The 72089-nt window shown below is 39.5% G+C and overlaps 3 long non-coding RNA genes across 5 annotated transcripts; 2 read left to right on the plus strand and 1 right to left on the minus strand.

The window, feature by feature from the left end:
* Positions 1-15891: 15891 nt before the first annotated feature.
* On the plus strand, positions 15892-21930 carry LOC127364335 (uncharacterized). Of its 2 annotated transcripts, none has more exons than XR_007885004.1 (3): positions 15892-15926; positions 16711-16787; positions 21793-21930. It is a non-coding gene; the product is annotated as an uncharacterized LOC127364335 (long non-coding RNA). The 2 variants fall into 2 exon arrangements; XR_007885005.1 differs by lacking the exon at positions 21793-21930 and adding an exon at positions 21334-21387.
* Positions 21931-21965: 35 nt separating this feature from the next.
* LOC127364333 (uncharacterized) lies at positions 21966-43506 on the minus strand. Its single transcript, XR_007885001.1, has 4 exons — positions 42580-43506; positions 30008-30248; positions 26163-27126; positions 21966-22880 (listed from the first exon to the last, which is right to left on the minus strand). It is a non-coding gene; the product is annotated as an uncharacterized LOC127364333 (long non-coding RNA).
* On the plus strand, positions 23625-40416 carry LOC127364334 (uncharacterized). Of its 2 annotated transcripts, XR_007885002.1 has the most exons (4): positions 23625-24905; positions 29073-29149; positions 32141-32865; positions 40246-40416. It is a non-coding gene; the product is annotated as an uncharacterized LOC127364334 (long non-coding RNA). The 2 variants fall into 2 exon arrangements; XR_007885003.1 differs by lacking the exon at positions 29073-29149 and having other exon boundaries at positions 23625-24523.
* Positions 43507-72089: the final 28583 nt, after the last annotated feature.

The raw sequence follows: 72089 nt of genomic DNA on the forward strand, positions 1-72089 counted from the left end.
AAGGAAGGGGGACCAATAGGTAATGCCCATGGTTACCTCCCTGAGGCATCAGAAAGGAACAGAAGCCCAAATTATAAAGAAAGCTACCATATAGGAACGTCCATTCCACCCAGCCATAAGCTAATAGATCGATGCTGTATTGTGTATTTTTTTTTCATCATGAAATATGATCATAGTCTGTCACAGTATGTGGCAGCCCACACAGCACATCTAAGAACAGAGGGAGCTCTGTGGAGAGAAGCCAGCTCCCAAAGCCATGAGCCATACATCATAGATCCCATAAAGTAACACTGTCCCCAAGTATTACTCCCTCAGAGGGAGGGGGCTCTCTTTGGAAATAGGCAAGCTTCAAAAGCAACAAGCTAGTACATCTATAACCCTTTCAGCTCTAGGCCCATAAAACAATTCTGTCTACAAGTATTTCTTGAGAGGGTGGTCTCAGTGGACACAAGCCAAGTGCCTTCAATAGATACTGTGTCTACCATAACCAAAAAACTCAAATCTTTATGTGTACTAAGTCAGTACTGTTAAGATGAATCAAACTTATAGGTTTTCATGTCTTATCCCTAAATATGTGTTAATTACATTTACAGCAGTAGATGGCAGGGAACACGTTGTTCGTGTTTTCCATGTTCATCGTAATTAATGTCACATTAATGTTATTTCTCTCATATACAAAGTCTCCAATAGAGTGTACAACAACAAAGTCTGAAAGTAGGTTTTCTTTCCAACCAGACCACACTCACTGACGTTGGCTAATTAGTACCTCCAACTGCAGAGGCAGAGCCCAACAACCAAATCAGTTTGGTTAGGTAACCAAACCGATACTTTTGTCTTCTGTCATCTGTAGTACGTGGTCACCTTTACCTCTGGCATAAGATGAATGAAAAACCCCAGTCTTTACTGTATATATGACCTCTCACAGGACACTCTGTTGGTGGAGTGACAAAGTATGCACTTGCAGCACAGCCACTACCACCCCTGTGGACTATAAAGTCACATCGTCCTAGTAGCTCTGCTTGTGGGAACCCATAGATCTTGATCTACTGAGCAGTGGGGGTACAGCAGATGTTTGGGGAGCAGGCTGGAGTTATGGCCTGAGGGACTGCCAGCAAAATTGTTGCTAAAGTGTATCATTTGTCTATAGACATGAGTTGGTTTTTACTGTGTTGCTTTTTTGTTATTGTTTTGTGGTCCCAACATTTAGTAGGAATGTTAGGATCTTAAAAGGAAAAACCAAAATAATTAGAACTCAATACTGTGTATTCAAATTTAAAACGGTGTCCTTGATGTTCCACTTTTTGTCCCGCCTTTGGCTACCACTTTGTGTCAGTTTCTTTAAATACAGTTTAGATTGTGGGTGAGGCCGTGAGGCTATGCTACTGCTTTGCACATAAATGCAGAGGCCGATGGTACTTTTGAAATTTTTGTTCTAGTGAGATGGTGGCAGCACAGAAGAGAAACTGAGAAAGAACCTCCCTGCTTCACTGAACATTTGCTAATTATGAGTCGCTCTAGAGATTAGATGTTATTACTAGATATCCAGCAAGTATTTATCAGTCCAGGGACTCTAGTTTGACAGTGGTTGCTCAAAACATTATCAGCACACAAAAATAGGTGTTGACAGACAGAAGCATTATCTGTAAAGTTAGGAGTAAACAGACTGAGAAGGTGGCAGGGGCTGATATCGAGAAATATTCATGGTGTGGCCAGAGGGCGGCATGGATATGGCAATATATTCACAAACAATCACGTATATAAATATTTGCTTGTAAAAAAATTATGAACATATGTCAACTAAAAAACATGACATTATTATGGCAAATTAGTAAAGTATTGAATAGAAATATTAGAAATCATTAAATTGTTTTCAGACATTTTTACAAAAACATGTCTTTTTCATTGAGCCTATCACTCAGCCTAAAATAGCCATAACAGATCATGAAATACATTTCTGTTTTTAACGCCTTCATTTAAAAAACAAATCTAAATTAACGTGTTAAATTAAACAGCATTTGGAGTTGCAACTGGGGCATGTTTGAGGGGTGACCCACCTCATGCTACCCCTCTAGTTCCAATCCTGGAAGGTGGTTATCATGAGCTTCTGGTATAATAGTAATTTATGAGCTAATCATTATTGTTATTGAGTCCTCAGACAAAAATATTGTTTTCTTTTTTCTGAGCAGTTCTAGGAAAGTGGTTTGATGGGAAACATTAACCAAAACTAAGGTAACATCTCTCCTACACCTTCAAATTGGCTTAGTTTTAGGACCTCATAAATTAACATTCATCCTCGGTCAACACTGGTCCATCTCAAACTTCCAGTTGCAGCAGAGGTGGTTGTTTTATGGGGATCAAAACCAGCTATGTATTTTTTATTGCACAACTACACACAGATTTACTAAAACTGGATTCTGTCTGATGGACAAACTCATGATTAAATATTCCGCCAGTCAAACACTCAAAACAATATTTTTATCTTGCATGTAATGTACAGGTATTTACTTACTTAGAGGAAATTCAATAGGGAATAATGACTCATAATTTTGTATTGTTTGTCTGTTTCCTCTAAACTTGGACTTAAATCTTTGGTAAACATGAACATAATGATGGTTGAACATTCACTCAATATCCATCTGATACCAAACTATCATTAAGCCAAGAGTCATTAAGCATTCCACCTTTATATGACATTTGGGCAAATCATAATTGATTTGGGCATGTTCTGTATTTGTGAGATAGGGTAAACAGATGAAAATCAAAGGAGCCAGACGCTGAGATGGAGCATCTGCCAATCTGACATTTAGTTGGCTCACTGTCTAACCAACTGTAAAGGTCTGTTTGTTTGCATGTCTATTTCTCTGCATTGGCACGTTTGTCTGTACAGGACTTTGTGTTTGTGTTTCTGTGTGTGTGTGTGTGTGTAGACCTCATGGGTAAAGAGCCCTGAGCTCACATAGCTCACAAATCTCTGTCTCCCAAAATTTAGTTAAATTAAGTGATGTATTAGAATGCAAATATATGCTCTGTTTAAGAAGTGAGAGAAATGTCCTCTAGCCACAAAAGTCTTACATGAAGGAGACACAACTACAGGCAGTTGCTCCCTGCACTTTGGCTAGAATACATTTGAGAGCTCATTGCCAGCTGTGGCAATAAAAATGCTCTCAAAGGGTAATAGTATACTGCAGTACAGTATGTCCCAAACATCTTTCATGTCTCTGAAAATGATATTCTAAGATAATTAGTTCATTATTAGATTACTGTTGCTATTTTTGTTTATTTTCTTATTTACATGAATGCATATTGACATTTTAAAAACATCAGTGTAAATGTACTTGGGATGATGTTATTTCAACAGCTAATTTACATCCCTTTGAGTCAAAATGGATAAAAAAAAAAACATTGTATATAGTTAAGTTGCAATCTGCTGTGTCCTAACAATCTTAAACAAACAAAACAATAAAACAAGCATAGAACACTATAAAGAAATTATTAAATCCATGAAAATACTAGTTGGTACATATTTTAACCATATTTAAGTCTAAATTTTTTAAATGCTGTATGATGTGCTTTACTTCATTTCAAACAGAGACAAGACTGATTGTCTCCCTAAGCTCTGTAACTATGTTACTATACAGGTCTATTTTCATGAGTTGTAGTAGTGTTTAGTCATCTGAATATAGGAATTATTGTTTTTTTATTACCTAAGAATGAGCCGTTTCAGTTAGTGTTCAGTTAGTTGCACTCTGCAACTTCACCACTAGATGCCACTAAATCCTACACACGAGTTCTTTAATAGATAATTAGCATATAACTGCTGAGATACATACTGTACAGTAACTCTTGCTGGGTTGTTATATTGTATGTGCTCTATTGTTGAATTTGGCTTTGGGGATGCATATGAAATGTATCTGTGAGCTGAATGTTCATGCTACACTGCTTTTAATTTTAATTTTGTGGTATGCATTAAGACTTATCAGATAATAGCCAAAGCCACTTGAATACTGAGTGCTCCTCATTCAGTGTAGAAAGCCTTCCCCAGTAACACAATTTCCAAGTTACTTTACACAGAATACAGAAGCTAAGAAAGTTTGTAGTCACTATATGTAAATTAAACCCTCAATTGCTTTCAGCTTCTTTCGTCCTACACCTTTTGCCTCAATTACAACCCCCACCTCTCTTCTTATGGATCTCATTTTGGTTAGATAAATCCCCTTTCTCTGCCTTTCTGTCTCTGTCTCTGTCACTCTCACCCTCCCTCTCTTGGTTCCTCCTTTTTGCCATCTCTCTTGTCATTCCTTCTCTCTCTTTTCCACCTCCCTCTCACGATGTCTAATGACAGCTCAGCTTCATCCATCCAGAGAGTCCATCCGTAATGGCCTGAACCATAACAAGCTCATTTAAAGGAGTGGAACAGAGGGCAGCCATTGCTGTTCAGACAGACAACCATTTAAGAGAAGTCTACTGAGGGGTCTACACTGCGGGCCCCCCTGTCAACCAGTCAACTAGCCAGCCTGCCATCTCTTTCTGTCCCTCTTGCTTTGAAACCTGTCCTCCCTCATCCTCCCCCACTAGCTTCCCCAATTTTTTAAAAACTCCTTCAACATGACTGATTTACTATCTTTCCGCTCTTCTACCCTCCTGCTCTGTCAATCACTTCTCTCTTTCTCTCTGTCTCCTTTTCTCCTGAATATCTCATTCTTAATCCGTGCCTATCATCTGCAGCTCTGTCTCAGTTTCCACCGTTCTGGGCCTGATGATGACATATGAATCCAGGTTTCCTAATTGTGGAGCTCCGTCACACGGTCATACAGAAAACCATTTGCCATAATGAATCGCCCTCTCGTCATGCCAATGAGGAGTAATGGTCCTTTTATTGCAGGATTCATCTCAATGGCCTTGTTGTCCATTGGCTAGCTGAGAAGTTCCTCATCCATCAGCAGAAAGGAGGGTGTTGGAGAGGGGGAGACCTGGGATGATAACCTCCCTGATCTTGTGCAATTACTAAGGGCTTCAGGCTACACTTCAAGCTTTCTCATTGATCTTTGATAGCTACGACCGTATGTACGTCTCTTTCCATCTCCCTGAGTTTCTATTTCCCAGATATTGGCTGATATTGTCCTGAGGTGCTTCTACCTCACCTACCTTCTGTTTTGTATTCCCATTCTCCACTGTCTGCATCTGTACTCCTTCCCACTCCCCCCCCCGTTCCCATCTTCATCAGAACTAATTGGGGTTTGATTGCTTGATTTGGTTTTTATTTTTTTTATTGCTACTCCATTATTGGTTTAATGAAGACTGCTAATTATGGAAGATGGGATAATGTGGAAGGGATTTAAGAGGGAAGCGACTCATTTCACTGATGCCATCAAAGGCCCTTTTCAACACTTTGACTTGTCGTGTCGTAGAACAGGTGTAACTAATAAGATTCATTACGGTTTCTAGTTAAGTTTCCTAGTGAGTCATGCACAATATCAGGGCCCTGTAACACATAAATGGAAATCATTATCATTAATCATTAATTATCAATATAGACCTATTCACACCTTTAAAACAAGATGATGTTCAATTAAAACACAAGGAGCAACATTAGCTTTCATTTTAAGTTGTGTTTCTATCCACCTGGCAAAGTTTTTTTTTTTTATGGTTTCCACCAACTCCTAAGGGCAGTATCTTGGTCTTTAGCTGCTAAATGCTCCACTATGTTCACTCGGTAGTCACTAACTTTGTCAGTCTACCATTTGGTGCTGGGACTGAACCAAAATAGTAATGTTGGAGGCTGTAAAACCAAAACAATGGGCTAAAGGATGCTAAAACACTCCACAGATGTGAGGGCAATGGCAGAGTTTAGTGGTTCGCAACTACCAGAGACCCCTTTCTCTGATCGATCGATTGTTAATATAAAAAAGATTGTTGAAGGCAGTTTTAATTATATTTTTGCTTTTTCTGCATGTGAATGTCAAGTTAATTACACTTTTTAGTCAAATAATTGTTTTAGACCAATGTAAGGACTATCAGGACATTGCCAATTTGAGTGAAACTGAATCAGATGTGTGGGATGTGCTGGAATTCCTTCTAGCTATTATTTTAATGTTTGTTTATTGCACAGCAACACATTAAATGTTATCTGCCCTTTACTCATGGAGTGTTGAGTTATTTCTGATCTAATTAGGATCTTACATTTGTTGTCTGAGCTTAGCAAAAGTTACTAAAGTTGATGAGACACATCCAGATGACTCCTACTTATTATAGATGGGAAGAATATTAAATAAAGTAGTTATACTGGGAGGTATATCAGATGTATTTGCAAGCTTCGACACTTATCACAATGGCATCCACTGAGATAAGTGAAATTCTTTACAAAACATTCCAAAAACAGCTGCTTACGAAAAACATGGCTTATATTTTTTATGTTGTTTTTTTTAATTTTTTTTACCAATTTTGTTTTAAATCAAATATAAAATAATGTGTGCATTCATTTTACTCATAGAATACTTGGTGTCAAAGACTGTCCTTGGAAGCCGCTGTCACTTGTGGGCTCTGCACTGAAAACTTTTTCCTCCACTGATTCCCCTCCCCTCCCCTCCAAACCCTCCACCTCTCTCAACTCCCTCGAGACTTCACCTCTTTCATGGAATTACCTGTATGCTTCTTTTTTCTTTACTTTATCTCACCTCTCTTTTTCGGAGTTTCTCTACCCTCACTTCTTCTGGCCAAATCCTCGGGCCTACTTTGCCAGCCTTGTCTTGCGCTCACACTCCCTCTCCCGCTCTGTCAGGGTTGCCTGTGGTTTTATTACTCTGGCAGCTGCAGTATGATATCGACCTCCCTCCACCTCCAAGTAAGCCTCTGCTAATAGAGAGACAGAGCAGTAGAATGACCAGGACCAGGTGGACCGACCTCGGTCTCAGTGTAACAGCAGGGGGCACTCTTCAGCCTTTGCTGCCATTTGTTGCTGTCACTGCCAGCTTGTGTGTGAATAAAGTGGGCTGAAGGAGAACAACAACAATGCTGCAGTTTTGTGACTGTTAGTGTGGTTTAAATGTGTGTGTGTGTTAGTGTGTGCTCATGCATGGCAAGTCTCTGTCCTTTGCTGTACATGAGAAAAGGGCAAAAGCTTAGTGGGGCAAAGCAGAAGATGATCTTGATCTCTCATTAATATGTATGGCCTGCTCTGTACGTGTGTGTGTGTGTGTGTGTGCGTGAACATGTGCATGCATGACTGGGTGGGGTGTGTATGTGCTCTGTGTGTTCTTAAGCACATGTGTCTGGCACTGTGATGACATCTAAGGTCATGTTAGAAACTGCAGTGAAGTCAAGTATGTGTAAACTGAATAAGGGAATATTTACTTAAAGGCCATATTATCAATGGGGGGGGGGTAATTAATGTTCAATATCTGTATGACCAGTTTAAGACTTATCTCCACAACCAAGTAAGAGAAGGACTCAGTTGTTAAGTTTTAAGCGTGTATGCTTTCTTTTCTTCCTAAGATTATGCATCGAGGCAAAAAAACTAATCAAACAAAATAGTTTAAATCTTAAACCAGCAGCATATGATAATAGTGTAGTTTAAAAAATATTTTCAGTACTACTCCGAATTCACACACAAATTTTTAGTGGGATTTGGGAATGAGATTGGCATTTTGAACACACACTCAACACATTTGTTCAGTAATCTGTTTTGAACCACAATGGTATTAACTGACATGAACAGATCCATCTACTGAGTCTCACACTTCAAGTAAAATTAATTAGTACCTTCATATTTGGTATTCCGGTGGTCTGAAGTGATTGACGGTTTACATCGAACCATCAGACAGTTTGGCAGATCACATTTCTTGTTGAAGTGATTTTCTAGAGGAAGGCTAGACTCCTTCTCACTGGATTGAAATTTGAAACACATCAGACTGACTGCTTGGACTTATATCATGGTGATTGTTTATTATGCGGTTGCTTCATCCTGGAAATGGATTGAGAAGCGTATTTGGCCTGAACTTCAAAAAGCCAAAGCTCTAGGCCAATGGTCAAGATGACAAAAAAATGAATGTAACTGAGATGATTCAAAATACAATATAATTTATTAGAGACTATGATATAATTTTCTTTATAATATATTTACTGACAGTTAAACAAGCTCTGAAGCATAAATTAAATGTCGTTTAAATCCTTCTCATCATCAAACAAATGTCCAACAAAAAAATAATATATAATATATATATATACTGAAATGAAAGCATTTTTAAACCCCTGCAGCTGGCCAACACTTTCTGATATCACAGCCATTTTCTTGTGGGGGCAGGTTCCTGATGTTGAGAAATAATAGACAAAAAAATTCAAAATGTCGTGCAGGGATACTGCACTTTGACATTAAAGACCTGTTTCCCCTCTGCTTTCCCCGGCATGAAACTCGATATGAAATAAAATTAAACTCAAAAGCGTGCCTTCCAGCTATAGCACCAAAAATAATAGTATCACAAAGGCACTCTTCTTTGGCTTTTTCTTCCTTAAGATACTGCCTTATCACAGTACTTTCAGACTTTTGTGATTACTTTGATTTTCACATCCGCCTCTTTTGTTGCTTCGGCTGCATGTCTTCACTCCATTAAATTAGGAAACAAATTAGGCTAATCGTTATCAGGTTCATCACTTTTTATGACCTCATCATTATACTGGAAGAGCCTCTAATTGTGGCGGGATCAAGGTGTTTCCCATCCATTACTGTTTAATGGCTGTTAGGAAATGCTTTTGAATTTCTGATGTGGGCCAAATACATTCTGTATGAGCCAGTGCTGACACAAATGTGTATGTGAACTCTCAGTGCTTATTATGCAGTATTTCTTTTTATGACGCTTTTGCAAATACTCATGTCTATGGTGATGTCAGTGAGAAAGGGGCGAATACTAGCTCTAGCAGAGAAACACTAGTCCTTATTGTTACACATTCACACTGTAGGATTTGCGTGACTGTTTATGACATGTTTATATGTGTATTGTATAAGCACATAATGTACAGACGTGTGCTTGAACATATGTGTTTTTAGGCACCTTTATGCTTCAGTGACCCATGCACCTTCCTACTCGAGCTGCAACGTGGTTTCTCACAGAGTGACTCCATGCCTCTTCCGTGCCTCTTGTGGTGTCTGAAGGAGGAGCTTAGCACTAGGCAGTCGGTCATCCCACGGTCAAATCTGTCTTGCTTAAATTGTTTGCATCCTTTCCTGCACTGCAAATTTCAGATTGAGACACTTGCAATGTGGTACTGTTTTTCACAAAAATGCCATTCGGTGTCATATTTAGGAGAGTGTATTAATTGTCCTAAAGTATGTCTCATAATGGATGCGACATTGTTTCCTAATTTCCCTTTGGGGATAAATAAAGTATTTTCTATTATATTCTATTATATTCTATTCTATATTTTCTAATTAGCTGAAGTGTAAAAAAATAATAAAAATTAGATACCTTATCAAGCTACAGCTTTCATCTGCTTTTAGCTGATGGACTATTCCTCATTTTAGGCATCAAAGGTCTTTTTTTTGTTGTTTATATCTGGATGATATAAACTATTAGGTAGTTTCTACTTCAGATTGAACATAACTTATATGACTATAAACATGCAAAGCAAGGCACAGAATTCATCGATCATAGTTAGCCTGCTCAATACTGTTAGCTGAGCAGACGAGCCAGTAATAAATATCCCCAGCATAGGTGACAGGGAGGCCTGGTAGTTAGACGCACAATCCTATACTAGAAAGGTCATACACTCAATAATTAGAATAAGCAGTGGGACCATCATCACATATGTAGTGACAAAGTATCCTTTAGCAAAACATCCTCAGTCAATGTTTTTCCTAGTTTATATAATATATCGGTGAAGTCAACGTTGAACTAGAAAGAAACTTTCTGTTTTTACCCCTTGTGATAAGATTTTTTAACTTTTATTTAACTAGGGAACAGCCCAGTACAACCACAGTCCTGCTGGCCACTGAGCAGCTACACTGGAATCAAGGTCACCTCAACAGTAATGGCTGTCATGAGTGAAATAGTTCCTTAATCACTTTCCAGACTCAAATATCACCTTCTGTCTCTTTAAACTCTCTGCAACCACCAACTTTATTTGTGCACTTCTCCACTGTATCATTACTGATTCCACAGCAAAAACTGAATAATAGGAATAGAAATTCATCTATTATTTCTGTGAAACCCTGTTCTCACCTGAAAAAGTTTACTATGTACAGTTCAATCCCCATTGAGATGTCTATGACATTGGAAACAGAGAAATTACTTGCTGGTTACTGAACCATGTTTTGTTGAAATGTATTTCAACCAGAGTTCTCACCTAACTTCAGCAACCTTCACTAGCCCCGAGGTAGCTGTCAACCTGTTCCCGTCTTTGCTCCTGAACAGCTCAGCAGACAGTGTAGTTAAATGCCAGGCACTGCTGTAGGCCATTGCATGTGTGCATGTGTGCGTGAGTGCCAACGTGCGCGACAGGTAGGGCAAGAAAATGCATTATTGATAGTGTTTGAGGTATGCAAAGCAAAGCCAGGAACCTCTTTGATCTCTCATAGACGCTGTGTCGCCTGCAATCTCCCTCAGATTCAGTCGTGTGCACACAGCACCGGGAGGCAAGAGCCACAAATTTCTCCTTGATCACTTCTCCCTTTTATCTTCTTTTTTTCTCCCTCTTCTTCTTCTATTTAGGAGATACTGCCCAAGGAACAGTTGTTTTGGTATTTGTCTTGCTCTGTCATTGGGAAAGAGAGAGTAAGAAAAGAAGAAAAAGCCATTATGATTCCTCCGGTAATTGCGGAACGATTGAAAATTGAACAGGGGATTTTGCTGCCAATTAACTGTATATTCATAAGGTACTCTTATCACCCAAATTGAATTTACATGCAGAACGATGCAGCATGTGTCGGAACAGGGGGCATAATTGCAAAGCACGGCCAAGTGAGTTATGCAAATGGTGCTCATTTCCCCACAAATTTGAAGTGACTTAGCCTCTACCCATATTCATACAATGCCTTAATAACTTAAACATAAGGTAGCACTACTGTAATTGCTGTGTTAGATTAAAGTTTCCAGTGCTTAGGTGGAAGAAATTAATGTCCCTAAAGGCAAAAGCAGAGTGGGAAGTGAACTGAGAATTAACAAAGAAACACTCAAAACTACCACGTTGGATATTTCTAACCTTATTTTGAAGGACTTGTTCATTGTTGTTGGTTTTCCGACAAATATAATAACATGTTTTTTCAAAGACTTAGACTAGAATACCATGTGAACTTTATGGAGCATAATCACAGTTACAGACACATACTTGTCTGTGAAGTGAGATTAGGAAGGTAGATATCACTGGCAACACCTGGGGCCCGTTGTGGCCGCTGTGTATGTGTGAATGTGGATGCACATCTGTGTGGTTTATCCTCAGGTATGCGGCAGTGAAGAGATCAAGCTTATCCTTTGTGACAGTCACTTTTAAGTCCTTTTCGAAACTGGGTGGTTCAATTTACCACCGTTGCTCACCTCCACCCCACTCCAATCGCACGCAGCCCCATTCTGGCACACACACACTCACACGGTCACACACACACTCCTCTGATAGGCTGTTGGACAAACCATTGACCTTCACTTTGCAATCTCTGAGGTCGATCAGTAGGCCATTCTTCCATGTAATGTTTACATCTCTGTGGGCTATTTGGCCACAATGTGGAGATTGCCTTTGGTCAACAACCTGTGTCCACAATGGCCATTTTCCCTGGCTTGGCCCAAGGGGGGAGGCCATCAAAGCAGCACAGCGCTGTGTCACTTTTTCTACTTATTGAAAGGGGAGAGACATTTGATACTAATGTCTCTCCCCTTTCAATAAGTAGAACCAAGCAAAGTCAGATTCTTTCTGATAAACTTTGTTTTGCTCTTGGTTGCCACGTCTCCTACATAGCACACTTGACATGGCATCATTCTCTGTGTCAGTTTGTGAACTCATCCTTGTGAAAACTGCGACTGGAGAACAAGACAGAACATTAACATTTAAACAGAGGTTCTCCACAGGGATTTGGTTCATTGTGCATATTTTTTCATACTGATGAGGAAATATCAATTTTACAACCTCTAACAGTCCTTACTAAGATGGAGTTCATATCACAAAAGCCCACATGCTATTTCAAGTGGTTAAGTTAGCAAATTAAATCAGTAATTACGGTTTATTTATATTCTTAGTTCATAATGATTACCAGAACTGAATTGTACAAGTTTAGCAATACACTGTAACACTATATCTTTCAGCATGGGCCGTATTTTTCATATTCTATTCCCTATCCACATTACACTTATTGTTTGATATTTCATGAGATGTCTGAGACTAGTAGCTGACACTGGAGATTTTATTTGAAATGTCTGCTCCAGCAGTGTGAAAACTATTAGAGTTACTGAGCACGGAAATTAGAGAGAATTTTAGCTTTTTGAAGTTTTGTGAATTGTTCTGTCTCAGCTGGGGTGGAAGGGGTCAACTTTAAGCAGTGTTTTATCATTAGCTCAAGGGCAATGGCGTCAGACAACTGGCTATTCATTGCCTTGAAACACAGTTTTTTGTTAAAACATAGTAAGGAAATCAAAGAATGCTTTGAACCAAGTTGCTAGCTGTGGAAACAAAAGGGAGCATGCTGGCCGCTGTGATCAGAGTATGCTCAAATAAAGACTTCACTAATCATTTGAATCTGTAATACTTAGAGGCTCAGAAGTTTATCAACTAAAAAAAAAAAATAATCTGCACGAGTTCCCCGGTCCCATTCAGATCAGAAAACAATGCTCTACAAGTTTATGTCTGCTTGACAACTGTAAATATTTTCCAATGGCTCCATTTATAAATGTAAAATAATTTGTTAATTAAGCTGTGATTAGGTGCAAATCTTAAGGCGCTTTCATTCTATTGTGTTTCAAGTTTAATCCAAAATCCTCTGAAATCTATTTGTTCTGCTCTTATCAATGAAAAGCCAAAATATTGTATTACATAACAATCCTCATCAGACCCACTAATGCCATCATTTGAGTTTACAATGTGCCTCTAGTGTGAACACGTTTGTATACACACTCACAGAGCACTGGGAACCGATGAGTCATGTAAATAAATGATCTGCCTGAATGTTTAGCTGTGTGCATGCCCTTTCTGGAAATGCATGTGTACTATTATATCTTTATTATGAATTAGGTGTTTAGCTGCTGTTATCACTAGATGTTTTATCACCAAAAAGAAAAACAGATGGACAGCAGGGGTAAAAGCAACAGCCTCCGGTGAAAAAAACATTATTTCTGTGGCCTTAGAGGACTCCAAATATACGCATGACAGCATCTCTGTGTGTGTGTGTGTGTACTGTATAAAATTAGTGAATGTGTGTTTGAGTGTCTGTGTGTGTATGTATGTGTGTGTGTGAGATGACAGTCCGCCTCTAGATCCACAGGGACTGGACTGAGAGCAGGTGTACTGCTCTGTCCCGCAGCCGTGCCAGGACACAACGCTACACCGTGCCAGCGATGTCCACCTTTAACCACTCCTATCTCTCCCTCTCCCTCCATCTCTCCTTATATGTCACTCTCTCCGTACCAATCTCTCCCTAACCGGTGTTCTTTTCCACTTCCTTCCATTCACCTCTCCACCCCCTGCTCCCAAATGAGCTAAATCCCATGATACCCTTTGTATCCTTTGCCTTTTGAATTTCCTGCCTGTGCCCAAACCTCACCAAATGTCTTGGGGACATTCTGTGAGCTCTTCCACTCCCATAAGGACCCTAGTACCATCATTATTATCGTTCAATTATGTATCATTAATAGGACTGTGATGCTTTATTATTCCCTGGAGGAAAAGTCTTTTTATACTTTTCACCCACTGGTAAGAGAATTGTGACCCCAACTTGAACCCAGTTTATTAGTTTTAAGGGATAATGTACCTGCACACTATCCTGCGGCTAGAGCAGGGCATCAGTTTAAAATTATTTAAAATTATTTATTGTAAACATCATTAACTTTAATTATTGCAGCAAGGATAATGGATTTGACAGAAACATATTTGATTTCACCTGGCATACATAATATATATATATATATATATATATATATATATATATATATATATAAACAAATGTCAGCTGATGCACTGACCTGGATGCATTAAGCAGATGAAGGGGTATCAAGGCATGAGCTCCTGTGCAAACACTAATTTTAATGGAGCTCCAAAATATTAGTTCGGTCATGTTTATTCTAATTCATTTTGCCTTGCATATAAGCAAGCACAATACTACTCTTCCTGGTTTTTTTTTTTGTTTCCTAAAAAAAAAAAAAAAAAACTATTAAACCCAAAATTTTTTTTGGAGTAAAAAAAAAAAAAAAAAAAAACCTTTATCGCTTTTTTTTTTATAAGTGAAAAAAAAAAAAAAAAACAATAACCTTTGGCTTTTTTTTTATTATAGCATAAAAAAAAAAAAAACAACAATAACATGTTGTTTGTTTGGGTAGATAAAAAACAAACAAAATACTAATAACCATACTTGTTTTTTTTAAAAATATAAAAAAAAAAAAAAAAAAAACAAACCATATTCTTTTTTATTTTTTTTCGTCCGTTTTTCGCGCGGTTTTGTGCCCCCGCCATATAGTACAAAAAAAAAAAAACAAAAAAAAAAGAAAAGGGGGAAGGGCTTTAGTAGAAAATTATTTAAATTAAATAAAAAAACAAAAAAACCGAAAAAAAAAAAAAAAAAAAAGAAAAAAAAAAAAAGGGAAAAAAATAGGAAAACCCAAAAAAAAAAAAAAAAAAAGAGGGGGGGGGGCATCATCGCTAGAGTGTGGGGAGAGAGAAAAATTTGTCGAAAAATAAATTTGTAAACTGCTGTCATGGCCACAAATTTCACTCTACAGAAATAATTTATAGATAGAAACGTAGGTAAATTCGTTGGGGTCGCAGTGATACCACTGCTGAAGCTGTCAGACAAATAGTTTTGGCGGGAGACGCACTGATGCGCCAGCAACGCCCTCTCACGGCCCCATCTACTCCCATGTTAAAATGGAGAGGAGGAATCTTGAAAGGAGCTCGTTGAACCTCTTCTCTCTCAATCTGTCCAGGTCACATTTTTTAACTTTAACCACTGAAATTCGGCAGCGCTATAGTCAACAAGATGACGACGCTCACGGTCTTTTCGGTTTTCATTTCGGTCGTTCCTGGCCATGGGTTCGAGGGGATTCATTTTAAATGTTTCTGTCTCTCTGAGGAGTTAGAGACAGAGAGAGAGCGCGCGCAGCTGCTGTGGGCTCCCCTGATTGCCATGACAACCAAAGCCTGCTCACACACACACACACACACACACACACACACACACACACACAGCTAGCTACAGAGAATGACAAGGCATTAATAAGCTAGCGCTAGCTGGCTAGCTAAAGATAATTAGCAGGTGGCTAACAAGCAAACAATTTAAAGCTGAATGATTTTAATATTAACACAAAATAAGAACAATTCACCTTAAATATTTTACCCTACTATGAGCTCTGGTCAATGTGTTTATGTGTGCTAGCTCTAGAAAATTAGAAGGCACTAAAATGCTAGCGCTAGCTAGCTGGCTAGACAGGATGACATGGTATATAAATGCTTATACCTTAAATATTTTACCCTACTATGAGCTGTTCCTTAATTTACATTAGCACTCCTTCAGGAGAATAATACAATTAAACACATTAACCAAAGCTAGCACTTAGCTAGCGATTAGCACGTAGCTACCGATTAGCGCTTAGCTAGCGATTAGCACGTAGCTAGCGATTAGCGCTTAGCTAGCGATTAGCACGTAGCTAAGCGCTACCTTTGGTTAATGTGTTTATGTGTGTTAGCTCTAGCTAAAGAGAATGACATGGCATTAATATGCTAGCGCTAGCTAAGGAGGATGACAGGTTATCAATATGCTATAGGGAGGATTACATGGCATTATTAAGCTAGCGCTAGCTGGCTAGCTAAAGATAATTAGAAGGCGGCAAACAAACAAACAATTTAAAGCTGAATGATTTTAATATTAGCACAAAATAAGTTCAATACACCTTAAATATTTTACCCTACTATGAGCTGTTCCTTAATTTACATTAGCACTCCTTCAGGAGCATAATACAATTAAACACATTAACCAAAGCTAGCACTTAGCTAGCGATTAGCGGTTAGCACTTAGCTAGCGATTAGCGCAGAGCTAGCGATTAGCGGTTAGCTAGCGATTAGCACGTTGCTAAGCGCTAGCTTTGGTTTATGTGTTTATGTGTGCTAGCTTTAGCTAGCTAGCTAAGGAGGATGACAGGTTATCAATATGCTATAGGGAGGATTACATGGCATTAATAAGCTAGCGCTAGCTGGCTAGCTAAAGATAATTAGCAGGTGGCTAACAAGCAAACAATTTAAAGCTGAATGATTTTAATATTAACACAAAATAAGAACAATACACCTTAAATATTTTACCCTACTATGAGCTGTTCCTTAATTTACATTAGCACTCCTTCAGGAGCATAATACAATTAAACACATTAACCAAAGCTAGCACTTAGCTAGCGATTAGCGGTTAGCACTTAGCTAGCGATTAGCGCAGAGCTAGCGATTAGCGGTTAGCTAGCGATTAGCACGTTGCTAAGCGCTAGCTTTGGTTTATGTGTTTATGTGTGCTAGCTTTAGCTAGCTAGCTAAGGAGGATGACAGGTTATCAATATGCTATAGGGAGGATTACATGGCATTAATAAGCTAGCGCTAGCTGGCTAGCTAAAGATAATTAGCAGGTGGCTAACATGCAAACAATTTAAAGCTGAATGATTTTAATATTAACACAAAATAAGAACAATACACCTTAAATATTTTACCCTACTATGAGCTGTTCCTTAATTTACATTAGCACTCCTTCAGGAGCATAATACAATTAAACACATTAACCACAGCTAGCACTTAGCTAGTGATTATCGGTTAGCACTTAGCTAGCGATTAGCGCAGAGCTAGCGATTAGCGGTTAAATAGCGGTTAGCACGTAGACATGGTATTAACATATGGGCCAGAGCAAGGCACAATCAAAATTGCTTTAGGAATTTTGGCGGGAGACGCACTGATGCGCCAGCAACGCCCTCTCACGGCCCCATCTACTCCCATGTTAAAATGGAGAGGAGGAATCTTGAAAGGAGCTCGTTGAACCTCTTCTCTCTCAATCTCCCCAGGTCACATTTTTTAACTTTAGCCACTGAAACTCGGCAGTGCTATAGTCAACAAGATGACAACGCTCACGGTGTTTTCGGTTTTCATTTCGGTCGTTCCTGGCCACGGGTTCGAGGGGATTCAATTTAACCCTTGTATTATGTTGAAAAAAAATGACATTGATTATGTTGCGGGTCATTTTGACCCGTACTGTGTAAATGCACTCAAAACAGTCAAGAAAACAGGTTAAACCAATAACAACTTTATTTTAGGTTATATAAACATTTAGAAAAGTGACATACAATACATTTTTAATTCCAACACCATATTTAAGAAATATTTAGTCTAATCCTCTTGTCCTCCTCTCGGGTCAAAATGACAATTCTTCCCTCCTTCTTTCCTCCTGCCATGCTCTCTCCTTCCTTCTTCTCATCCTGTTTTCCTTCTCTCTGTTCATCCTCCTCTATTCCCCTTCTTTTCTCTCTTCCTTCCTTCCTTCCTTTCTCCCTTCTTTCCTTCCTACCTTCCTTCCTTCCTCCCTTCCTCCTTCCTTGACCAAAGAAAGCACAAGGGCTAAGATATGAGGGGATATGAAGAGCTGAAATGCTGATTGAATCTCATCAACTCGTGTGACAGCAAATCTTGTAGGACCGGGAGTCATTTTGATCACATTGGAAGATGATAGTCTGCCTCGGCTTGGGTGTGGTGATTTTTGGACCATTTTATATTACCGTCCTTAGATGCCCATGTCCCCTCTGTGGATGATGATTGCTGCATTCCTTGGTTTTCATCTGTTGGAGGAACAACGGCAGACTCGTCCTCTGAATCCTCCTCATCGTAGGAAAATTGACAATCTGGATCAGCAATAACAGTGTCCTCTGTCTCTGAAAAATCCTCTGTTTCTGAAATCTCTTCCTCTACATCACTATCCCAGTTAAAAATCTGTGATAAAGCCTCCTCAGTTGTCATCCTTCTGGAGCTCATTTTTGGTGAGTTTGTCAAAGAGATGACATGAGAACAGTGACAAGGACAAGTGTGAGAAAGTTCCCTCTCTTCACACACCTGGCTCTGGGTCTCAGAGGCAATCAAAATACAAACAATTGTATATTGTATATATATAAAGTAAAAAGTACATCAAAGAGACATGTTTATTTTGGATCTGAACAGCTATTTACCCACATTAAAGCGTCTGGGTCAAAATGACCCGCAACATCATCTTTGTATACCAACTCTGCACAGACATTCCACTACACATCAAAGTGTCCAGATTTTACACACCAGTTAATGACCCTAGATGAGGAAAAGTCACCAAATTTCAGCAAGAAAAAGAAAGGATAACCAGTACTTTGATCAACACAAAAACTGAAATGGGTCAAATTGACCCTTAACATAATACAAGGGTTAAATGTTTCTGTCTCTCTGAGGAGTTAGAGACAGAGAGAGAGCACCTTGCAGCTGCTGTGGGCTCCCCTGATTGCCATGACAACCAAAGCCTGCCACACACACACACACACACACACACACACACACAGCTAGCTACAGAGAATGACATGGCATTAATAAGCTAGCGCTAGCTGGCTAGCTAAAGATAATTAGAAGGCGGCTAACAAACAAACAATTTAAAGCTGAATGATTTTAATATTAACACAAAATAAGTTCAATACACCTTAAATATTTTACCCTACTATGAGCTGTTCCTTAATTTACATTAGCACTCCTTCAGGAGCATAATACAATTAAACACATTAACCAAAGCTAGCACTTAGCTAGCGATTAGCGCTTAGCTAGCGATTAGCGCACAGCTAGTGATTAGCGCTTAGCTAGCGATTAGCACGTAGCTAAGCGCTAGCTTTGGTTAATGTGTTTATGTGTGCTAGCTCTAGCTAGCTACCTAAAGACAATTAGAGGGTATTAAAATGCTAGCTGAAGAGAATTAGAAGGTAGAAGAAGGTATTAGAAGGCTAGCTAATTAATTAATATGCTTTGCTTGCTAGAGAGGATAAGCTACTAATGTGCTAGCACTCGCTAGCTAGACAGGACAAAGGATTACTGTGCTAATTAAACGTCACAAAAGACACTGAAATTCTTAATTAGCCATCTATTTCAACTTGTTACACATGACACAAGTAATACAGATTCAGTAATGTGATAAAACATCAAGTTAGATTTATTTAGTGAGGAAGAACTCAGACTGTTGTAACTGCCTGTGACTGCACAGTAAGAATAGTTTTCTTTCTTAATTATGTATTATTTATTAATATAAATATTGTTATTCATATTATTGAAAGCATTACTTATTATTGTTGTTATTATTATTACTATTATTATCATTATTATTATAACTACATACTTATTATTCCCACCATTGTGGTTATTACTTATTTAGTTACTTTAGCAATTTTAATTAAACCATGACCCTTCCTGCATTATCCCAGGACAATATTATGCCAAACTCCATTTAAGAAATACCATATATTAACAATTATTTGCGCTTACATAAAAGCACATAACTGTAGAAACACAAGAAAAAACTCATCATATCTCAACAGTCTTCTTGTTAATTCGGCATCAATATAATACATAAATACCAACTTTTTGGCCGACTTTGTCGCATCAACTCGTTACCAGCCTCACTATTTCAGTGGGAGAAGACCGTGGCAATAGATGGAAAAAACAAGATTTGTCATTAAAATACGTGGTTGTTAGTGGATCACGCGGACGCCGAATTAAACACGGGTGTCTCCCCTCATTGTACTGTAAACTACTCGGCAGTGTCAGTAATGTATGGGCCAGTGTCACGGGCCAGAGCAAGGCACAATCAAAATTGCTTTAGGAATTTTCTAGTTATTGTGCCTTGCATAAGCAAGCACAATACTACTCTGCCGTGTGCTTATTATTATTCTTCCGTACGTTTTTCGGCGCGCTTCTTGTCCCGCAGCTTTTGTCGCACGTACACAAAAAAGGTATCAAAACGTGCGGCTCGGCCGGGAATCGAGTGCTATGACTTTTCTAAGAATTCCGCCAAACGGTTTGCCGGTAAATCGCCGAAAACCGGTCCAAAAAATGAATGGGTGTGTATTGCGAGAACCTCCAACTGAAAAAAACTGCCAGAGTGTGTGACATCATCGCTAGAGTGTGGGGAGAGAGAAAAATTTGTGGAAAAATAAATTTGTAAACTGCTGTCACGGCCACAAATTTCACTCTACAGAAATAATTTATAGATAGAAACGTAGGTAAATTCGTTGGGGTCGCAGTGATACTACTGCTGAAGCTGTCAGACAAATAGTTTTGGTGGGAAACGCACTGATGCGCCAGCAACTCCCTCTCACAGCCCCATCTACTCCCATGTTAATTTTAGAGGACAAATCTTGAAACACGCTCGTTGAACCTCTTCTCTCTCAATCTACCCAGGTCACATTTTTTAACTTTAGCCACTGAAACTCGGCAGTGCTATAGTCAACAAGATGACGACGCTCACGGTCTTTTCGGTTTTCATTTCGGTCGTTCCTGGCCATGGGTTCGAGGGGATTCATTTTAATTGTTTTCTGTCTCTCTGAGGAGTTAGAGACAGAGAGAGAGAGCGTGCGCAGCTGCTGTGGGCTCCCCTGATTGCCATGACAACCAAAGCCTGCTACACACACACACACACACACACACACACACACAGCTAGCTACAGAGAATGACAAGACATTAATAAGCTAGCGCTAGCTAGCTAAAGATAATTAGCAAGCGGCTAACAAACAAACAATTTAAAGCTGAATGATTTTAATATTAACACAAAATAAGAACAATACACCTTAAATATTTTACCCTACTATGAGCTGTTACTTAATTTACATTAGCACTCCTTCAGGAGCAAAATACAATTAAACACATTAACCAAAGCTAGCACTTAGCTAGCGATTAGCGGTTAGCACTTAGCTAGCGATTAGCGGTTAGCTAGCGATTAGCACGTTGCTAAGCGCTTGCTTTGGTTTATGTGTTTATGTGTGCTAGCTTTTAGCTAGCTAGCTAAGGAGGATGACAGGTTATCAATATGCTAGCGCTAGCTAAGGAGGATGACAGGTTATCAATATGCTATAGGGAGGATTACATGGCATTAATAAACTAGCGCTAGCTGGCTAGCTAAAGATAATTAGCAGGTGGCTAACAAGCAAACAATTTAAAGCTGAATGATTTTAATATTAACACAAAATAAGTTCAATACCCCTTAAATATTTTACCCTACTATGAGCTGTTCCTTAATTTACATTAGCTCTCCTTCAGGAGCATAATACAATTAAACACATTGACCAAAGCTAGCACTTAGCTAGCGATTAGCGCTTAGCTAGCGATTAGCGCTTAGCTAGCCATTAGCATGTATGTAGCGATAAGCAGTTAGCTAGCGATTAGCAGTTAGCTAGCGATTAGCACGTAGCTAAGCGCTACCTTTGGTTTATGTGTTTATGTGTGCTGGCTCTAGCTAGCTAGCTAAAGAGAATGACATGATATTAATATGCTAGCGCTAGCTAAGGAGGATGACAGGTTATCAATATGCTATAGGGAGGATTACATGGCATTAATAAGCTAGCGCTAGCTGGCTAGCTAAAGATAATTATCAGGTGGCTAACAAGCAAACAATTTAAAGCTGAATGATTTTAATATTAACACAAAATAAGTTCAATACACCTTAAATATTTTACCCTACTATGAGCTGTTCCTTAATTTACATTAGCACTCCTTCAGGAGCATAATACAATTAAACACCTTTACCAAAGCTAGCACTTAGCTAGCGATTAGCGCAGAGCTAGCGATTAGCACGTAGACATGGTATTAACATATGGGCCAGAGCAAGGCACAATCAAAATTGCTTTAGGAATTTTCTAGTTATTGTGCCTTGCATAAGCAAGCACAATACTACTCTTCCCCATACTTATTATTATTATTCTTCCGTACGTTTTTCGGCGCGCTTCTTCTCCCGCAGCTTTTGTCGCACATACACAAATAAGGTATCAAAACGTGCGGCTCGGCCGGGAATGGTGTGCTATGACTTTTCTAAGAATTTCGCCAAACGGTTTGCCGGTAAATCGCCAAAAACCGGTCCAAAAAATGAATGGGTGTGTATTGCGAGAACCTCCAACTGAAAAAAACCGCCAGAGTGCGTGACATCATCGCTAGAGTGTGGGGAGAGAGAAAAATTTGTCGAAAAATAAATTTGTAAACTGCTGTCATGGCCACAAATTTCACTCTACAGAAATAATTTATAGATAGAAACGTAGGTAAATTCGTTGGGGTCGCAGTGATACTACTGCTGAAGCTTTCAGACAAATAGTTTTGGCGGGAAACGCACTGATGCGCCAGCAACGCCCTCTCACGGCCCCATCTACTCCCATGTTAATTTTAGAGGAGGAATCCTGAAAAACGCTCGTTGAACCTCTTCTCTCTCAATCTCCCCAGGTCACATTTTTTAACTTTAGCCACTGAAACTCGGCAACGCTATAGTCAACAAGATGACGACGCCCACGGTGTTTTCGGTTTTCATTTCGGTCGTTCCTGGCCATGCTTTTGAGGGGATTCGTTTTAATTGTTTTCTGTCTCTCTCAAGAGTTAGAGACAGAGAGAGAGCGCGCGCAGCTGCTGTGGGCTCCCCTGATTGCCATGACAACTAAAGCCTGCTCACACACACACACACACACACACACACACACAGCTAGCTACAGAGAATGACAAGGCATTAATAAGCTAGCGCTAGCTGGCTAGCTAAGGACAATTAGCAGGTGGCTAACAAGCAAACAATTTAAAGCTGAATGATTTTAATATTAACACAAAATAAGTTCAATACACCTTAAATATTTTACCCTACTATGAGCTGTTCCTTAATTTACATTAGCACTCCTTCAGGAGCATAATACAATTAAACACATTAACCACAGCTAGCACTTAGCTAGCGATTAGCGGTTAGCTAGTGATTAGCATGTAGCTAGCGATTAGCGGTTAGCTAGCGATTAGCACGTAGCTAAGCGCTACCTTTGGTTTATGTGTTTATGTGTGCTAGCTCTAGCTAGCTAGCTAAAGAGAATGACATGATATTAATATGCTAGCGCTAGCTAAGGAGGATGACAGGTTATCAATATGCTATAGGGAGGATTACATGGCATTAATAATCTAGCGCTAGCTGACTAGCTAAAGATAATTAGCAGGTGGCTAACAAGCAAACAATTTAAAGCTGAATGATTTTAATATTAACACAAAATAAGAACAATACACCTTAAATATTTTACCCTACTATGAGCTGTTCCTTAATTTACATTAGCACTCCTTCAGGAGCATAATACAATTAAACACATTAACCAAAGCTAGCACTTAGCTAGCGATTAGCGCTTAGCTAGTGATTAGCATGTAGCTAGCGATTAGCGGTTAGCTAGCGATTAGCGGTTAAATAGCGGTTAGCACGTAGACATGGTATTAACATATGGGCCAGAGCAAGGCACAATCAAAATTTCTTTAGGAATTTTCTAGTTATTATTATTCTTCCGTACGTTTTTCGGCGCGCTACTCCTCCCGGAGCTTTTGTCGCACGTACACAAGAAAGGTATCAAAACGTGCGGCTCGGCCGGGAATCGAGTGCTATGACTTTTCTAAGAATTTCGCCAAACGGTTCGCCGGTAAATCGCCAAAAACCGGTCCAAAAAATGAATGGGTGTGTATTGCGAGAACCTCCAACCGAAAAAAACTGCCAGAGTGCGTGACATCATCGCTAGAGTGTGGGGAGAGAGAAAAATTTGTCGAAAAATAAATTTGTAAACTGCTGTCATGGCCACAAATTTCACTGTACAGAAATAATTTATAGATAGAAACGTAGGTAAATTCGTTGGGGTCGCAGTGATACTACTGCTGAAGCTGTCAGACAAATAGTTTTGGCGGGAGACGCACTGATGCGCCAGCAACTCCCTCTCATGGCCCCATCTACTCCCATGTTAAAATGGAGAGGAGGATTCTTGAAAAACGCTCGTTGAACCTCTTCTCTCTCAATCTCCCCAGGTCACATTTTTTAACTTTAACCACTGAAACTCGGCAGCGCTATAGTCAACAAGATGACGACGCTCACGGTCTTTTCGGTTTTCATTTCGGTCGTTCCTGGCCATGCTTTTGAGGGGATTCATTTTAAATGTTTTCTGTCTCTCTGAGGAGTTAGAGACAGAGAGAGAGCGTGCGCAGCTGCTGTGGGCTCCCCTGATTGCCATGACAACCAAAGCCTGCTCTCACACACACACACACACACACAGCTAGCTACAGAGAATGACAAGACATTAATAAGCTAGCGCTAGCTGGCTAGCTAAAGATAATTAGAAGGTGGCTAACAAACAAACAATTTAAAGCTGAATGATTTTAATATTAACACAAAATAAGAACAATACACCTTAAATATTTTACCCTACTATGAGCTGTTCCTTAATTTACATTAGCACTCCTTCAGGAGAATAATACAATTAAACACATTAACCACAGCTAGCACTTAGCTAGCGATTAGCGCTTAGCTAGCGATTAGCATGTAGCTAGCGATTAGCGGTTAGCTAGCGATTAGCGGTTAGCTAGCGATTAGCGGTTAGCTAGCGATTAGCACGTAGCTAAGCGCTAGCTTTGGTTTATGTGTTTATGTGTGCTAGCTCTAGCTAGCTAACTAAAGAGAATGACATGATATTAATATGCTAGCGCTAGCTAAGGAGGATGACAGGTTATCAATATGCTATAGGGAGGATTACATGGCATTAATAATCTAGCGCTAGCAGGCTAGCTAAAGATAATTAGCAGGCGGCTAACAAGCAAACAATTTAAGGCTGAATGATTTTAATATTAACACAAAGTAAGTTTAATACACCTTAAATATTTTACCCTACTATGAGCTGTTCCTTCATTTACATTAGCACTCCTTCAGGAGCATTATACAATTAAACACATTAACCAAAGCTAGCACTTAGCTAGCGATTAGCACGTAGCTAGCGATTAGCGCTTAGCTAGCGCTTAGCACGTAGCTAAGCGCTACCTTTGGTTAATGTGTTTATGTGTGCTAGCTCTAGCTAAAGAGAATTACATGGTATTAATATGCTAGCGCTAGCGTGCTAGAGAGCAAGACATGGCTAGACATGGTATTAACATATGGGCCAGAGCAAGGCACAATCAAAATTGCTTTAGGAATTTTCTAGTTTTCTTATTATTCTTCCGTACGTTTTTCGGCGCGCTACTCCTCCCGGAGCTTTTGTCGCACATACACAAAAAAGGTATCAAAACGTGCGGCTCGGCCGGGAATCGAGTGCTATGACTTTTCTAAGAATTCCGCCAAACGGTTTGCCGGTAAATCGCCGAAAACCGGTCCAAAAAATGAATGGGTGTGTATTGCGAGAACCTCCAACTGAAAAAAACCGCCAGAGTGCGTGACATCATCGCTAGAGTGTGGGGAGAGAGAAAAATTTGTCGAAAAATAAATTTGTAAACTGCTGTCATGGCCACAAATTTCACTCTACCGAAATAATTTATAGATAGAAACGTAGGTAAATTCGTTGGGGTCGCAGTGATACTACTGCTGAAGCTGTCAGACAAATAGTTTTGGCGGGAGACGCACTGATGCGCCAGCAACTCCCTCTCACGGCCCCATCTACTCCCATGTTAATTTTAGAGGAGGAATGTTTAAAGGAGCTCGTTGAAACTCTTCTCTCTCAATCTGTGCAGGTCACATTTTTTAACTTTAGCCACTGAAACTCGGCAGTGCTATAGTCAACAAGATGACGACGCTCACGGTCTTTTCGGATTTCATTTTGGTCGTTCCTGGCCATGCTTTTTAGGGGATTCATTTTAAATGTTTTCTGTCTCTCTGAGGAGTTAGAGACAGAGAGAGAGCGTGCGCACCTGCTGTGGGCTCCCCTGATTGCCATGACAACCAAAGCCTGCTCACACACACACACACACACACACACACACACACACACACACACACACAGCTAGCTACAGAGAATGACAAGCATTAATAAGCTAGCGCTAGCTGGCTAGCTAAAGATAATTAGCAGGTGGCTAACAAGCAAACAATTTAAAGCTGAATGATTTTAATATTAACACAAAATAAGAACAATACACCTTAAATATTTTACCCTACTATGAGCTGTTCCTTAATTTACATTAGCACTCCTTCAGGAGCATAATACAATTAAACACATTAACCAAAGCTAGCACTTGGCTAGCAACTAGCGGTTAGCACTTAGCTAGCGATTAGCGCACAGCTAGCGATTAGCGGTTAGCACGTAGACATGGTATTAACATATGGGCCAGAGCAAGGCACAATCAAAATTGCTTTAGGAATTTTCTAGTTATTGTGCCTTGCATAAGCAAGCACAATACTATTATTCCCCATACTTATTATTGTGCCTTGCATAAGCAAGCACAATACTACTCTTCCTCGGGCTTATTATTATTCTTCTTCCGTACGTTTTTCGGCGCGCTTCTTCTCCCGCAGCTTTTGTCGCACATACACAAAAAAGGTATCAAAACGTGCGGCTCGGCCGGGAATCGAGTGCTATGACTTTTCTAAGAATTTCGCCAAACGGTTTGCCGATAAATCGCCAAAAACCGGTCAAAAAAATGAATGGGTGTGTATTGCGAGAACCTCCAACTGAAAAAAACTGCCAGAGTGCGTGACATCATCGCTAGAGTGTGGGGAGAAGGGAAAAATTTGTTGAAAAATAAATTTGTAAACTGCTGTCATGGCCACAAATTTCACTCTACAGAAATAATTTATAGATAGAAACGTAGGTAAATTCGTTGGGGTCGCAGTGATACCACTGCTGAAGCTGTCAGACAAATAGTTTTGGCGGGAGACGCACTGATGCGCCAGCAACACCCTCTCACGGCCCCATCTACTCCCATGTTAATTTTAGAGGACAAATCTTGAAAAACGCTCGTTGAACCTCTTCTCTCTCAATCTCCCCAGGTCACATTTTTTAACTTTAGCCACTGAAACTCGGCACTGCTATAGTCAACAAGATGACGACGCTCACGGTCTTTTCGGTTTTCATTTCGGTCGTTCCTGGCCATGCTTTTGAGGGGATTCATTTTAAATGTTTCTGTCTCTCTGAGGAGTTAGAGACAGAGAGAGAGCGTGCGCAGCTGCTGTGGGCTCCCCTGATTGCCATGACAACCAAAGCCTGCCACACACACACACACACACACACACACACACAGCTAGCTACAGAGAATGACAAGACATTAATAAGCTAGCGCTAGCTGGTTAGCTAAAGGTAATTAGCAGGTGGCTAACAAACAAACAATTTAAAGCTGAATGATTTTAATATTAACACAAAATAAGAACAATACACCTTAAATATTTTACCCTACTATGAGCTGTTCCTTAATTTACATTAGCTCTCCTTCAGGAGCATAATACAATTAAACACATTAACCACAGCTAGCACTTAGCTACCAATTATCGGTTAGCACTTAGCTAGCGATTAGGCAGGATTAGCACGTAGCTAGCGATTAGCGGTTAGCTGTAGTTTTTTAAAAAAAATAGCGGTTAGCACGTAGACATGGTATTAACATATGGGCCAGAGCAAGGCACAATCAAAATTGCTTTAGGAATTTTCTAGTTATAATATTTTATTCTTCCGTACGTGCTTTTTCGGCGCGCTTCTTCTCCCAGAGCTTTTGATCGCACGTACACAAAAAGGTATCAGAACGTGCGGCTCGTTGAGGACATTAGTGCTATGACTTTTCTAAGAATTTCGCCAAACGGTTTGCCGATAAATCGCCAAAAACCGGTCCAAAAAATGAATGGGTGTGTATTGCGAGAACCTCCAACTGAAAAAAACTGCCAGAGTGCGTGACATCATCGCTAGAGTGTGGGGAGAGGGAAAAATTTGTCGAAAAATAAATTTGTAAACTGCTGTCATGGCCACAAATTTCACTCTACAGAAATAATTTATAGATAGAAACGTAGGTAAATCCGTTGGGGTCGCAGTGATACTACTGCTGAAGCTTTCAGACAAATAGTTTTGGCGGGAAACGCACTGATGCGCCAGCAACGCCCTCTCACGGCCCCATCTACTCCCATGTTAATTTTAGAGGAGGAATCCTGAAAAATGCTCGTTGAACCTCTTCTCTCTCAATCTCCCCAGGTCACATTTTTTAACTTTAGCCACTGAAACTCGGCAACGCTATAGTCAACAAGATGACGACGCCCACGGTGTTTTCGGTTTTCATTTCGGTCCTTCCTGGCCATGCTTTTGAGGGGATTCGTTTTAATTGTTTTCTGTCTCTCTGAAGAGTTAGAGACAGAGAGAGAGCGTGCGCGCAGCTGCTGTGGGCTCCCCTGATTGCCATGACAACCAAAGCCTGCTCACACACACACACACACACACACACACACACAGCTAGCTACAGAGAATGACAAGACATTAATAAGCTAGCGCTAGCTGGCTAGCTAAAGATAATTAGAAGGTGGCTAACAAGCAAACAATTTAAAGCTGAATGATTTTAATATTAACACAAAATAAGAACAATACACCTTAAATATTTTACCCTACTATGAGCTGTTCCTTAATTTACATTAGCTCTCCTTCAGGAGCATAATACAATTAAACACATTAACCAGAAGCTAGCACTTAGTTTAGCGATTAGCGCTAAGCTAGCGATTAGCGCACAGCTAGCGATTAGCATTGTTAGCTAGCGATTATTAGCTAGCGATTAGCGGTTAGCAAGCGATTAGCACGTAGCTAGCAATTAGCGCTTAGCTAGCGATTAGCACATAGCTAAGTGCTACCTTTGGTTAATGTGTTTATGTGTGCTAGCTCTAGCTAGCTAGCTAAAGAGAATGACATGATATTAATATGCTAGCGCTAGCTAAGGAGGATGACAGGTTATCAATATGCTATAGGGAGGATTACATGGCATTAATAATCTAGCGCTAGCTGGCTAGCTAAAGATAATTAGAAGGTGGCTAACAAACAAACAATTTAAAGCTGAATGATTTTAATATTAACACAAAATAAGAACAATACACCTTAAATATTTTACCCTACTATGAGCTGTTCCTTAATTTACATTAGCACTCCTTCAGGAGCATAATACAATTAAACACATTAACCAAAGCTAGCACTTAGCTAGCGATTAGCGGTTAGCACTTAGCTAGCGATTAGCTTGCACTAGCTAGCGATTTAGCGGTTAGCACGTAGACATGGTATTAACATATGGGCCAGAGCAAGGCACAATCAAAATTGCTTTAGGAATTTTCTAGTTATTGTGCCTTGCATAAGCAAGCACAATACTACTCTTCCTCGTGCTTATTATTAAACTTATTATTATTCTTCCGTACGCTTTTTCGGCGCGCTTCTTCTCCCGCAGCTTTTGTCGCACATACACAAAAAAGGTATCAAAACGTGCGGCTCGATGAGGACATTAGTGCTATGACTTTTCTAAGAATTTCGCCAAACGGTTTGCCGATAAATCGCCAAAAACCGGTCCAAAAAATGAATGGGTGTGTATTGCGAGAACCTCCAACTGAAAAAAACTGCCAGAGTGCGTGACATCATCGCTAGAGTGTGGGGAGAGAGAAAAATTTGTCGAAAAATAAATTTGTAAACTGCTGTCATGGCCACAAATTTCACTCTACCGAAATAATTTATAGATAGAAACGTAGGTAAATTCGTTGGGGTCGCAGTGATACTACTGCTGAAGCTGTCAGACAAATAGTTTTGGCGGGAGACGCACTGATGCGCCAGCAACTCCCTCTCATGGCCCCATCTACTCCCATGTTAATTTTAGAGGACGAATCTTGAAAAACGCTTGTTGAACCTCTTCTCTCTCAATCTCCCCAGGTCACATTTTTTAACTTTAACCACTGAAACTCGGCAGTGCTATAGTCAACAAGATGACGACGCTCACGGTCTTTTCGGTTTTCATTTCGGTCGTTCCTGGCCATGCTTTTGAGGGGATTCATTTTAAATGTTTCTGTCTCTCTGAGGAGTTAGAGACAGAGAGAGAGCGTGCGCAGCTGCTGTGGGCTCCCCTGATTGCCATGACAACCAAAGCCTGCCTCTCACACACACACACACACACACACACACACACACACAGCTAGCTACAGAGAATGACAAGACATTAATAAGCTAGCGCTAGCTGGCTAGCTGGCTAGCTAAAGATAATTAGCAGGTGGCTAACAAGCAAACAATTTAAAGCTGAATGATTTTAATATTAACACAAAATAAGTTCAATACACCTTAAATATTTTACCCTACTATGAGCTTTTCCTTAATTTACATTAGCACTCCTTCAGGAGCATAATACAATTAAACACATTAACCACAGCTAGCACTTAGCTAGCGATTAGCGCTTAGCTAGCGATTAGCATGTAGCTAGCGATTAGCATGTAGCTGGCGATTAGCGGTTAGCTAGCGATTAGCACGTAGCTAGCGATTAGCAGTTAGCTAGCGATTAGCACGTAGCTAAGCGCTAGCTTTGGTTTATGTGTTTATGTGTGCTAGCTCTAGCTAGCTAGCTAAAGAGAATGACATGATAATAATATGCTAGCGCTAGCTAAGGAGGATGACAGGTTATCAATATGCTATAGGGAGGATTACATGGCATTAATAAAAGGTAATTAGCGCACAGCTAGCGTATAGCGGTTAGCACGTAGACATGGTATTAACATATGGGCCAGAGCAAGGCACAATCAAAATTGCTTTAGGAATTTTCTAGTTAAACTTATTATTCTTCCGTACGTTTTGGCGCGCTACTCCTCCCGCAGCTTTTGTCGCACATACACAAAAAAGGTATCAAAACGTGCGGCTCGGCCGGGAATCGAGTGCTATGACTTTTCTAAGAATTTCGCCAAACGGTTCGCCGATAAATCGCCAAAAACCGGTCCAAAAAATGAATGGGTGTGTATTGCGAGAACCTCCAACTGAAAAAAACTGCCAGAGTGCGTGACATCATCGCTAGAGTGTGGGGGAGAGAGAAAAATTTGTCGAAAAATAAATTTGTAAACTGCTGTCATGGCTACAAATTTCACTCTACAGAAATAATTTATAGATAGAAACGTAGGTAAATTCGTTGGGGTCGCAGTGATACCACTGTTGAAGCTGTCAGACAAATAGTTTTGGCGGGAGACGCACTGATGCGCCAGCAACGCCGTCTCACGGCCCCATCTACTCCCATGTTAATTTTAGATGACAAATCTTGAAAAACGCTCGTTGAACCTCTTCTCTCTCAATCTCCCCAGGTCACATTTTTTAACTTAAACCACTAAAACTTGGCAGCGCTATAGTCAACAAGATGACGACGCCCACGGTGTTTTCGGTTTTCATTTCGGTCGTTCCTGGCCATGCTTTTGAGGGGATTCGTTTTAATTGTTTTCTGTCTCTCTGAGGAGTTAGAGACAGAGAGAGCGTGCGCAGCTGCTGTGGGCTCCCCTGATTGCCATGACAACCAAAGCCTGCTCACACACACACACACACACACACACACACACACAGCTAGCTACAGAGAATGACAAGACATTAATAAGCTAGCGCTAGCTGGCTAGCTAAAGATAATTAGCAGGCGGCTAACAAGCAAACAATTTAAAGCTGAATGATTTTAATATTAATACAAAATAAGTTCAATACACCTTAAATATTTTACCCTACTCTGAGCTGTTCCTTAATTTACTTTAGCACTCCTTCAGGAGCATAATACAATTAAACACATTAACCAAAGCTAGCACTTAGCTAGCGATTAGCGGTTAGCTAGCGATTAGCACGTAGCTAAGCGCTAGCTTTGGTTTATGTGTTTATGTGTGCTAGCTCTAGCTAGCTAGCTAAAGAGAATGACATGATATTAATATGCTAGCGCTAGCTAAGGAGGATGACAGGTTATCAATATGCTATAGGGAGGATTACATGGCATTAATAATCTAGCGCTAGCTGGCTAGCTAAAGATAATTAGCAGGTGGCTAACAAGCAAACAATTTAAAGCTGAATGATTTTAATATTAACACAAAATAAGAACAATACACCTTAAATATTTTACCCTACTATGAGCTGTTCCTTAATTTACATTAGCACTCCTTCAGGAGCAAAATACAATTAAACACATTAACCAAAGCTAGCACTTAGCTAGCGATTAGCGGTTAGCACTTAGCTAGCGATTAGCGCAGAGCTAGCCATTAGCGCAGAGCTAGCGATTAGCGCAGAGCTAGCGGTTAGCACGTAGACATGGTATTAACATATGGGCCAGAGCAAGGCACAATCAAAATTGCTTTAGGAATTTTCTAGTTATTGTGCCTTGCATAAGCAAGCACAATACTACTCTTCCTCGGGCTTATTAAACTTATTATTATTCTTCCGTACGTTTTTTCGGCGCGCTACTCCTCCCGCAGCTTTTGTCGCACATACACAAAAAAGGTATCAAAACGTGCGGCTCGGCCGGGAATCGAGTGCTATGACTTTTCTAAGAATTCCGCCAAACGGTTTGCCGATAAATCGCCGAAAACCGGTCCAAAAAATGAATGGGTGTGTATTGCGAGAACCTCCAACTGAAAAAAACTGCCAGAGTGCGTGACATCATCGCTAGAGTGTGGGGAGAGAGAAAAATTGGTGGAAAAATAAATTTGTAAACTGCTGTCACGGCCACAAATTTCACTCTACAGAAATAATTTATAGATAGAAACGTAGGTAAATTCGTTGGGGTCGCAGTGATACTACTGCTGAAGCTGTCAGACAAATAGTTTTGGCGGGAAATGCACTGATGCGCCAGCAACTCCCTCTCACAGCCCCATCTACTCCCATGTTAATTTTAGAGGACAAATCTTGAAAGGAGCTCGTTGAACCTCTTCTCTCTCAATCTCCCCAGGTCACATTTTTTAACTTTAGCCACTGAAACTCGGCAGTGCTATAGTCAACAAGATGACGACGCCCACGGTGTTTTCGGTTTTCATTTCGGTCGTTCCTGGCCATGCTTTTGAGGGGATTCATTTTAAATGTTTTCTGTCTGTCTGAGGAGTTAGAGACAGAGAGAGAGCGTGCGCAGCTGCTGTGGGCTCCCCTGATTGCCATGACAACCAAAGCCTGCTCACACACACACACACACACACACACACACACACACACACACACACAGCTAGCTACAGAGAATGACAAGACATTAATAAGCTAGCGCTAGCTGGCTAGCTAAAGATAATTAGCAGGTGGCTAACAAGCAAACAATTTAAAGCTGAATGATTTTAATATTAACACAAAATAAGAACAATACACCTTAAATATTTTACCCTACTATGAGCTGTTCCTTAATTTACATTAGCACTCCTTCAGGAGCATAATACAATTAAACACATTAACCAAAGCTAGCACTTAGCTAGCAATTATCGGTTAGCACTTAGCTAGCAATTAGCGCTTAGCTAGCCATTAGCATGTATGTAGCGATTAGCAGTTAGCTAGCGATTAGCGGTTAGCTAGCGATTAGCACGTAGCTAAGCGCTAGCTTTGGTTTATGTGTTTATATGTGCTAGCTCTAGCTAGCTAGCTAAAGAGAATGACATGGTAATAATATGCTAGCGCTAGCTAAGGAGGATGACAGGTTATCAATATGGTATAGGGAGGATTACATGGCATTAATAATCTAACGCTAGCTGGCTAGCTAAAGATAATTAGCAGGTGGCTAACAAACAAACAATTTAAAGCTGAATTATTTTAATATTAACACAAAATAAGAACAATACACCTTAAATATTTTACCCTATTATGAGCTGTTACTTAATTTACATTAGCACTCCTTCAGGAGCATAATACAATTAAACACATTAACCAAAGCTAGCACTTAGCTAGCGATTAGCGCTTAGCGCTAGCTAGCGATTAGCACGCAGCTAGCGCTAGCTTTGGTTACTGTGTTTATGTGTGCTAGCTCTAGCTAGCTAAAGAGAATCAGTAGGTAGAAGAAGGTATTAGAAGGCTAGCTAATTAATTAATATGCTTAGCTTGCTAGAGAGGACAAGCTACTAATGTTCTAGCGCCAGCTAGCTACACAGAACAAGGTATGAATGTGCTAGCACTCGCTAGCTAGAGAGGACAAAGGATTACTGTGCTAATTAAACGTCACAAAAGACACTGAAATTCTTATTTAGCCATCTATTTCAACTTGTTACACCTGACACAAGTAATACAGATTTAGTAATGTAATAAAACATCAAGTTAGATTTATTTTGTGAGGAAGAAGACACTCAGACTGTTGTAACTGCCTATGACTGCACAGTAAGAATAGTTTTCTTTCTTAATTATGTATTATTTATTAATATAAATATTGTTATTCATATTATTGATAGCATTACTTATTATTGTTGTTATTATTATTACTATTATTATCATTATTATTATTATAACTACATACTTATTATTCCCACCATTGTGGTTATTACTTATTTAGTTACTTTAGCAATTTTAATTAAACCATGACCCTTCCTGCATTATCCCAGGACAATATTATGCCAAACTCCATTTAAGAAATACCATATATTAACAATTATTTGCGCTTACATAAAAGCACATAACTGTAGAAACACAAGAGAAAACTCATCATATCTCAACAGTCTTCTTGTTAATTCGGCATCAATATAATACATAAATACCAACTTTTTGGCCGACTTTGTCGCATCAACTCGTTACCAGCCTCACTATTTCAGTGGGAGAAGACCGTGGCAATAGATGGAAAAAACAAGATTTGTCATTAAAATACGTGGTTGTTAGTGGATCACGCGGACGCCAAATTAAACACAGGTGTCTCCCCTCATTGTACTGTAAACTACTCGGCAGTGTCAGTAATGTATGGGCCAGTGTCACGGGCCAGAGCAAGGCACAATCAAAATTGCTTTAGGAATTTTCTAGTTATTGTGCCTTGCATAAGAAAAAAAAAAAAATATATCCCTCGGGCTTATTAATATTATTCTTCCGTACGTTTTTCGGCGCGCTTCTCCTCCCGGAGCTTTTGTCGCACATACACAAAAAAGGTATCAAAACGTGCGGCTCGGCCGAGGACATCTAGTGCTATGACTTTTCTAAGAATTTCGCCAAACGGTTTGCCGATAAATCGCCAAAAACCGGTCCAAAAAATGAATGGGTGTGTATTGCGAGAACCTCCAACTGAAAAAAACTGCCAGAGTGCGTGACATCATCGCTAGAGTGTGGGGAGAGAGAAAAATTTGTCGAAAAATAAATTTGTAAACTGCTGTCATGGCCACAAATTTCACTCTACAGAAATAATTTATAGATAGAAACGTAGGTAAATTCGTTGGGGTCGCAGTGATACCACTGTTGAAGCTGTCAGACAAATAGTTTTGGCGGGAGACGCACTGATGCGCCAGCAATGCCCTCTCACGGCCCCATCTACTCCCATGTTAATTTTAGATGACAAATCTTGAAAGACGCTCGTTGAACCTCTTCTCTCTCAATCTCCCCAGGTCACATTTTTTAACTTAAACCACTAAAACTTGGCAGCGCTATAGTCAACAAGATGACGACGCCCACGGTGTTTTCGGTTTTCATTTCGGTCGTTCCTGGCCATGCTTTTGAGGGGATTCGTTTTAATTGTTTTCTGTCTCTCTGAGGAGTTAGAGACAGAGAGAGTGCGCGCAGCTGCTGTGGGCTCCCCTGATTGCCATGACAACCGAAGCCTGCTCACACACACACACACACACACACACACACAGCTAGCTACAGAGAATGACAAGACATTAATAAGCTAGCGCTAGCTGGCTAGCTAAAGATAATTAGCAGGCGGCTAAATAGCAAACAATTTAAAGCTGAATGATTTTAATATTAATACAAAATAAGTTCAATACACCTTAAATATTTTACCCTACTCTGAGCTGTTCCTTAATTTACTTTAGCACTCCTTCAGGAGCATAATACAATTAAACACATTAACCAAAGCTAGCACTTAGCTAGCGATTAGCGTCAGCTAGCGATTAGCATGTAGCTAGCGGTTGCTAGCGATTAGCACGTAGCTAGGATTGTAGCTAGCACGTAGCTAAGCGCTAGCTTTGGTTTATGTGTTTATGTGTGCTAGCTCTAGCTAGCTAGCTAAAGAGAATGACATGATATTAATATGCTAGCGCTAGCTAAGGAGGATGACAGGTTATCAATATGCTATAGGGAGGATTACATGGCATTAATAATCTAGAGCTAGCTGGCTAGCTAAAGATAATTAGCAGGTGGCTAACAAGCAAACAATTTAAAGCTGAATGATTTTAATATTAACACAAAATAAGTTCAATACACCTTAAATATTTTACCCTACTATGAGCTGTTCCTTAATTTACATTAGCACTCCTTTGGGAGCATAATACAATTAAACACATTAACCAAAGCTAGCACTTAGCTAGCGATTAGCACTTAGCTAGCGATTAGCATGTAGCTAGCGATTAGCATGTAGCTAGCGATTAGCACGTAGCTAAGCGCTAGCTTTGGTTTATGTGTTTATGTGTGCTAGCTCTAGCTAGCTAGCTAAAGAGAATGACATGATATTAATATCCTAGCGCTAGCTAAGGAGGATGACAGGTTATCAATATGCTATAGGGAGGATTACATGGCATTAATAATCTAGCGCTAGCTGGCTAGCTAAAGATAATTAGAAGGGGGCTAACAAGCAAACAATTTAAAGCTGAATGATTTTAATATTAACACAAAATAAGAACAATACACCTTAAATATTTTACCCTACTATGAGCTGTTCCTTAATTTACATTAGCACTCCTTCAGGAGCAAAATACAATTAAACACATTAACCAAAGCTAGCACTTAGCTAGCAATTAGCGATTTAGCTAGCGATTAGCGCACAGCTAGCGATTAGCGGTTAGCACGTAGACATGGTATTAACATATGGGCCAGAGCAAGGCACAATCAAAATTGCTTTAGGAATTTTCTAGTTTTGTGCCTTGATAAGAAAAAATATTATTTTTTTTTAATATTTATTCTTCCGTACGTTTTTCGGCGCGCTTCTTCCTCCCGGAGCTTTTGTCGCACATACACAAAAAAGGTATCAAAACGTGCGGCTCGGCCGAGGACATCTAGTGCTATGACTTTTCTAAGAATTTCGCCAAACGGTTTGCCGATAAATCGCCAAAAACCGGTAAAAAAAAATGAATGGGTGTGTATTGCGAGAACCTCAACTGAAAAAAACTGCCAGAGTGCGTGACATCATCGCTAGAGTGTGGGGAGAGAGAAAAATTTGTCGAAAAATAAATTTGTAAACTGCTGTCATGGCCACAAATTTCACTCTACAGAAATAATTTATAGATAGAAACGTAGGTAAATTCGTTGGGGTCGCAGTGATACTACTGCTGAAGCTGTCAGACAAATAGTTTTGGCGGGAAACGCACTGATGCGCCAGCAACGCCCTCTCACGGCCCCATCTACTCCCATGTTAATTTTAGAGGAGGAATCCTGAAAAACGCTCGTTGAACCTCTTCTCTCTCAATCTCTCCAGGTCACATTTTTTAACTTTAGCCACTGAAACTCGGCAGTGCTATAGTCAACAAGATGACGACGCTCACGGTGTTTTCGGTTTTCATTTTGGTCGTTCCTGGCCATGGGTTCGAGGGGATTCATTTTAATTGTTTTCTGTCTCTCTGAGGAGTTAGAGACAGAGAGAGAGCGTGCGCAGCTGCTGTGGGCTCCCCTGATTGCCATGACAACCAAAGCCTGCTCACACACACACACACACACACACACACACAGCTAGCTACAGAGAATGACAAGGCATTAATAAGCTAGCGCTAGCTGGCTAGCTAAAGATAATTAGCAGGTGGCTAACAAACAAACAATTTAAAGCTGAATGATTTTAATATTAACACAAAATAAGAACAATACACCTTAAATATTTTACCCTACTATGAGCTGTTCCTTAATTTACATTAGCACTTCTTCAGGAGCATAATACAATTAAACACATTAACCAGAGTAGCCTTAGCTAGCTATTAGCGCCGGCGCGTAAGCTAAGCTTGCGATTAACGCACACCCACCATAAATAATATAGAATATCTAATAATAGTGGTTAAGAGTTAATTCCTACCAACTAAAAAATAATTTTTTAATAAGTAATAAATAAAAAAAAAAAAATTTTTTTTATTATTTTTTTTTTTTTTTTTAGTTAAAAAAAAAAAAAAAAAAAAAAAAAAAAAAATAAAATACTGGCAATCTAGCGCTAGCTGGCTAGCTAAGATATTGTAAAAGCTAATTAATATTAAAAATAACCTTAATATTCTTCTTAATTTAATTAGCCTTAGGAGCATAATACAATTAAACACATTAACCAAAGCTAGCACTTAGCTAGCGATAGGGTTAGCGCTTAGCTAGAGATTAGCGCACAGCTAGCGGATATAGCGGTTAGCACGTAGACATGGTATTAACATATGGGCCAGAGCAAGGCACAATCAAAATTGCTTTAGGAATTTTCTAGTTATTGTGCCTTGCATAAGCAAGCACAATACTACTCTTCCTCGGGCTTATTATTATTCTTCTTCCGTACGTTTTTTCGGGCGCGCTTCTTCTCCCGCAGCTTTTGTCGCACATACACAAAAAAGGTATCAAAACGTGCGGCTCGGCCGGGAATCGAGTGCTATGACTTTTCTAAGAATTTCGCCAAACGGTTTGCCGATAAATCGCCAAAAACCGGTCCAAAAAATGAATGGGTGTGTATTGCGAGAACCTCCAACTGAAAAAAACTGCCAGAGTGCGTGACATCATCGCTAGAGTGTGGGGAGAAGGGAAAAATTTGTTGAAAAATAAATTTGTAAACTGCTGTCATGGCCACAAATTTCACTCTACAGAAATAATTTATAGATAGAAACGTAGGTAAATTCGTTGGGGTCGCAGTGATACCACTGCTGAAGCTGTCAGACAAATAGTTTTGGCGGGAGACGCACTGATGCGCCAGCAACACCCTCTCACGGCCCCATCTACTCCCATGTTAATTTTAGAGGACAAATCTTGAAAAACGCTCGTTGAACCTCTTCTCTCTCAATCTCCCCAGGTCACATTTTTTAACTTTAGCCACTGAAACTCGGCACTGCTATAGTCAACAAGATGACGACGCTCACGGTCTTTTCGGTTTTCATTTCGGTCGTTCCTGGCCATGCTTTTGAGGGGATTCATTTTAAATGTTTCTGTCTCTCTGAGGAGTTAGAGACAGAGAGAGAGCGTGCGCAGCTGCTGTGGGCTCCCCTGATTGCCATGACAACCAAAGCCTGCTCACACACACACACACACACACACACAGCTAGCTACAGAGAATGACAAGACATTAATAAGCTAGCGCTAGCTGGTTAGCTAAAGGTAATTAGCAGGTGGCTAACAAACAAACAATTTAAAGCTGAATGATTTTAATATTAACACAAAATAAGAACAATACACCTTAAATATTTTACCCTACTATGAGCTGTTCCTTAATTTACATTAGCACTCCTTCAGGAGCATAATACAATTAAACACATTAACCACAGCTAGCACTTAGCTACCAATTATCGGTTAGCACTTAGCTAGCGATTAGCGCAGTAGCTAGCGATTAGCACGTGTTAAGCTAGCGGTTAGCTAGCTAGCTAAAGAGAATGACATGTAAAGAAAAAAAAAATAAAATATAAAATAAGTTACTTTATACCCTATATGGGCCCAGAGCAAGGCACAATCAAAATTGCTTTAGGAATTTTCTAGTTATAATATTTTATTCTTCCGTACGCTTTTTCGCCTGGCGCGCTTCTTTTCTTCTCCCAGAGCTTTGATCGCACGTACACAAAAAAGGTATCAGAACGTGCGGCTCGTTGAGGACATTAGTGCTATGACTTTTCTAAGAATTTCGCCAAACGGTTCGCCGATAAATCGCCAAAAACCGGTCCAAAAAATGAATGGGTGTGTATTGCGAGAACCTCCAACTGAAAAAAACTGCCAGAGTGCGTGACATCATCGCTAGAGTGTGGGGAGAGAGAAAAATTTGTCGAAAAATAAATTTGTAAACTGCTGTCATGGCCACAAATTTCACTCTACAGAAATAATTTATAGATAGAAACGTAGGTAAATCCGTTGGGGTCGCAGTGATACTACTGCTGAAGCTGTCAGACAAATAGTTTTGGCGGGAGACGCACTGATGCGCCAGCAACGCCCTCTCACGGCCCCATCTACTCCCATGTTAAAATGGAGAGGAGGATTCTTGAAAAACGCTCGTTGAACCTCTTCTCTCTCAATCTCCCCCAGGTCACATTTTTTAACTTTAGCCACTGAAACTCGGCAGCGCTATAGTCAACAAGATGACGACGCTCACGGTCTTTTCGGTTTTCATTTCGGCCGTTCCTGTCCATGCTTTTGAGGGGATTCATTTTAAATGTTTTCTGTCTCTCTGAGGAGTTAGAGACAGAGAGAGAGCGTGCGCAGCTGCTGTGGGCTCCCCTGATTGCCATGACAACCAAAGCCTGCTCACACACACACACACACACACACACACACACACACAGCTAGCTACAGAGAATGACAAGACATTAATAAGCTAGCGCTAGCTGGATAGCTAAAGATAATTAGCAGGTGGCTAACAAGCAAACAATTTAAAGCTGAATGATTTTAATATTAACTCAAAATAAGAACAATACACCTTAAATATTTTACCCTACTATGAGCTGTTCCTTAATTTACATTAGCACTCCTTCAGGAGCATAATACAATTAAACACATTAACCAAAGCTAGCACTTAGCTAGCTATTAGCGCACTAGCGATTAGCGCTAAGCTAGCGATTAGCGCACAGCTAGCGATTAGCGCACAGCTAGCCATTAGCAGTTAGCTAGCGATTAGCGCTTAGCTAGCGATTAGCGGTTAGCAAGCGATTCGCACGTAGCTAGCAATTAGGTCTTAGCTAGCGATTAGCACATAGCTAAGTGCTACCTTTGGTTAATGTGTTTATGTGTGCTAGCTCTAGCTAGCTAGCTAAAGAGAATGACATGATATTAATATGCTAGCGCTAGCTAAGGATGATGACAGGTTATCAATATGTTATAGGGAGGATTACATGGCATTAATAATCTAGCGCTAGCTGGCTAGCTAAAGATAATTAGAAGGTGGCTAACAAGCAAACAATTTAAAGCTGAATGATTTTAATATTAACACAAAATAAGTTCAATACACCTTAAATATTTTACCCTACTCTGAGCTGTTCCTTAATTTACATTAGCACTCCTTCAGGAGCATAATACAATTAAACACATTAACCAAAGCTAGCACTTAGCTAGCGATTAGCAGTTAGCTAGCGATTAGCATGTAGCTAGCGATTAGCAGTTAGCTTGCGATTAGCATGTAGCTAGCGATTAGCACGTAGCTAGCGATTAGCGCTTAGCTAGCGATTAGCAGTTAGCTAGCGATTAGCACATAGCTAGCGATTAGCACGTAGCTAGCGATTAGCGCTTAACTACCGATTAGCGCATGACTAGCGATTAGCACATAGCTAAGTGCTACCTTTGGTTAATGTGTTTATGTGTGCTAGCTCTAGCTAAAGAGAATGACATGGTATTAACATATGGGCCAGAGCAAGGCACAATCAAAATTGCTTTAGGAATTTTCTAGTTATTGTGCCTTGCATAAGCAAGCACAATACTACTCTTCTCTTTGCTTAGTTTTCTTATTATTCTTCCGCCTGTTTTTCGGCGCGCTTCTTCTCCCGCAGTTTTTGTCGCACATACACAAAAAAGGTATCAAAACGTGCGGCTCGGCCGGGAATGGTGTGCTATGACTTTTCTAAGAATTTCGCCAAACGGTTTGCCGATAAATCGCCAAAAACCGGTCCAAAAAATGAATGGGTGTGTATTGCGAGAACCTCCAACTGAAAAAAACTGCCAGAGTGCGTGACATCATCGCTAGAGTGTGGGGAGAAGGGAAAAATTTGTCGAAAAATAAATTTGTAAACTGCTGTCATGGCCACAAATTTCACTCTACCGAAATAATTTATAGATAGAAACGTAGGTAAATCCGTTGGGGTTGCAGTGATACTACTGCTGAAGCGGTCAGACAAATAGTTTTGGCGGGAGACGCACTGATGCGCCAGCAACGCCCTCTCACGGCCCCATCTACTCCCATGTTAATTTTAGAGGAGGAATCTTGAAAACGCTCGTTGAACCTCTTCTCTCTCAATCTCCCCAGGTCACATTTTTTAACTTTAGCCACTGAAACTCGGCAGTGCTATAGTCAACAAGATGATGACGCCCACGGTCTTTTCGGTTTTCACTTCGGTCGTTCCTGGCCATGCTTTTGAGGGGATTCGTTTTAATTGTTTTCTGTCTCTCTCAAGAGTTAGAGACAGAGAGAGAGCGTGCGCAGCTGCTGTGGGCTCCCCTGATTGCCATGACAACCAAAGCCTGCTCACACACACACACACACACACACACACACACACACAGCTAGCTACAGAGAATGACAAGGCATTAATAAGCTAGCGCTAGCTGGCTAGCTAAGGACAATTAGCAGGTGGCTAACAAGCAAACAATTTAAAGCTGAATGATTTTAATATTAACACAAAATAAGAACAATACACCTTAAATATTTTACCCTACTATGAGCTGTTCCTTAATTTACATTAGCACTCCTTCAGGAGCATAATACAATTAAACACATTAACCACAGCTAGCACTTAGCTAGCGATTAGCGCTTAGCTAGTGATTAGCATGTAGCTAGCGATTAGCGGTTAGCTAGCGATTAGCACGTAGCTAAGCGCTACCTTTGGTTTATGTGTTTATGTGTGCTAGCTCTAGCTAGCTAGCTAAAGAGAATGACATGATATTAATATGCTAGCGCTAGCTAAGGAGGATGACAGGTTATCAATATGCTATAGGGAGGATTACATGGCATTAATAATCTAGCGCTAGCTGACTAGCTAAAGATAATTAGCAGGTGGCTAACAAGCAAACAATTTAAAGCTGAATGATTTTAATATTAACACAAAATAAGAACAATACACCTTAAATATTTTACCCTACTATGAGCTGTTCCTTAATTTACATTAGCACTCCTTCAGGAGCATAATACAATTAAACACATTAACCACAGCTAGCACTTAGCTAGCGATTAGCGCTTAGCTAGTGATTAGCATGTAGCTAGCGATTAGCGGTTAAATAGCGGTTAGCACGTAGACATGGTATTAACATATGGGCCAGAGCAAGGCACAATCAAAATTTCTTTAGGAATTTTCTAGTTATTATTCTTCTTCCGTACGTTTTTCGGCGCGCTTCTTCTCCCGCAGCTTTTGTCGCACGTACACAAAAAAGGTATCAAAACGTGCGGCTCGGCCGGGAATCGAGTGCTATGACTTTTCTAAGAATTTCGCCAAACGGTTTGCCGATAAATCGCCAAAAACCGGTCAAAAAAATGAATGGGTGTGTATTGCGAGAACCTCCAACTGAAAAAAACTGCCAGAGTGCGTGACATCATCGCTAGAGTGTGGGGAGAAGGGAAAAATTTGTCGAAAAATAAATTTGTAAACTGCTGTCATGGCCACAAATTTCACTCTACAGAAATAATTTATAGATAGAAACGTAGGTAAATTTGTTGGGGTCGCAGTGATACCACTGCTGAAGCTGTCAGACAAATAGTTTTGGCGGGAAACGCACTGATGCGCCAACAACACCCTCTCACGGCCCCATCTACTCCCATGTTAATTTTAGAGGACGAATCTTGAAAGGAGCTCGTTGAACCTCTTCTCTCTCAATCTCCCCAGGTCACATTTTTTAACTTTAACCACTGAAACTTGGCAGTGCTATAGTCAACAAGATGACAACGCCCACGGTCTTTTCGGTTTTCATTTCGGTCGTTCCTGGCCATGCTTTTGAGGGGATTCATTTTAAATGTTTCTGTCTCTCTGAGGAGTTAGAGACAGAGAGAGAGCGCGCGCAGCTGCTGTGGGCTCCCCTGATTGCCATGACAACCAAAGCCTGCTCACACACACACACACACATACACACACACACACGCACACAGCTAGCTACAGAGAATGACAAGACATTAATAAGCTAGCGCTAGCTGGCTAGCTAAAGATAATTAGCAGGTGGCTAACAAGCAAACAATTTAAAGCTGAATGATTTTAATATTAACACAAAATAAGTTCAATACACCTTAAATATTTTACCCTACTATGAGCTGTTCCTTAATTTACATTAGCACTCCTTCAGGAGCATAATACAACTAAACACATTAACCAAAGCTAGCACTTAGCTAGCGATTAGCGCTTAGCTAGCGATTAGCGGTTAGCTAGCGATTAGCATGTAGCTAAGCGCTACCTTTGGTTTATGTGTTTATGTGTGCTAGCTCTATCTAGCTAGCTAAAGAGAATGACATGATATCAGTATGCTAGCACTAGCTAAGGAGGATGACAGGTTATCAATATGCTATAGGGAGGATTACATGGCATTAATAAGCTAGCTGGCTAGCTAAAGATAATTAACAGGTGGCTAACAAGCAAACAATTTAAAGCTGAATGATTTTAATATTAACACAAAATAAGTTCAATACACCTCAAATATTTTACCCTACTATGAGCTGTTCCTTAATTTATATTAGCACTCCTTCAGGAGAATAATACAATTAAACACATTAACCAAAGCTAGCACTTTGCTAGCGATTAGCGGTTAGCTAGCGGTTAGCGGTTAGCTAGCGATTAGCGCACAGCTAGTGATTAGCGTTTAGCTAGCGATTAGCACATAGCTAAGCGCTAGCTTTGGTTAATGTGTTTATGTGTGCTAGCTCTAGCTAGCTACCTAAAGAGAATTAGAAGGTAGAAGAAGGCTAGCTAATTAATTAATATGCTTTGTTTGCTAGATAGGATAAGCTACTAATGTTCTAGTGCCAGCTAGCTAGACAGAACAAGGTATGAATGTGCTAGCACTCGCTAGCTAGAGAGGACAAACGATTACTTTGCTAATTAAACGTCACAAAAGACACTGAAATTCTTAATTAGCCATCTATTTCAACTTGTTACACATTACACAAGTAATACAGATTCAGTAATGTAATAAAACATCAAGTTAAATTTATTTTGTGAGGAAGAAGACACTCAGACTGTTGTAACTGCCTATGACTGCACAGTAAGAATAGTTTTCTTTCTTAATTATGTATTATTTATTAATATAAATATTGTTATTCATATTATTGATAGCATTACTTATTATTGTTGTTATTATTATTATTATTATAACTACATACTTATTATTCCCACCATTGTGGTTATTACTTATTTAGTTACTTTAGCAATTTTAATTAAACCATGACCCTTCCTGCATTATCCCAGGACAATATTATGCCAAACTCCATTTAAGAAATACCATATATTAACAATTATTTGCGCTTACATAAAAGCACATAACTGTAGAAACACAAGAAAAAACTCATCATATCTCAACAGTCTTCTTGTTAACTCGGCATCAATATAATACATAAATACCAACTTTTTGGCCGACTTTGTCGCATCAACTCGTTACCAGGCTCACTATTTCAGTGGGAGAAGACCGTGGGAATAGATGGAAAAAACACGATTTGTCATTAAAATACGTGGTTGTTAGTGGATCACGCGGACGCCGAATTAAACACGGGTGTCTCCCCTCATTGTACTGTAAACTACTCGGCAGTGTCAGTAATGTATGGGCCAGTGTCACGGGCCAGAGCAAGGCACAATCAAAATTGCTTTAGGAATTTTCTAGTTCATTTTGCTATTTACATTTCATTTTGTTTTTCATCTCTGAATTATACATATTTATAATGTATTTGTATATAAAAACAGCATTTCCCAATGTGAGTGGCACTGGCTGCACACACTTTTTATTTTCCTATATTAACTGCCAGAGCTTTCCTTCTCTTATTGCCATATTATACAACAGAAGTGATCATTTTTAGCAACACTATCAGTATGAACGCATTAAAACAGTAAGCCGCCATAGAGACACACCCGACTTTCATGTTTTCTCTCTTACTTTGTCCTGCCATCCAAACCCCGCCCTTTTAATACCGCTTTTCTAAGCTCCCTGTTGTCTTCCAAGCTCCCCCACATATATTAAAACCTTCCAACAGTCACAGCCACCTGGTTTATAGCCTCACTCCATCTTCACCACATGTCATCGAATACACGCACACACACACACACACACACACACACACACACACACCAACCCATGCGCGCTAATTTAGCCACACAAGCTAGACCCCAGAATCTAATCAAGCCTTCCCACCGCATTCAACCTCGACTCTACTCGTCTGCACCCTGCTTTCACTCCAACAGCCAATCACACATACACACACTCACACACACACACACACACACACACACACACACACACACACACACACACACACACATTCAAAGTCTCAACAGATGTGTAGCCACTTATCATCACCCATACTTCCACCTGTTTTTACTGCATCCCCATTTTCTTTACTACCAGTCATGCAGTTCCACTTTCCTCATACTTGGTTCATCCATCTGAATGTTGTGCTATCTATTTACAGCATAGAGCTTTGTTTAATTAACACTCTAGCATCTTTCTGTTGTTGAAATATAAGCTCAGCTCGCTATTTCTCATCCTGGAGAATGTTGGCATGTAAATTATTTGTTGTTAAGGGAAACTTCAAGATACACATGCATAATTAGCTTTTTTATGCAGCATACATTACCATGCCTTTAAAAAAAACAACTTTGTTGAATCCTATATGCTTAGATTATCTCTCATTGGATGCACGTTTGTTTACCCAGAGACTGTTAGAAGCATCTATTTTGTTTTTTACTGGATCAAACGAAGACTGGTTTGGCAGAGCCCATTCTGAGCTCAGGTATTTGGGATTCATTAGCAAGCAACCAATTACACTTGTCTAAGCACTCAGTTCACAATGCAATCACAGTGTCCTTCCAAACAGACTCTTAAAATCCCATGATTAGACTGAGGAAGTGTCTTGAGATAATTTCCCAAAGGGGAAAGCTTCATTTTCGAAGTTACCAAATTGTCATATGTTTTACACATATTAATGTTTTTCCCCACTCTATTGGGATTTTTACTGAAAAAGAAAAAAGCACTTGTCACTTTTCTATTTTCCATCATACACTTTCTGGTGTAACTAACTGGATGGCTACCTTTGCCGCTCTTGTTTGCCGCACATTTGTTGGTTGGTGGATTTTGAAGGAAGTTAAAGTCAGCCAACGGGAGGATTAATCAAGTGGCTGACATCTGTGAAGCTAGACTACAGTAGCAGTGGCCACAAGAGGCAGAAATCAAAGCTCGCCAATCTTTACGCCTGTCTCTGTGTCTGTCTCTGCCTCAGTGCTACCCACACATGTGGGTAATTGCTCAGATGCAAGAGATTATATGGATTCACAGAAATTTCCCTTTAATGTTGGTTGGCATGACCTGTTTGTCTGCGTTGAACACGTAAAGTGTAAAATGTGAAACGTGGCTTGTGCCCAAGGCGTTATACAACGTGTGTGTTCATGTGTGCATGTACTCTGTGTACATGGGCCTCTGAATAAGTGAGCATGTGTACGGAGTGGTTGAATTGTGCATGTGTATTGCCTCCCTGTCTCTGGCATACAGATGCTCTTTTGATCTTTGTTTGTGTGTCCAGTTTTTCATACTTGCTTGTGCTTTTGTGGTTTCACAGATGAATAAATGTATGGACACAGTCCCGTGGGTGCTGCTTTATTACTTTTGGTTCATTGTGCAGCATAAACAGTTTGACAGCTTGATTCCATTTCACTTGGCTCTTGCTGTCCTTACCTGATGTTAAAATGAAAACAACTTTATTTGTTATTCACTTGCTGGTCGACATTTTTGATCATTTTTACTTCCAAAATAGGACAGCTTGAAGAGCTTGATATAATAAAGAAAATGTGAAGCCTTATACCTGTATGGCTGTCAATAATCATGAATCAATGTCATCAAATAATCATTGTTTACTTGTTTAAGTATGCTGTCCACTTTTTGTCAGCAAAAGGTAGAGGATTCAAAATTATTCACTGAAAAATGTCATAATAATAGCATTTCTGAGTAGTCTAATTCATTTAAAATACAAAAAAACATTATCAACTGAACTTACAACTGTGTCATAAAAAGCAACAGCTCCGCTAAACATACACACGAGTCTCCACATTTAAACTCCTAATGGGCATCAACAGGCTGTTTGTGTTTCAAAACACTGAGTGATTAATTGCAGACGCAATCCTCCAGGGTTAGGGTGACTGAATCCCATTTAGAGCGGCTTCATCAGTGCAGGGTCACCAGGTGTTCAGATGATGATGGGGATGAAGGGAGGAGGCAGTGCTGAGGGTAATAACATCATCATAACTGATTAAAATACTATATGTGTTAGAACTGCAATTGATAGGGGGAACTGATCTGTGTCTCCATATGATAACATGTTTTGTTGTTCTTTGGCGCATTATAGACTGGTCAGAATTTAAATGAGCGAAAAGGCAAGAGCTGCATTTATTCCCAGGCTCAGGCAGAATACCAATTGGCCTGGAAAGATTACAATGCAAAGCACCGTACCCCGAGTTCCTCCTCATAGCGACTCTACACACAATGAGAAAATGAGATAAGTCACTGTAGAGTGAGACCAATATCTTGCTATTATATCCCTCCCCATTGGTCTTTAGATATGAATTACACGATACAGGTTTGGTAAGATAGGCCATAGAAATAACGTGATACAATCAGAAATGGAAATATAAATTATATAAAAAATAAAAAATGTCATTGTAATGTTAAGAATGGTTAAAATCAAGTAAAAAAAAGTGCTATGTTCATTGTTTTACTGCATTGTTTTCAGGGCAGTGGTGCAGAGAATACAAATGAGGTTTTAATGATTTTCTTTTGAGCTTGTACTTTGGGTTACAGTGCCAACACTCGATGGTAAACAGCTAACCTTTAATTTCCCTAAATACCTCAAACCCCAAAATGCAACCACTGTGCTTCTAAGGATGATGAGGCATTATTTGAAATTGTCTCCTCTACTGTCTAGATTTATCATTCGGTGGCACATTAGCATGATACTATTGCAATAACAATTTCAGAACAATATACAGACTGGTGATAAATTAGAGGAAAAACCTGCATGAATAAATGGAGAATCATAATAAATTCAGACACTTCCATACAGGGAATCAGGGGTCACTGAATGGTTTGATGAAAATGATGTGATATGGCCCCAAGATAGTCACCAGATCTTAACCCAGCTGAACATCCATGCTATATTTTGGACTGATGTGTTTGACAGTGCTCTCATGAAAACTCCAAAAACTTTTTTTTTTTGTAAAACTGTGTGGACCAAGACAGAAATATACATACTATATGCATTCTTGATCGCAGGTTTGTCAAGCTGTATATGTACGCATGGTTCTGTTTTAAATATCTCACTCATTAGGAAAACTGGTCACATGTGCATGAGCCTGATTTCTACCCCTACAGTTAGCCATAAATAGATGTTAACACACCTTTAACCAACCTTTTGGATATCAATGCTGCTGCCTGCTCCACCAGCCCTTTGACTGGTCGATAAAAAGAACCGCAAAGCAGCAATACCGATTGTGTTGCGTCAAAGATTCTATACCAAGGACGGAGCAGCTATCTTTATGCAAGACCAATATTTACCGGCTGCAATCAGTGAAAGTGGCTATGAGCCTAAATGAACAAGGTTTTATCATTAGATTCAGTCCCTCACCTTAAGTAATTATTTATTCACCTTATTCTCACTATATCCCCGTCGGATTGCAGTAGAAAAAAATGTGGACGCCTGGTCTGATGTTTGCATAATCTGGACGAAAATGAGGGAATATGTTTTGGCAGAATGTTGTTTATCCCCCCAGGTTCGAGGTGGACTTGCGCCTTATAAACACTATGTTTTTACTTTGTCACTCATCTGTGTGACAGTATCACTACCAAGAGGCAGTCCTTGCAAAATAAACACTGTCAGTCTCAGTTAAGACAAAATGTTTAAAGTAAAGACGTTATAGAGTCTATTTTAGTTGTTGAGATACTTGTTCCTTCACCAGGTTACGACTTTGCAGTCTTACTAAATCTTCTGAGAGAAGAGATGTAAATAGTGTTCTTCTGCTGATTTTAGGGTTCACTACTTCTCCTTAATTTGTTAGTCCTGCAGTTATTTTTGTGCTGGTGCTCTTTTGGTGTTTTCATTTTCATATAATGCTTGAACTCTCTTCTCCCCCTCCCTCTCCTGCTCTCCTTTAGTCTTAAAAAGGTGTCTGAGGAATAAGTTGGTTGCAAGTGTTAATACTAAAGAGGGGAACATACATCTTTGTAAACTGCATCAGTGCTCCATGGCATAATGTAAAATGAGCCTAAAATAGAGAATAAAGCAAAGTCATACATTTAATTCAGCAGAAAGGAAGATGGAAAGAGATGAGCTACTGTTTAATTTCCTTGCAAAAAATATTTGGTTTGATCATTTCTATATGATGAGTATTTTATGAAGGATTGTCTTTTTTTTAAATGGCTGAAATTAAAAATCCACTTTCCCCCCAAATACAATACCGTTATTTTTATTTCATGATAGTCTTTAACCACTCTGTGGAACGGACCACAATTCAAAATGAAAAGTAGCAGTAAGATGCATTTCTAATGAAGCTTCTTCACTGATGCGTTAGATATCTCATGAATCAAAGACTGGATTTAAACAGTAAAAACTGAAAGCGTGTGAAATTAAAATGTCCAGAGATTAAAATGGGCATGATTGCGCACACATGATGATGATCTGTAATAAACTGAAGACCAGAGAGTCCGGCTTGCCTCGGGTTGTCCAGGGACTGGGACAGTTTAATTGAGGTTGTATTAAGAACCTCTAGGGAGGAATTTAACTTGTCAGGCTAATCATCATAATGTTGGCCTTGGGTCAAGGACCATTTTCATCCGTTCCATCAGAAAGGCAGGGTCACTTTAGTCAGCTGAGGACTCCTCTGCAGTCAGAAACCAGGCCACAGAGAGGCAAATGGTTATGTTGATTTACTTTTAATCATCAACTATCATCTGCCGGATTGCCATATTGTCCTAGCAATATTGTTTGGGGAAAAATAATTCAATGCGTCAATGAAAGTGCTATGAAAGTTTTCACAATTTTCATGCCAAAACAAACGTCTATGTCTATGAAATATGTCGTGGAAAATAAATTTTTTCATTGCAGTTCAACACAAATGTTGTCTTTTCTGTTTAATTTTGGTTCTGTTCGAAATGGCCAAGCAAATCACGCTCTTCTTTTGAAGTCTGTTTTCTGTCCCAAGGGTGTGAATAACTTAGTTGTGCTTCTTTGCCTAAAACATGCATATTTGAGGGAAGAGAAAGCAATGAATCAGCTTGTTTGCATTTAAATAAGTCTCTTAAAGCAGCATGTATTCAAAAATAATCTTGCAAGCCTATCAAGTAATTACATGATGGTGTAAACCATACCATATGCATACATGATATACTGTTAGACTATTGCAATGAATATAATTATGATTATTTGTAAAGCAGGTACTTCCATGCAGTGACATAGTGACTCACTAACAAAACACCATCACTGGAAAATTATATCACATCACAGTCACTTTTGTCCTCATCATGTCTCCCTGACTGAAAATAGACCTGCCAGACTTTCCCCGTCTGTCACATTTTACATAGAAGTCATGACCCTGATTAGCACATGTAGGGTAAATAAGGATCCTGAATACGTTTATGATGTGAGAATGACAGCTGGGATTCAGTCAGCAAATCCTGTTGACACTGCAGTAGTGAGGGGACTGGGATTTATCACCCACTGACACATTTTGATGGAACCAGAAAAGCATGAAATTGAAAATAAACCATTGGATATATTGATCTATTTCCATCCTGTGGTGGTATAAAAAGATTTCTGTTGAAAACAGAGGCAGATTTCACATATTCAGAAAATTTGCATTTGAATGCAAGAAAGGGGGCATGGTTGGGAATGGCATTAACACAAGTTAACAAACTATAAGAAAATAGTTTTGCTTTCCAGAGTTATTAACCCAAAATCTTGATTGCTCTACTGGTTTACTCGAATGTAGAGCATAAGGATGTTGATGTTATTATTTAAAGGCTAACTACACCCTCAAAATCTGCTACAACACTCCCTCCCATATATCAGAAATGAAACAGTGTAAGCCACATCGTCCCATTGTGGCTAGGTCATGTGTGACATGACCACCACTCAGTGTAGCATGGACAGCAGCATCTTAGACCTGTTAATCAGAGCTAACCAGCCATGAGCAGGTCTCTGCTGGGAAAGAGATAGTCCGGTGGTGCTTTGACTAGAAGTACGTTTATGGCCCTTTGAAAGAGTTACAGTGTGGGTACCTGTGTTGTAGCTCGGCTAGCAGCTCTGCTTTGAGAGGCTCTCCCACTGTGCACCATGTCCGTGGGGGGAGTGTCAGCTGTTCAGTGCTGTTAACATTACTGCTTGTCAGCCCTAAATATCTTGTCAAGCTCTGAATATAGCACAGTCATCAACAGGGCTATGTGTCGTGTTTACTGCTACTGAAGAGGAATACATCTCGTCCATGTACAATGTCATCTGTCTGCTGGCGCTGAACAGGCTTGCTGTGTGAGAGGCACAGACTGGGGCCATGGTCAGCCAGTTTTCCATTATTTATTCTTGGCAGGGGGTCAACATACATAGACATAGACCTCACAGTCTTGCCTCATATGTCACGGTTTGAGAGGGACCATTCAACTGAATTTTCACATCCAAGCAGACAGATATAAGCTAATGTGCAGCAGAAAAGGCTATTATTAGGGTTAGGGTTATTGTTAAGTATGGAGTTCCTTAATAAAAATGTATAATGTCCATTTAACTTAAATCTTGTTAGAACCAAACTGGCAAGTTTGGTCGAAAACTTTCATTTTTAGACGAGAGTCAAATTATTGCTGATGCCAGAGGGAGAGAATTTGGAAATAAGAAGAGAGAGAGAGAGATAGTAGAGAGAATATTGTCATCCAGCTCAGCCAAGGGCATCTTTCTTTAATCTGTCCCTGATCCCTGCAATTATGTGTGCATCCCACAATATCGCAGAGATCTTAAACTGGGGGCAAAATTAAACAGCCTTTTTATTGCTGTTGTGGCCTTCCGTATCACTGGGCTTGGTTAGTCCATTACCTTTTTTTTTTTTTAGCACAGTGCAGCGCCACAGAGGTGAATTTAGAGATTCAGTATGAGGTCATGACAGATAAACACCAGTTTAGTTGTGGGGAAGTGAAAGTTCAGAAAGCAGGTGCGGGTTTGCTCATGGATTAAGAAACCATCCTTCAGTGAGATGAAGAAAATTGTCTTGCAAGCCTGCTAATAGACAAGAAAGATATTACATATATACCATGTTAGGGGAAAAAGACATAGAATACAGATATTTTCTTTTTGACAAACGTTAATTTAATATTGAGTATTTGGCAAAATAAATGCAGACTGCAGAGAATAATAAAAAAAAAATGTAGATAAAAACACTGTGACCAAGATGTGCAAATTATGCACTTGGCTTAGGTGAAGGTCGTCTACTGTAGGATACAACCTCTCCTGCAGAGACTGTTATGTGCTTCTTGGGCTAATGATATACAAGATGCAAAACAGCAGGCTTACCAAGGACAGGGACAGGACACAATAGCAGAGGTGGAGATAAGTGGAATGGATTTCAGCCACTTGTGGTTCATTGTAGAAAATACGCTCATGCCATGAATCAAGCTTTTCATTACAGCTATTAAAATGTGGTTTTAAGAGTAATAGTGCAATGTATGTCTTGTATTACCTAGTGCTAATGATCAACTTTACTTTTATTGACCTGACTTCACAATTTATAGTTGCTTAAAACAAGGTTCTACAGGAAAAAAAAACAGAGGATAGCTCTATAACTGTCAGCCAGCAATCGTGTATTGTATACATCTTTATATGGGTTAGTAAAATACTAAAAAAACATACTTTCTTGAAGCTGACGGATCAAACAACTGGAAAGCAATTTGTGCCAAATGTGGCTGAAATTATTTTTCTGTCTCGTAACCCTGAGGTATATTTTGCAAACAGAAACCGAACTTGCCAGAGGTGCAGCATAATTGATCTATGCAACCCTGAACCAATGTTCAGCTTGGCAGCACTTTCTCAAAACAGGGCAGAATGTCCTTTCTTTTGTAAAAATGTCAGTGGAATGGGTATCTGTATTCAAAACGTTGCACAACCAATGGTCTGTTCAATTGTAAAAGGTCATAGGGACTCTAATGAGGTGCCTTCTGGGAAAATAACAAGGCTCAATAGGCACCTCCCCATGTCAGAACAGGTCAGCTGTAGAAGGATGGAACCGCTTCACCTCAGAGAGGATGGCAACAAAAAAAATTTTTTATGCCGAAATCTGTTTTGATACAAAGTAAATGTAAGATTTGAAAGCTCCATATCACCCTAAAAATGGAGCAATGTCAAGGGAATTGATAAATTATTCATTACTGCACATCAACGTTAGATCAAATTAATGTTTGTGAGAGTATTTCCACTAATGCCCTTCACCACCTAATGGATAATAAATACCACAAGTCCAATTACTTTCTAATACAAAAGTCAAATGTGGAGCAGGCCACCTCCATCATGCTGAATGAGGTGAGTTGAGCTTTTACTGATTTAATTAACAGTGTCTATTAGTAACATTAACCCTCCTTGTCTTTGGCTACTCATTTAATGGTTACTCTTAAGAGAGTTATAAACCTTGTCCTGTGCAGTACTGTGCCTTGAACCGACCTTTGTCCTCACTGTTCATATCCAAATACTTTATATAAAGCCGCTGTACAGCACTGGGGACTCTAATGCCTTTTTAGCATTAAAATATACCCTTTATCTTTTTTACTAATAATTTTCAAAACAATATGTTGTTTTCATTACATCAATACAAATATGTCAACCTGATTTATTGTTTTGAAATTGGAGTAAAAAAAAAATAAAAATCACTGCATGCTCCAACAATGGCCCATGCAACATTCAGACAGAGTATGGTGCTTCTAAAGCTCTAGAAAATGTCGTTTTACACCCATGGGTCCTTAACTCACTGTTACAGAGCCACAATTCTTTTGACATTTAAGAGAGTATAATAAAATAGCACACAATGGCTCCTATCATGTGTAGGAAAAGACACTGCACACATGGGAAGATGTGAGTATTCTGTGCCTACACATGATACTGTAACTGGCAGGGACATGTTGAAAACAGAGTGATGTTGTCAGCATACTTGGATGTGCATATGCGTGCTTACGTATGCATGTATATATACACATGTGATCACAATTGCAGTGACAGAGATTCAGAGACGGAAAACAACTAGTCAGGCTGAATAAAGGTGAGAGCACGACAGTGGGTGGAGGAGAGGTGGGCTGAAGCAGTCATCTCAGTGTGCAGGTTTTACTGATGAATGCTGGCAGCCGCTGTGCTATTTGATGTCCCTCCGTCATGGTTGACGGATTGTAGGCGAGTGGAGCTTTCTGTGTTGTTGACACCGCACAGCAGCACACAGTGGATTGGATGTTTGCTGACAGTTTGTCACACTGCTGTTACAATGAACCTTGGGTGGTGAGAGAGAGAAAAAAAGAAAGGTCTTGAAAGACCCTAGATAGGGTCTCGCATTGGGTTGCATTATGTGTATCACTGTATGTGGGGTCTTTGAAGTATTGTTTATGTAAATAGCATATGCAGACCAAAGCTAACTTTACAACATATGTCTAAAACGAAGCCAATTTGATTCTATGCTTTGCAAAACTTTTCAGTCCTTCATCATAAGAAAAAAATGAAAACCTGTGAACCTTTTCTCCCCAAAAGAGGAGATGACCAAACATAATGATCCCAGTAAAACACTTTAAGGTTGAAAAAGGTCTACAAGTGAGCAACAGGTGGGCGGAAGGTTAAGAATAACAGACGAGGTAATTAAGGGAAATTCATTTTCACAGAGAGAGGTCAACTCATGCCAAGTCCCACTCCTCAAATGTGCAATTAGCACTTAAATGTTATTTGCTCACTTACCTAATGAAGCAGTGATGATGTTACTGTTGAAATGTGTTTGAAAGACTGTGCAGGGTTTAGTTAAATTACCTATTTCCTTGTGAAAGGCATTAATTCAGAGTTAAACTTTGGTTGAACTCTGACCACGACAAGTTAATACAGAGCCATTATCTCTTAGGATTAGCATGTTCTTGGACACCCAGTTGTTTGTTTTTTTGTTGTTGTTTTTTTTGCCAGTTAATGCTGTCTTTCTCTTTCACTTTATCTGCAGGGTTTTCCCCAAGGCACTGCCACTTCCCTTTTAGCTTTAGTTAGCTTACAATATGCTCAGACTCTGTGTGTGCTGAGTGGGTTTATTTATGTGCATGTGTGACACCTCAGATTTTAGTTTAAAACTTGGATGGCTCTATTATTTAACTTCAGTCCCTCTCTCTTAACTTCAGTCTCTGTGCATATTAAGGACAGACATAAACATGATTTGCATATGTATTTTTCCAGGATGTTCTCAAAGGAGACTGTAGCTTTGGAAAATAACCACTTCATTTGATAAACGCAGGCTGATCGTATTAGCTCGAAGTTTGGGATGCATTTTTTCACAGAAAGACCAGTGTTCATTCAATAAACCATACGATAGACCTGAAAAGATCTGAACTGATGCATTAAGCTATAATTCTTTTTATAAAAGTTGAATATAACTTTAACATTATGTTTAGAAATGATGCGAGGGCAATATAATGCCTTGACATTGAGGGGAACAAAACAAACAATAGAATTTGTATGCGATATTGAACTGAACCTCCTAAATTAGCTAATATCTCTTAACTGGTGTCATGTGATTCACAGCAAACTTTGTAACTTGCTACTCATTAATTATGCATGCTGTTATGGCTACCGTGATAATAATCTAATGATAATCCAATATATATGCAAATTCCTCACAGATGCAATAAAGATGATGTTTCAAGATGCATTATTAATATGTTTCCATACGCACAAAAGCAGAAGTCAGAATCAAATGATCACAGTAAACTTTAAGAACTTTAACTCCTTAAGACTCATCAAAGTAAAAGCCACCTTTGAAGTGGATCAAGCAAAATGTAAATGTGATTTGGTCTTGTATCAAGTACAGAATAGTCCTCATACCTTGATTGAAAGTTTAATCATGTCAGACAATCTGTTATACCTTTAATTGAAAGTGTAACTTTTGATACTTCCTAAAAACTAATATTTAGACAGTCAAACAGTCAGTTTATGTATAATCCCATGTACATTTACATGTGCATGCACAGGCATTGAACCAACACATATGCACTAATCTCCACCGCTTTTTGCTCAGATGCTGTAAAAATGAATTTCCCAAAATGCACTTTCAAAAATTGATTAACATTGACATTACTTTCTCCTATATCCTTTTAAGACAACTTTTTTATGGAGAAATATTTAAATGTACACTGGGCCGTTTTCATGAAATTTTCATTGCAGAGAGATTTTAGAAAGCATCGCCCCAGTGGTAAGAGGAGGAGAACAACGCAGGAGAGGGCTTTCTCCAAACTTCACTTTATCTTTGCACCACTGGGTGTTAGAGGAAGTCAAGGGAAATCATTGAGGTCAAGTGAGTTTAGTATAGACTGTACCAGCATATCTTGTTGGGCAAGCTGAGAGTGATTTTTTTTTTACAGTTATATCCCTCACCGTGGACATTTTGAAACAGTAGGATATCTGTTTCATGACTGTTTGAGGGTTTGAGATTGTTAAAAAAATGATTATCTCCAAAAGCACACTATATATATATATATATATATATATATATATATATATCTGTCTTATTCTCACTTCCTCATATTACACTTAGTGTCGTTTTTCAAGTACTGCAAACATCTTATTATTAATTACAAAACACATTTAAGTAATATACAGTTAAATAAGAACTATCTCTAAAGGTACATCATATCAGATTTAATTTAAATCACAACCTCATTCAGAAATTATGGGGATTACATATTTGATGTGTAAAGCAGTAATTAAGAATGTATGGAGTAGTTTAATTATTCAATATTTCATCTTGGGATGGTAATTCAATCGTCCGGTAATTTCATTAACCAAGCAGGCAGTCAGTTAGTTCCGTGTGGTGTAAATAGGGAGTAGTAGGGGAAATGGACATTAAGACCACTGATTGCATCTAACCCTGTGAGAATCATAGACAGGTTTGAACTGGAAGCTCTTCCTGCATGGCAAACACAGCAATTCTTGGCCTTTTTAATGTGGTGCCAAACTTATACGTGAGGTTTGAAAATTCTAAGGATCATCTGTTTATCCAAGGTTTGAATTTAAGGATTTGGTCTGGTCCACTGGGCTTAGTTGGCTCTCACCTCTATATTTTTTCCAGTTTGGCTAACATTCAGCTTCTGGTCTATTGAGAGTGCATTTGCTTGACATGAAAGTGCAAGCTATGGTTTAATGAGATATCTGCATCACTTTTTCTGCAAACTGCTCGAAAAAAGATCAAGTTCGGTCAAGTCAGCCTGTCCTTGAGCAAGAGAGTGAATTACTGCCAGCTAAGTCAGGTTCTCTGAATAATAGCTAAATGCATTATATCTCAACCTGAATTCACTCCCTTGTAGACCGTTTGCCCTGGCACTATGAAAACCACTGAGCTAATAGAGAAGTCAAAATCATGCCATGCCCTCACACACTGGTTTGTGCTAAATTACTCATGTTTTAGCGAGGCCTTTATCCAAGAAAGTCTTGGCAAATTTAAGCATGTGGTCCTCCATTGCTTGACTCAGCTCCAAACTCATTGTCAAGCAGAAAAGATCAGAGCTTTGTGACATCCACAATTGATTTTCCTTTATCAACCAGTGTTCTGCTAATGCAGAAAATGCTTTGACATTTTAAATAAGAAAGTGTCAGTTTGAAAGTTCTTGGAAAGGCATTGCAATCGATGTGTCGTGCAGGATATTGCCAATGCTACGATGAGGGACAGTTTCAAGTGTGATTAGTTTGATGTGCCTCTGCCAGACAACAACGCTTGATAGATTGCCAAGTGTGTATCATTACCACCACTGCTCGCCTTTAATCTTGATTCACAGTGGTTACATCAAACTCTCAAAATCACCTCCCACGACCTTTTCATTTCTCCTCTGGTCACCAAGGCTGATATCAAATAAGATTATCAAACATCTAAGCTGATTTTGTAGGAGGAGTTGCGCTGCTACCTTAAGAGGCCAAGCACAGGCATAAGAAAGACAGTAATCAGTCATTCTGTTGATGCATTCAGTCAACCTGTTATCTGTTCTCCACCTCCCATCCCTATCAAACAGAACAACCACTCAAAAACAAACATCCTTCTATCCTGTGGGACAGCCAGCCCTTCTGGGTCACAGCTCGGATGAAAACGACCTTGGCACTCTGTGGGTCTGCAGAAGCAAACATTCAACATGAATTATACAAGGGCTAGAGGGACCTAATGAAGCCTTCATAGGGTGTTTGAGTAATGTAATGAACCGTGCATGCAGTGGACAAGTAAGGTATGACTGAATCAATAGTATATTTCATTGGATGGTGTGACACTATACCTCCTCATCAACAAGTCTCATTTGGCAGATCAGATAGACCACAGGATTGTCTTTTTGTCATGTTGCTGTTTACCTATGTTGTGTGTGTTTTAGTGAATAAATTCTGTCCCCTTGTCTTATCTTATTGTTTTGGTAGGAAAGCATGATGTCCTCAATCCTGGCCACATAATGGACAGACAAGGACTTAACACCCTTGCAATCATCCTTCACTCTGTGTCAAGTGCAGCAGGGAGCACACAGACAGTGCGTATGCGTATGTGCTGTATGTGACTGCCTGTCATCATCATATGTCTCGAGGGGGTCTGATAAATCGAACATGCTCGCATGATAAATTGGCAAAGGGAAGCCTCACAAAGCACTTAATAATCACTGCTAATTGCTCCATTCATTATCATCTGATTGGGGAGCCACATAAGGGTCTTTACTACATGGGAGCAATAGCAGTCGTGAATGCTCTCACATGAACCAGATCTGTGTCGCTCTACTTCTAAAGAAACTTTGTCTACTTAACAATATAGAAGAAGACTATATAAGGAAGATACGAAAACAATTCACAAGCTCTCTAGTAAAGAAGAAGAATACATGCTGGGCTCAAATGGCACAAATACCTTCTCGAGTATCACGGTGCTGGTAATGATGGAATAATTGCAAGTCTCTGTAGACATAGCCACCAATTTTTCATGAAAATACCTAACCATGATGAGCAGGCTACAAAGCTTTTTCAAACACTATGGGAAAAACAGCTTGAAGTGACTTGCTACTCCATAAAGACAGACGCCTAGGAAAGATTGAAAGAACAGAATGAATTTTAGATCTCCAGTGTCAGTTTGTAGGGTGTTCATCAATAGAATAAACCAAATGCATATTCAGGTCCTTGATCTACAAAACCTCTTTGACGGAAATCTAATCCAGTATTCATCCCTATTCTTTTTGTCTTTGCTATCTTGTAGTTCTTCTTCGTGAGCTGTCAAAGGATCAAAGGTGTCAGCCCCATTGTATATGTTTAGAAAAAACAACCTTCAATTAAAATACAATATTCAAAAAGGACTCAATGAGGTGAGATGATCGTTGTTAGTGGTACCCAGTACAAATAAAGGACTGAACACAAAGATTTGTCAATCACACTGGCCAACTTGTCACCATAAGATGCATAAAAAAACAAGATAAAACAAAGAAAGTGGCTTTTACAATTTCAGGAAGTTTTTAGTCTCATTGCATTTTGATGAACTGCATTCACAATGCAAACTACTGTACATCAAAAGTTTATGGAGTATAACTTTATTTTCCTTCCTTGAACAAGTGTTACACTTAGCTGAAACAAGGCTAAAATCACAGGTTAATAATCACAATTTTCACAAAGGGTAGTCTTGGTTTGATGTAATTTCGCTGGCTGTCTGAGAAGTACCAAAAGAAAAGAAATGTGTAAACAGAACTTGAACTGAAATGGAACTGATTACAAGTTTATTTTCATTACCAGGAGTTGTGAAAATTAATGACTTTAAAATGTTTACACTCAGCAGCTGTTATATCCCCATACACAATTACACTGCAAACAAAAAACAAAACAAAAAAGTAGGCTCACAATAAAATTATCATTGTATTAAAAGTATTCACCTTAACTGTATGATTTTCCATTGATGATAAGCACTGATTTTCTCAACAGGCTCCATTCATTATTCATCCACTCTGCCCTTTTTTCTGCACATATCACTTGCAGAGAAGATCAGAGGTTTAGAGAAATAGGCATAGACATAGTGTACAGTAGGGCAACACATTTATTTACTGCTGTTTAATATTTGGGTAGCACATGTGTGGTCTCAAAGGCTAGAACAGTTAAAGAAAATTCCTGTGCACCTCTGGTTAGATTTTCATTCTCTAAAGTGGAGACTGACAACAAACAAATAACAGTGTCCAGGTCAGAATTTACTGATTGAAATAAAGTCATAAAGCCCTGTCTTTCTCTTATATGTACATAAATATATATTGGAATCATACGCTCACAATAAACAGACACCATACAATCTCATATCATTAGACCTACCGTATACAGATAAGGGGCATACACAGAGCACAAAACCATATGCCTTATGTTGAGATTTTCTCCCTGAGAAGCATCCATTTTCTTGCTCATTAAATGCTAGCATTCTCAGTCATTTCTCAAAAATAAACAAACTCTTCCCCAGAGCAATTCTTAACACTCAGAGGGAAAAAAATAGCTTTTTTTAGCTGACTCCATTACACTTCATTTAAGAATTAACTTTTGAAACTTACAATGGAATTACAAACATCTCTGAATTCATTAGAGGAGGCTCCCATGTGCATATTTCCGGTGACTGACACACATCAACCTGGAGCAAGTTGATAAAACCATCTGAAGAATTGTAAGGATAACCTTTTTAGAGCCTTGGGTTGTCAAAAGCAGTTTGAAAGTTTAGTGCCTTGCTTTACAACAGTTTGCTTTCTTGACAGCTGTTGAGTTCAAATCAGATAAATAAATCAAATGTGCCTTTTTTTAGTAGACCCACTCCTACCAAAAGCATCTGCATCTGTTTGATTTGCTATTATTCAGCAGCCACATGTTTACTTCTTTACTGCATTTTTAAAAAGTGAGAATAGCCAAGGAAAACATTTCTTATTCAAACCTTTAGTAATAGTGACATTATTGTCACATAGCTAATTAAATGCAACATTTTAAATGGTTACATCTTTGCACCTTATGGACTACATTTTATTCCCATATCGTGCTGCTTTGAGAAGATGATCAGAACACCTTAATTTCCATACACTGATGTGATTATCATAAAAAAATTTCACACAAGATCTCATGTAGGCGCAAGAGGAAAAGTCAGGGGATCATCAAAGTCATTGGGCTTCATCCTCTGGGAACCATAAAAGTAATGTCAATAGTGTCAATCCATCCATATGATATCCACTTGATAACATATTTAACAGAATAAGTGAAAATGCTGACCTGCTGGTGGTGCTGCAGAAAAAGTCAGGGGATTCGCCAAAGTCATTAGTATGAGTGCCTGTGCCAAATTTCAGAGCAATCCATCCAAACGTTGTTGAAATATTTCAGTCTAAACTAAAGTGGTGACCAACTGGCCGACCAACAGATTAGCGTGGCTAAAAATACCAACAGTGCATCCTCCCTCATTGTCCAAGCACATAAAATAAGAACTTTGAGCTGGTTGATTTGATTGATCAGATAAAATAGAGCCCTATATGTCTAGTTGTTTGTCTCTATAGAAAACACTTTCCAATGTAAATATTTTCACTGCTGAGATAATTTTTCAGTCATCATCACACATTTCATCAGCATATTTGTTTTGCCTTTACCTGACAACCTAACAGATTATCATTCAATAGGCTTATGGGTTTCATAATGCAAGTAAAAGTTCAGTGCTGGATTATGCTAACTGGACATTAGAATCCATGAGAAGATAAGTGTCTTTGCATCAAACTGCCCAGACAAAGGATACCTCTTATCCATAAAGGAACTCAGTAGGATGGGCCACTTTCTGACAAAGGCAGAAAACATGTGGGCAGAGAAGATAATTGTCTTCTCTTTTATTACACAGCTTTGATGTTTGGTAAAATAAAGACAAAATATGAAGCTGCATATCTTCACTATCCATAAAATATGGAGGAGTTACTATTGGAGGAGATAACTATTGTAAAATGTACCATCGAAAACACATGGCTGAAACCATGTATCATGACACACTTTGACTTTTACTTTAAGGTCTCTTCATTTAATGACTCCACACCAGAGGGGGTGCTTGCAAAACGTGGGGCTACCTATTAGATAGTAAAGACAGACTGTGTGTCTGTGTCTTTGCAGTCCCTGCTTCAAGGTCATGTAAAGGCATGCATCCTTCCCTAAAGCCCCTCAAACTGTTTGTCAGACTTTTTTAGTCAGATTTTTTTTAGGGACAATATTGGGTGAAATGCAGCCGATGACATGGAAGCCAAGTCCAAGTACAACGTGGTATTAACTTCCATTGCAACATTTTATTGTGGTCACAAATAAGGATCTGTCTGATAATTTTTATATTAAGGTTCTTGTAATAATCGTTATTTAATAGGTAATAAGGGCTTTATAAGATGTTTATTAACATTAATATAGTTAATATGTACCCTGTGATGTTTACCTGCAAACAGTGGCCTATGGATCAATCTATACAATGTATAGCCTCCTGTAATAGTTACGCAAGGAAGTCGAATTTCAAATATTAGTTAGATGAGTAACTCCATTGGAAACCTTTCTAAACACATTAAAATCTTAAAAACATACAAGGAAGAAGCATACTGTTGTTTTGTATCCTTTCGGCTTTGCATAGGTACCTTACATAAAAATATCACTGATGCTCAGTAGATGATTTTCTGGGCAGTTTTAATTACTCGCTGCAGAGTCCTCCTGTCCTTGGTCGTGCACATCCCATGCCAGTTTGTGATTTTCCAGTAAGGATGCTTTCTATCGTGCTTCTGTAAAAGTTGACAAGAACTTGGCACAGAAATTTAGTTTTGTTAAGTATCCTTAAGGAATACAGCTAATGTGAGATGACCATGACAGGTTCTCTGTGATGGTGATTCCCAGGAACTTAAAACTGTTCAGCTGCGTCGCCTCAGCTCCACTGAACAGGGGTGTGCATATCATTTCTCAAAATATCAACAATCAGCTCAGTTTTGCTGATAATGAGCTGTTGCTTTTTTCTGTGGCTGCAAGATTGTTGATTTCCCACTGATATGAAGTCTCATCGTTGTTTGAAATCTGGATGATAATGTGGGGGATGTAGTCCTGGGCGTACAGGTTGAACAGGAGGGGGCTGATCACGCAGCCCCGAGGGATGTAGTCCTGGGCGTACAGGTTGAACAGGAGGGGGCTGATCACGCAGCCCCGAGGGGCTCTGATGTTGAGCACTAGAGTGGAGGAGGTGTGACCGTTAATCTGAACTGTCTGGGGACTGTTTGTGAGGAAGTTCAATATCCAGTTTTAGAGTGTGGTACTGACAGAGTGTTGAGTTTACCAATCAGTTTCACAGGGAAGATTGTGTTGAATACTGAGATGAGATCAGCAAACCTGCATTCTGTAGGTGTTGTTTTTCTCAAGGTGTGTGAAGACTGAGTGGAGGATAGTGGAGATAAAATATCTTAAAAGCCATCCATCCATCCATCCAACCTTTTTACTAAGGCAAAGAATAATTTATCTCTCCAGCAAATGATGTATGTTTTGCCATCAGATAACCCGTGTAACCATAAATGAGTTCAAAGTATAAAGGTGCTTCCTTCTCTATCTAGTTAGAGCTCTCAAATTCAGATCTGCATGTATCTGTTCAAACTTTGAGAACTGCTAACGGAGAAGAATGTAATCCCTTACATATTTATTGTATAAGTAAACACTAATGGAGGTAAGCAGTATAGATCTGGAAAAGAATGATTCCTGACAGGAAATCTATTTTGTCTACACTGCAAGAATGCAGCTTAAGGCTCTATTTTTGAGACAATATACATCCTCTCTCTCTTCAGTGAATCCCCATGTCATCAGAAATCCCTTCCCTTCCTCTTTCATCTTCACCAATTAGCTAAAATCATATTCCCAAAGCTTGTCTGTCATTGATGTTGAAAATATGCTGTTAGACATTAAAAAAAAAAGATTTATACACCTTACAGATTCAAATTGTGGGATGGTTAACACATAAACACAAGTATTCACACAGACACACACACAACACACGCAATCTAATTTCTTTTTGATGATTTTCATGAAAATGATTGCCTTGATGAAGATGAGTGGTTGTAATTATTTACAAATCAAAAATGATACAAAATCAGATTATATTTTATGCTCCAGATATGCTTGTTTAAGCGGATGTTTTTAAGCAGATTATCATCTGGAAATGCTTTGTGTCACATACAGATATCAGCATTATGGGGAAGAGAGTGGGTTTGGAGACAGAGAAATGCCATGACCTAATAAAAACAAATGCTTTCTGTTAAATTTGGCTCCTTAATGACTTTAGTGCACTTTTCTCAGTGGTTTGGATTGGGACATGTCTTCCCCTGTGTAACTAATCTTCAATCAGCGTTTATTTGAAACACAAAGGATTTAATCTTCACTAAAAATCTCTACAAGCTAGCAAAATCATTTGGCTTGATAACACAAGTTTGCTCTTGCATGTCTTTGTAATTGTGTATCATTTGACATTCACATTGGAGTAACCTTGGACCAACCAGCCAACCACCAAATCCCTGCTTGGTAGATTGTCTTTGATAGGTTATAGGCCCTTTATTCAGTTCCCACAGTTGTACGGTTTTGCAAGGCGCTGCTGCATGGTTTTTCATTTTTAAGTATGTTACACCCCCCCACACACTTTTCCCTATATGCGGTTCACCTCATCAAAAGTGAAGAGTGACGTTGTTTCTCTTTCTCTCCAGATGACAAATGAAGTTGTCATTCTCCTCAACTGTGACTAGCAATTTCGGGCTGCACAGCATCAATATTTGTTTTGCCACCTGTGCACCAAGCTGTCTCCAACGGACTGTAATAGCTCCCTCAACACCTGGCCAGAGCAGTAACCAGCAGGGGGTGGTGTTTATCCTCACAATGTCAAATGAAACCAATCTGGTAAGTTAAGATGGGCAGATGAGGGAAGTGTGGTCCTGATTAATCCTCTGTCTGTCTGTCTGTCCATCTAATACCTTATCTATTAACCAATCTGTTTCTTCTATCAGTCTAACAACTCTTTTTCTTCTCTTTGATCTAATTTATCTGGTTTAGAAGGAGCAGGACAAGAGTTTAAGAGTTTTGCATTTACTGACTTTCCGTACTTTTGACTCAGTTTGAAATACCACTCAAGCCCGGTGTAGTCTTTTTTTGGCATTAACATCTATTTGACAGCAGCTGTTTCTGCATTATCTGTTGGATCACATACATAAGTCCAGCGTTTAATATCAACTGACTCTTCCTTCTCAGGTCACTCTTTCATTATAAAGTCTGTCTGGGTTTTAGGATGGGAAGGCCAGTGTGCTTGTTACCTAAAATGATAACTTTTGGATGATGCTTGGCTGTCCTTCTCCTCTGACAAAGGCTTATTTTTCTCTCTCAGTGATGGTGGGAGGAATCAGATGAGGCTTTGAAGTGGAGGGTGCCGCAAACACACAAACAAGCTGTTAATGAACAGCCTCTGTGAGGAGCACAATTCTTTTGTTCCATCGGTTGGTTGTTTGGTTGGGTGGGTGGGTTGGTGAAGAGTCTGCAGGGATATGAAAGATGTGAGGGGTTTTGATGTTGAGTCATTTATTCTAGGCTCTGCTCCCAAGGCACTCGGGCAGCAGCATTTATTTAGCTGTTGTTTAGTTGCTGTTGTGTGGCAGTTGAATCTGTCATGTGTGCTTTTGTGGTATGTATTGTTTGTGTGTATGCTTTTCCCATATGCAAACGTTTTTTAAAGGCAGTGTGTGTGTATGTGTGTGCGTGTGTGTGTGTGTGTGTGTGTGTGTGTGTGTGTGTGTGTGTGTGTGTGTTACACTGCACTTCAACTTCAACTTCAAAGGCAGGGTTTAAGAAAGCTTTTCTGTGCTGTCTCATGCAACTCTTGTCCCTTTAATGAGGTTTCATCCTCCCCAAGACTTTGTGGATAACAAGACACAGTTTGTGGAGAGAGGAGATATGTATATATTCTTGTTTGTAGTGTTGGTATTACAGATCATACAATTTCATAGTACAGTACTGTATAAATATCTCAATCACCTCATATATTATAAGCCTCCATGCTGCAATACTTTCAGGAAATTGAGTACTCCTTAACTTTATAGGCAGTGTTCTTTATTCCTGAGTCAGTGGAGTCTCTCTGAATAAATTTAAAGCGAGAAATAGGCCATGCAGTTACACAGTCATGCTTCATTTAGAGTTGAATGCGTCCATCTAAAATGGTAGATTAAAAAGTTGTTCATGAGTTTGGAGAGACGCTGTGTAATGTCCCAGTAGCTCCCAATAAGTCACTGATTTGTCGAGTTCCACCTGCTGATCTCCATCGATTCAATGAGGCAGCCTTACATTTTCCAAAATAAACACATTTGCGCAAATTTAGGCCTTAGTGAAAAACAAGTAGTATGCACTCATGTGATGGAAACCTTTTTCAGTTAACAGCGTTGACATTTTCTCTTTGGAATTTGCATCTGATGTAGTATTTCCAAGACATATCTGGGCTAATAGTAAAACTATACGAGCAAACGGAGAAGATGTGATAGATGGCAGCAGAATTCCATTTGCCTATAGAAGGGTTATCAATTTCACCTCCCCTTTGACCAACTTAAGGAGAGATCTGTAGGGCTGCTGGGGAATAGGTACTGGAATCTATAGTAAGTGCTGTCTCCTGGTAAAGTGCCGCTTTTACAGGAACAGCATGTAATAGCATGTTTAAGTATAAATTGCTTAAGTGAGCTTCCATTAGATTCCTATCAAGAGCCTATTTCCATTAGTTATAGGGCGCATTGATCAGATTCTGGCAAGTGTGTCCGATTACCCTTTCCACTGAGTCAGCTAGGACTGTGTGTGTGTATCTTGCATGCATGTGTGTGTGTAGGGCTGTGTGACTTCTGTCAGGTCCCTGCAGCTTAGATAAACACTGCTGGTTAATTGATTGCAGCTTATTAATCACAGGCCTCTGTGCATGTGCTTAACCTTAACCTGACTTTAACCACACACCTCAAAAAAACTTGTCTTTCACTGAAGTAATTTATTCATTCTGTCTTGTTTCATTTTTCATGTATATGCATTTTCAATCATATTTTGGAACATTAAAAATTGCACATACCCACATGCCCATTATGGAATTTGAGAGTGTTGTATTGTTCAACGTAATTGCTTCTCCACTTCATACTAGCCACAGAGAGATCCCTTCTTACATTTCATTGTAGGTGATGGGACAAAATCCACAGTTCACGGTGTTCTGTGCAAAAATGCATTGTTAAGTTTGGCCAAAACTGAGGCTAATTTGAGGCTTCACCACATCACAGTCTGAGTTAGAAAAACTGGGTATGTTCCAAAGTAACAGTCTTTTTTGTACAGAATTCCCTCTTTGTATTTACTATCTCTTTGCCACAGCTCAGCAAGCAAACACTGTTGTTGAATTCTCAAAGAGAGAATTTCACACTTAAAAACACTGCAAGTTTGAAAGATACCAACTAACTCAGACTGCTCAAGCCCCATAATAACTTCAGCACAATGCATTTTTGTCACAGAATGTGGACTGTGAGTTTTGTCTGTCATCACTTACATTGAAATCTGTGTGCAGAAAAATTTGACCTGACAGTTGCACTTGGCGATAGCTCAGTCGGTTGCAAAAATAATTAGGAATGCTTCCTCTAAGGACCATACCCATTTTAAAGTAGTCTAGAAGTCAGCGGTTGCTGATGGTGGATGGACTGACAAACTGTCTGGTAAACTGATGGACTAACCAGCATTGCCATTTTTTTGCATCACCAAACACCAACAGCAGGTCTGGCCAGGTCAAGTTTATGACCAAGACTTGAAAATGAAAGGAAATGTTTTCAATAATGACAGGAAAGTCACACCCAGGAGGGTAACTTGGTAGCAAGTTTCTAATAGCTGGGTCTAATGGGCCACTGTTGTGTGGGTTTACTACCCGCAAGTTTAGGCAAAGGAGTCTGGTGTGTTAACAGTCAAGTCAGCGACTGCCTGCAGCTACAAAAACAATCTCTTGGAATGGAATCTCTCTGTTCGGGAAGCAGCCGGAGCTAGTTCAGGATGTGGATCGATACCAACTACTGTGCATATTGTTGGGCTCACTGCTACACACAGCAACAGCTCGGGAACCAAACTCTTGGACAAGGTCTGAACTCTCTCCCTCTCCGGAGTTGCAAGGGGTGAGAGGCACTATGAAGGAAGTAACACTGCTGTCTTGGAGGTTTTCCCAAAGCACAAGAGGTCCCCCTCTATGTGGTCCTTAATCTTAAAATGGTAGATGATCATATTTTATAAATAAATATTTACATTTTACATAATTAGTAGAGGCATACCCCCCTCTGCTATATTGCACATGATGACAGTTTGGAAAAGTTCCCCTTCCACAGCTGATGTTGAAGTTGACATTTAAGATTAGATTATGCTGGGAAGCACTGTGTGTGTGCATGTGGCATGTGTGTGTCTGTACCGTGATAGTGGGTGTGAGACTATATTATGACAATAAAAAGCATTTGTCATTTAAAACAATCTTGTCCGCTATTATTAAAAGACTGAATTATTTATCTTAGAGTTGCCTCTTACACTTTTTGCATAATAACATCTGTGCTTTGGCATAGATCCATGTGTTTGTGTGTGTGTCTCTCTCTAATCCATCATTCTTTGATGGATTAAACACAGCTAAGGAACAGCAGTCAACTAGGCCATTACAAAAGCTTTATTAACACCGTAAATAATGTAAATAATAACAGGCAGTCCTTCAAAAGATTCAGATGCCACACTGGAGCTGGTCCTGAGATTCTACTGTCACACAGCAGATATTGAAATACATAGTTATATTATAAACAATTTAACCAATATATAAGATATATAGAACAGCTATACATTCTTTTTTTTTTTTTTTTTTGGCAGTGACAGATTAGTTCTTCTTTTTCATCCAGATGCAGTCTATATATATATATTATATATATATATATATATATATATATTGTGTGGATAAAATATATTCAAATTAATATTTTCTTTCTCCATCGGAAGCTGGAGCTATTTTTTTCAGCCCCATACAACCCTGAATTCACATGCTCTTATTAGTAGTGACCTTTTTAAAAAAATATACACAGATTCATTCAGAAATAAGAGCTACTCCCTTTTTTGGCCACAGAGTACATTCACTGGGGCAGTGCATAAGTGCTCGCTCAAGGACATCTCAACACAGGGAAAAGATAACATGAAAAAACAAAACAAAACAAAAACTAACCAAAAAACCCCAACAACCCCACACTGGCTTTGTATGCCACCAGTTCATTTCTGAAAGCTTTAGAACATTACACTCATAGTCAGCAGTCTGTATACCTGGATTTAACACATCTTCCAATATGATATCAACAAATATTTCCTTACATGGATGAGGCTTTAAAAACAAATACATTATTTAGTTTTTCGTCATGTAGTTGTCACCCCTTTAGACATATCATTATTCATAACAACAAAGATGTATTTGTTGCTGCTTCAAGATTAAACATTCTGATGAGATTTAATGTGAGGGGTGCAAGTCTATTGTTTTGAGCTGCCCATTTGCTGCCATGACAGTCAGACACCTGAGGGAAAGTTTGTCCTTCCCAACTACCCCTTGCCCCTCCTCAGCCCTGACTCATTCCAGGTGTGCATGCTTTGGTACGTGCACGCGGTACACAGAGAGACAGAGAGAAAGCGGGGGAAAAGAGAAAGAGAGGACAGAGGGTGTATATGAGCATGCAGATGCAGAACTCGACGAGTGTTTGTATCGGTGTTCGTGCATGGGTCCTTACGCGGCTGCTTACGTGTCAGCAGACAGACACCCTCTGGCCAGAGCCAAATAAAGTCTCCTCACCTGTTTGTGGCCTTTGAGGAAGACTGTGTGTGTCACCTCCCAGGGGCCAATGCCATGCTGACTTAAAGCCGCTGGAACAATCAGCAGAGTCTACATGGCCGGGTCAGATAGAATACCCTCAGCCCTTCTGAGTCCAGGATCAGGAGCTGTTTTGTCTCTCTATATATGCCGAATCACTTTAGGCCCAAAGTGGATGACTGTAGAGGATAAGTGTAGTACATGAACTGAAAGAGCTTAGTCCAAGACTTGGACTCTGCTTATGTAAAATCTTCGACGGTTATTCAGTGATTGATTTTAAGGATTAGGGGCAAGACTGTGTGACTTCTATTTCCACACTATCGCCACTTGTTACCATTCACAACATCTCCGGCCAAAGGTTAATAGGCCTGCATCCCAGCAACACATGGAGAGGAAAGGCTTTAGAGGCCTGTAAGATAGGTGTTGCCAGAGTAGGTCAAAAGTAGGAGGCAGACTCAGGACGTTGTGGTAGAAGTCCCTTTGTGTGGGCATTTATTCAAGTGCTTCCCAAAAATGTGAAAAGCAACAAAAAAACAACTAAACATATTTACAAAAAACTGAGGAAAAATCAACTCATACTAGATTTGAAATTAACAGCACTTGTCTCCACAGCAATTTATCTCTCCTCACCTCTCTCGCTTTCCCCAAGAGAACTGACCCTTATACACTCCTTACCTGCCTGAAGACTAGACATAGATTAAACCATCCTCA

Source organism: Dicentrarchus labrax, unplaced genomic scaffold (assembly GCF_905237075.1).
Source record: "Dicentrarchus labrax unplaced genomic scaffold, dlabrax2021, whole genome shotgun sequence".
Classification (NCBI taxonomy): Eukaryota; Metazoa; Chordata; class Actinopteri; family Moronidae; genus Dicentrarchus; species Dicentrarchus labrax.